The sequence below is a fragment of the Oncorhynchus keta genome, chromosome 27 (genome assembly GCF_023373465.1).
Source record: "Oncorhynchus keta strain PuntledgeMale-10-30-2019 chromosome 27, Oket_V2, whole genome shotgun sequence".
NCBI classification, from domain to species: Eukaryota; Metazoa; Chordata; class Actinopteri; order Salmoniformes; family Salmonidae; genus Oncorhynchus; species Oncorhynchus keta.
The window spans coordinates 5,840,059-5,901,006 of record NC_068447.1 but is presented as its reverse complement, the minus strand read 5'-3'; the positions used below and the strand labels follow the sequence as shown (position 1 = coordinate 5,901,006).

Sequence of the window (60,948 nt, the reverse complement as noted above, 5' to 3'; positions counted from 1 at the left end):
AAGCGTCAGCTAAATGGCATATATTATTATTATTATTATATATTATATTGCAGGCAATCTCAATGCTGTGCGTTACAGGGAAGACATCCTCCTCCCTCATGTGGTACCCTTCCTGCAGGCTCATCCTGACATGACCCTCCAGCATGACAATGCCACCAGCCATACTGCTCATTCTGTGTGTGATTTCCTGCTAGACAGGAATGTCAGTGTTCTGCCATGGCCAGCGAAGAGCCCGGATCTCAATCCCATTGAGCACGTCTGGGACCTGTTGGATCGGAGGGTGAGGGCTAGGGCCATTCCCCCCAGAAATGTCCGGGAACATGCAGGTGCCTTGGTGGAAGAGTGGGGTAACATCTCACAGCAAGAACTGGCAAATCTGGTACAGTCCATGAGGAGAAGATGCACTGCAGTACTTAATGCAGCTGGTGGCCACACCAGATACTGACTGTTACTTTTTATTTTGACCCCCCCTCTTTGTTCAGGACACATTATTCCATTTCTGTTAGTCACATGTTGGAACTTGTTCAGTTTATGTCTCAGTTGTTGAATCTTGTTATGTTCATACAAATATTTACACATGTTAAGTTTACTGAGAAAAAAAAAAAAACGCAGTTGACAGTGAGAGGACGTCTCTTTTTCGTTGTTGTTGAGTTTACAATACAGAATGCGTAGACGTAATTTACTTTCTAAAAAAAAAAAAAAAAAAGGAGCCACAAATGAGACTTGTTTCAGCATCAGAAACATTTATTTTACAACAAACAGCAGATAAATGACACCCCCGTCTTCTCTTTCAGACAGTAGATGACCATACATCCTATCTTCTATTCACTTCCACTGTATTTACAGGAGAACTCAACCATTCATTCAAATGACCACACACCTAGTTTACATACCATTTAAGCTATATATATATGTATATATATATATATATATATATATATATATATATATATATATATATATATATATATATATATATATATTCATTTATTTAAAAAAAAGATACAAAATAAAACAATGCTTCATTATTATTCTTACCACTATATATTTGCACCAACATTTCTTGTTGTTGTTGTTGTTGTTGTTGTTTTAAACAGTTTAACACAATGTTGTTTCTTTAGCAAACTTTCTCTCCGACAAGTTGCATGTATTTCAACACCTCAAAAGTGAAAGAAACCACAGCAAGGATTTGTTTGGTAACAGAAATGTAATTTTCATTTGTCAATGTCTTCATGTTAACAGATATTCTGATAATAGAATCAAATCAAATCAAAATGAGTAAGTAGTGGGGCAGGCCAATTAACTACAACCAATTAAAAATGAGTAAGTAGTGGGGCAGGCCAATTAACTACAACCAATTAAAAATGAGTAAGTAGTGGGGCAGGCCAATTAACTACAACCAATTAAAAATGAGTAAGTAGTGGGGCAGGCCAATTAACTACAACCAATTAAAAATGAGTAAGTAGTGGGGCAGGCCAATTAACTACAACCAATTAAAAAATGTTGACTTGATAATTGAACCTTCTAAAGAAAGAAAAGAAAAGGAATATAAAGGAAGATGCTCTCGGACGGATTTTTACTCTTTCTTACACATGGAGCTCAACAAATTGGAGGCTGGTCCCAGACCTGTTTGTGCTCTTGCCAACCCCATTAAATGTCCTTTTCAAGCCGAGTGCCAATGAGTGACAAGGAGTTGGTATGATAGCACAAACGGACTGGCACTCAGGTTAGGACAAAATGACAAGTGGATAAAAATTTTGGATTGACATTGAAAAGTCTTGAGTATAACACAGCCTGCTAACATGAGGTAAAACAAAATCTAACACCAATATATATAACATCTAAAAACACAAATGAGATTCATCAACGCATTACATCACACATGCTGCTCAAAGATGATTGGCTAGCGAGTCGGCGTGACTACTGAGGGTGTTGGAACACCTAGAACCTGATGATGCAGCTGCTGCTTCATTGTAGTAAACTGGTCTTTTAGGATGAATCCCAAATGGCACCCTATTCCCTATACAGTGCACTACTTTAGACCAGGACCCTATAGAACCCTATTCCCTATATAGTGCACTACTTTAGACCAGGACCCTATAGAACCCTATTCCCTATCTAGTGCACTACTTTAGACCAGGTCCCATGAGTAGGGCTCTGGTTAAAAAACGTGTTTTTTAAAGTGTGCCCTACATAGGGAGATACAGCCATACTCTCATATTCAGTCGGACTAAATACAGAGATATAGCCAACAGGCATAACCACCACTTTGGATATATAGAATGTTATTCTCTATTTTGACGACATAAATAAGAAACAAAACAATCTATTGTAGAGAGAAAAAAAAAAGAGAAAAGAAATCTACATTTTTTTTTTCTTCAAAACTCAAATATACACAACTTAATAAAATCTAAACCAATACGGTTCACATTACTTCCTCAAAGACAAATCTAAAACCACGGTAACAGTCCAGCTAGGTCTAATCAGTGTCAAAACCCTGCTATACCATATCCACGGTAACAGTCTAGCTAGGTCTAATCAGTGTCAAAACCCTGCTATACCATATCCACGGTAACAGTCCAGCTAGGTCTAATCAGTGTCAAAACGCTGCTATACCGTATCCACGGTAACAGTCCAGCTAGGTCTAATCAGTGTCAAAACCCTGCTATACCATATCCACGGTAACAGTCCAGCTAGGTCTAGGTGTAATCAGTGTCAGAACCCTGCTATACCGTATCCACGGTAACAGTCCAGCTAGGTCTAGGTGTAATCAGTGTCAGAACCCTGCTATACCATATCCACGGTAACAGTCCAGCTAGGTCTAGGTGTAATCAGTGTCAAAACCCTGCTATACCATATCCACGGTAACAGTCCAGCTAGGTCTAGGTGTAATCAGTGTCAGAACCCTGCTATACCGTATCCACGGTAACAGTCTAGCTAGGTCTAGGTGTAATCAGTGTCAGAACCCTGCTATACCGTATCCACGGTAACAGTCTAGCTAGGTCTAGGTGTAATCAGTGTCAGAACCCTGCTATACCGTATCCACGGTAACAGTCTGGGTAGGTCTAGGTGTAATCAGAGTTTACCCTTCATTAAAACACACACATTTTTCATAGTGTGGTCTCCTGCTCCCTTTCTATCTAGTCACATGCTTCTCATATTTCACTAGTCTTATGGAAACTACGAACAAAAATCCTAGAAAAAACGCAACAAAGAAAACCACGAATCTGTAAGCAGCGCAAGTGTTTAGTCCATAAGCAGAATACCATGTGCCTTTTATCAGTACATGGTTAGGGAGGCAAATGGTTCACACGGTCTACAGTACACAACGATAAACTAATCAACGTTCTTTTGAAGCGTTTGTGTGTGTGTTTTTTTCCCGTATAAGATAACCTGTAAGACATGGCAGCTGTGGACCTACGAAACCGTGGCCAAGTCGCAACACGGATATCTTGTCGCTGCCCGAGGACCGTGTCGAAACACCTACAGCGGTCAACTCATGGTCCAAACTGAATGGTAGAACATGGCTCAGAACTCAGGAAGAATATCAGGCCCACCACTTCTCTTAAAATGTTAAAGTGAAGTTGGATCGAGCCACTGATGGGTGGACAGGTCACCCAGTGTTAACGAAATACGATGGTTAGTTATGGTCTCTACACAGTCTAAACTCGTACAATATATACTTAACAAAAAAATATTTAAAAAAAAAGGCAACATGTAAAATGTTGGTCCCATGTTTCATGAGCTGAAATAGAAGATTCCAGACATTTTCCATGCGCAAAAAAGAAAAAGAAAAAAAAAAGGTTATTTCTCTCAAATTTTGTTCACAAATGTGTTTACATCCCTGTTAGTGAGCATTTCTCCTTTGCCAAGATAATCCATCCACCTGACAGGTGTGGCATATCAAGAAGCTGATTAAATAGCATGATCATTACACAGGTGCACCTTGTGCTGGGGTACAATACAAATCCACTCTAAAACGTGCAGACCCCATGTATGGTGTCGTGTGGGCGAGTGGTTTGCTGATGTCAACGTTGTGAACAGAGTGCCCCATGGTGGCGGTGGGGTTATGGTATGGGGCAGGTATAAGTTTACGGACAACGAACACAATTGCATTTTATCGATGCCAATTTGAATGTAGAGAAATACTGTGACAAGCTCCTGAGGTGTCTGTGACCAACAGATGCATATCTGTATTCCCAGTCATGTGAAATCAATAGATTAGGGCCTAATGAATTTATTTCAATTCACTGATTTCCTCATATGAACTGTTATTCAGAAAAATCATGTTGCATTTATATTTTTGTTCAGTGTACACACACACACACACACACACACACACACACACACACACACACACACACACACACACACACACACACACACACACACACACACACACACACACACACACACGTGGAAGCCGACGTCATGTCCATTAAATGCATGTCCAGGTCGCCCTCCACTCCTCTTCCCCACCTCACCGAGAATGACCCAGTTAAAGTCCGAGCTCAGGAAATACTATCAGAGCATGGTGGCATAAGACTCCCCCTCTCTGGTGGATAGAGAGGAGACGGAGAGGCCGGGGAGGAGACGGAGAGGCTGGGGAGGAGACGGAGAGGTCGGGGAGGAGACGGAGAGGTCGGGGAGGAGACGGAGAGGTCGGGGAGGAGACGGAGAGGTCGGGGAGGAGACGGAGAGGTCGGGGAGGAGACGGAGAGGCTGGGGAGGAGACGGAGAGGCCGGGGAGGAGACTGAGAGGCCAGGGAGGGGACTGAGAGGCTGGGGAGGAGACTGAGAGGCTGGGGAGGAGACTGAGAGGCTGGGGAGGAGACTGAGAGGCTGGGGAGGAGACGGAGAGGTCGGGGAGGAGACGGAGAGGCTGGGGAGGAGACGGAGAGGTCGGGGAGGAGACGGAGAGGTCGGGGAGGAGACGGAGAGGCTGGGGAGGAGACAGAGAGGTCGGGGAGGAGACGGAGAGGCTGGGGAGGAGACGGAGAGGTCGGGGAGGAGACGGAGAGGCCGGTGGCTGGGGAGGAGACGGAGAGGCTGGGGAGGAGACGGAGAGGCTGGGGAGGAGACGGAGAGGCTGGGGAGGAGACGGAGAGGCCGTTGGCTGGGGAGGAGACGGTGGCTGGGGAGGAGACGGTGGCTGGGGAGGAGACGGTGGCTGGGGAGGAGACGGAGAGGTCGGGGAGGAGACGGAGAGGCCGGTGGCTGGGGAGGAGACGGAGAGGTCGGGGAGGAGACGGAGAGGCTGGGGAGGAGACGGAGAGGTCGGGGAGGAGACGGAGAGGCCGGGAGGAGACGGAGAGGCTGGGGAGGAGACTGAGAGGCCGGGGAGGAGACGGAGAGGTCGGGGAGGAGACGGAGAGGCCGGTGGCTGGGGAGGAGACGGTGGCTCGGGAGGAGACGGTGGCTGGGGAGGAGAAGGAGAGGCTGGGGAGGAGACGGAGAGGCTGGGGAGGAGACGGAGAGGCTGGGGAGGAGACGGAGAGGCTGGGGAGGAGACGGAGAGGCTGGGGAGGAGACGGAGAGGTCGGGGAGGAGACGGAGAGGCTGGGGAGGAGACGGAGAGGTCGGGGAGGAGACGGAGAGGCTGGGGAGGAGACGGAGAGGTCGGGGAGGAGACGGAGAGGCTGGGGAGGAGACGGAGAGGTCGGGGAGGAGACGGAGAGGCCGGTGGCTGGGGAGGAGACTGAGAGGCTGGGGAGGAGACTGAGAGGCTGGGGAGGAGACTGAGAGGCTGGGGAGGAGACGGAGAGGTCGGGGAGGAGACGGAGAGGCTGGGGAGGAGACGGAGAGGTCGGGGAGGAGACGGAGAGGCTGGGGAGGAGACGGAGAGGTCGGGGAGGAGACGGAGAGGCTGGGGAGGAGACGGAGAGGTCGGGGAGGAGACGGAGAGGCCGGTGGCTGGGGAGGAGACGGAGAGGCTGGGGAGGAGACGGAGAGGCCGGTGGCTGGGGAGGAGACGGAGAGGCTGGGGAGGAGACGGAGAGGCCGTTGGCTGGGGAGGAGACGGTGGCTGGGGAGGAGACGGTGGCTGGGGAGGAGACGGTGGCTGGGGAGGAGACGGTGGCTGGGGAGGAGACGGTGGCTGGGGAGGAGAAGGAGGAGCCGGTGGATATAGGTGATGGTGGGAATTATGCTTGTGTTTGTCAGAGTGAAATGGGGTTTTGATGATAATATCAGGCTAATATTTCAAGTGGCAGCCAAAGAAGAAACCTTCTCTCGGGCAGGACCGAGTCTTGAAGGGCGTAGGGTTTAGGGGGGTGTTTAGTTGTATCCGGTGTCGGTCCGGTAGCTGGAGTGGCTGTCTGACGTCAGCCTGGTGGACTCTGTTCCGGACGGCTGCACCATGATGGGATCACCACCAACGTCTGGGGGAACAACACACACGTTACAAATCTAAATAAACTGTACGTGTGACAGGCAGGCAGCGGTAACTGAATGTCCCCCCAGGTTGTAGGGGATGGAGCTGAGTTAATCTGTTCTTAAGTACAGCGCCTTGCCTGCCTGGGATCGACTGCCCTCTGTCACACTTCCCTTCGTTCAACCAAGTGAAAATCCACTCCACTTAAAGGCCTAGTGCAGTCAAAAATGTGATTTTCCTGTGTGTTTTATATATATATACACACATTTCCACATTGAGGTTGGAATAATACTGCGAAAATGATAATGCCCTTTTAGTGTAAGTGCTGTTTGAAAAGATGGCCTGAAATTTCAGCCTGTTTTCGGTGGGATGGAGATTTGGCCTGGCTGGTGACATCATCAGGCGATAAATTAGATAGATAGATCGATAGATCGATCAATCAAAAAAAGAGAGTGCCAACAACTCTTCCTCACTCAGACAACTCCCAGACAGTCCTAGCACAATTCTTGCTTGAGAAATTGCTCGAGGCTAAGAAGCTATTTCTAGTTATTTTTGATCACAGCAGGGTACTTAATTGGTACCCAGGAAGGATTTGATTTAAACAACGGCCTCAGTAAGTCTCTCCATCTCTAGTTCTATTGGTTGATGAAGCTCTCACCTCTAGTTCTATTGGTTGATGAAGCTCTCACCTCTAGTTCTATTAGTTGATTGAGTACACTCCTCACCTCTCACCTCTATTTCTATTGGTTGATGAAGCTCTCTCACCTCTAGTTCTATTGGTTGATGAAGCTCTCACCTCTAGTTCTATTAGTTGATTGAGTACACTCCTCACCTCTCACCTCTAGTTCTATTGGTTGATGAAGCTCTCACCTCTAGTTCTATTGGTTGATGAAGCTCTCACCTCTAGTTCTATTGGTTGATGAAGCTCTCACCTCTAGTTCTATTAGTTGATTGAGTACACTCCTCACCCCTCACCTCTATTTCTATTGGTTGATGAAGCTCTGTCACCTCTCACCTCTAGTTCTATTGGTTGATTGAGTACACTCCTCACCTCTCACCTCTATTTCTATTGGTTGATGAAGCTCTCTCACCTCTCACCTCTAGTTCTATTGGTTGATTGATTAAACTCCTCACCTCTCTCGTCAGGCTGCATCTGTGCCTCCAGGTCTTCAGGGGAGACGTAGAACTCTGGTTCCTGGTCCATGGGAGGCCGCGGTTTACACTTCCCACAGCAGCAGTTACAGCAGCAGCACAGACAGCAGCAGAAGTAGCAGCCAGTCGCCAAGCCACAGAAGATGAACAGGCCCTGCAGAGAAAGGAGACCGTCAGGGAGAGGGAAGGAGGTGAGACACACAAACTAATGACCATTTTATTGATCTTGAGGGGTGACATTTACTTGGGACTCCATCATAACTCAATATGTCTATAACTACATTTACTGGGGACTCCATAACGACACATCTATCGCTAAACTTTAGGTGTTGACATTCTCCTCTCCAAACACGAGATGTTGTCTTACCTTAGCCCACCAGGAGGAGAGGACAAAGTAGGTGTTGACGTTCTCCTCTCCAAACTGCTCGGCCACGTAGAGTCCCAGGGATCCGTACTTGTCATAGATGTTCCTCTTGGTACAGTCGTTCAGGATGGCGTGGGCGTTATTGATTTCCTTAAACTTATCAGCAGCCTCAGGGTTGTCTGGATTCTTGTCTGGGTGGAACTTCAGAGCCAGTTTCCTGATTGGACAGAGAACAGGAAGAGGTTTATGACTGGTGTCTGCGTCAAACATTCCATTCCATAGTTCTAGAACCCTCATGTAACGACATCACTTCAGCCCTATCACATACACTAAGTGTACAAAACATTAGGAACACATTCCTAATATAGAGTTGCCTTCAGAGCAGCTTAAATTCGTTGGGGGCATAGACTCTACAAAGTGTTGAAAGCATTCCACAGGGATGCTGGCCCATGTTGACTCCAATGCTTCCCACAGTTGTGTCAAGTTGGCTGGATGTCTTTTGGGTGGTGGACCATTCTCCATATACACGGGAAACTGAGCGTGAAAAACCTCAGCAGAGTTGCAGTTCTTTCCACAAACCGGCACCTACTACCATACCTCGTTCAAAAGGCACTTCAATCTTTTGTCTTGCCCATTTACTAGAGGTGGAAAAAGTACCCAATTGTCATACTTGAGTAAAAGTAAAGATACCTTAATAGAAAATTACTCAAGTAAAAGCGAAAGTCACCCAGTAAAATACTACTTGAGTAAAAGTCACCCAGTAAAATACTACTTGAGTAAAAGTCACCCAGTAAAATACTACTTGAGTAAAAGTCACCCAGTAAAATACTACTTGAGTAAAAGTCACCCAGTAAAATACTACTTGAGTAAAAGTCACTTGAGTAAAAGTCACCCAGTAAAATACTACTTGAGTAAAAGTCACCCAGTAAAATACTACTTGAGTAAAAGTCACCCAGTAAAATACTACTTGAGTAAAAGTCACCCAGTAAAATACTACTTGAGTAAAAGTCTAAAAGTATTTGGTAAAAAAATATACTTAAGTAACAAAAGTAAAAGTATAAATTGTTTCAAATTCCTTAAATTAACGCAAACCACAAATTCAAAATGTAATGTGTACTTTTGGGTGTCAGGTAAAATGTATGGACTAAAAAGTACATTATTGTCTTTAGGAATGTAGTGAAGTCAAAGTAGTCAAATATAAATAGTAAAGTATAGATACCCCCCCCCCCAAAAAAAACAACTTAAGTATTTTTAATTAAGTATTTTTACACCACAGCCATTTACCCTGAATGGCACACATACACAATCATTGTCTCAATTGTCTCGAGGCTTACAAATCCTTCTTTAACCCGTCTCCTTCCCTTCATCTCTACACTGATTGAAGTGGATTTAACAAGTGACATCGATAAGAGATCATAGCTTTTCATCTGGATTCACCTGGTCAGTCTATGTCATGGAAAGACCAGGTGTTCCTAATGTTTAGTACACTCAGTGTCGTTCAGCAACAGCAGCACACCAGCTCTCTGTTGACCTCTAGTGGATCTTGTCTCACAGTGGACTGTGTTTAACATTTTTAAAGTCTCTTGGTTGTGTCCTGTGGCGCTGTGTAGCGTGCCTATAGGACTTCCTGTTGTCCTCTGGTGTGGCTAGCGGCGCTGTGTCGTAACACGGTGACCTGTAATATGTGGTGTAGCGTGCCTATAGCGTTACCTGTAGGACTTCCTGTTGTCCTGGTATAGTGTTACCTGTAGGACTTCCTGTTGTCCTGGTATAGCGTTACCTTTAGGACTTCCTGTTGTCCTGGTATAGTGTTACCTGTAGGACTTCTTGATGTCCTGGTATAGTGTTACCTGTAGGACTTCTTGATGTCCTGGTATAGCGTTACCTGTTGGACTTCCTGTTGTCCTGGTATAGTGTTACCTGTAGGACTTCCTGTTGTCCTGGTATAGCGTTACCTGTAGGACTTCTTGATGTCCTGGTATAGTGTTACCTGTAGGACTTCATGTTGTCCTGGTATAGCGTTACCTGTAGGACTTCCTGTTGTCCTGGTATAGCGTTACCTGTAGGACTTCTTGATGTCCTGGTATAGTGTTACCTGTAGGACTTCATGTTGTCCTGGTATAGCGTTACCTGTAGGACTTCCTGTTGTCCTGGTATAGCGTTACCTGTAGGACTTCTTGATGTCCTGGTATAGTGTTACCTGTAGGACTTCATGTTGTCCTGGTATAGCGTTACCTGTAGGACTTCCTGTTGTCCTGGTATAGCGTTACCTGTAGGACTTCCTGTTGTCCTGGTATAGTGTTACCTGTAGGACTTCCTGTTGTCCTGGTATAGTGTTACCTGTAGGACTTCCTGTTGTCCTGGTATAGTGTTACCTGTAGGACTTCCTGTTGTCCTGGTATAGTGTTACCTGTAGGACTTCCTGTTGTCCTGGTATAGTGTTACCTGTAGGACTTCCTGTTGTCCTGGTATAGTGTTACCTGTAGGACTTCCTGTTGTCCTGGTATAGTGTTACCTGTAGGACTTCTTGATGTCCTGGTATAGTGTTACCTGTAGGACTTCTTGATGTCCTCTGGTGTGGCGTTCTTGTTGATCCCCAGGACCAGGTAGAGCGAGTCTCCTGACGTAGACAGAGAACGCTGTCTTTGCGCTTCAGCTGCCATGACGACCACTCCTTCTCGCTCTCTCCTTCTGTCTCTCACACTCACTCACTCCTCACCAGTCTGAGAGAGGGGGAGGGGGGGGGGGGGAAACTCAGTGACGGTGAGATTCTAGAAATATCTATGATCAAATAAAACATGACTCTACACTAGCAGACAGACAGACGACACTAGCAGACAGACAGACGACACTAGCAGACAGACAGAAAGACTACACTAGCAGACAGACAGAAAGGCTACACTAGCAGACAGACAGAAAGGCTACACTAGCAGACAGACAGAAAGACTACACTAGCAGACAGACAGACGGCCAGACCACACTAGCAGACAGACAACTGGCCCGACGACACTAGCAGACAGACAGACGACACTAGCAGACAGACAGACGACACTAGCAGACAGACAGACGACACTAGCAGACAGACAGACGACACTAGCAGGCAGACAGACAGACGACACTAGCAGACAGACGACACTAGCAGACAGACAGACGGCCTACCTGGTTAAATAAATAAATAGCCCAGGGTTCCTAAACCTTTTCTTGACAAGGGACCCCCCCACCCAGGTATACTGGCGACCCAGGGACCACATAACAAGTCCTAGCCTTTCTTCTTCATGTCTTGTCTTAATCAGATAAATGACAATGGCGAGGAGAAGTAAATCAACATTTCAAAATGTATAGATTTGGTAAATAGTTTATTATTTTGACGTCCCCGTAGTTTTGCGAGCCACCCCCCTTTTTTGGACCCGTGAAGACCTCTAGATCCAACGAGTATCATTTGTTTTTGGACCCGTGAAGACCTCTAGATCCAACGAGTATCATCTGTTTTTGGACCCGTGAAGACCTCTAGATCCAACGAGTATCATTTGTTTTTGGACCCGTGAAGACCTCTAGATCCAACGAGTATCATTTGTTTTTGGACCCGTGAAGACCTCTAGATCCAACGAGTATCATTTGTTTTTGGACCCGTGAAGACCTCTAGATCCAACGAGTATCATTTGTTTTTGGACCCGTGAAGACCTCTAGATCCAACGAGTATCATTTGTTTTTGGACCCGTGAAGACCTCGAGTATCAGACCCGTGAAGACCTCTAGATCCAACGAGTATCATTTGTTTTTGGACCCGTGAAGACCTCTAGATCCAACGAGTATCATTTGTTTTTGGACCCGTGAAGACCTCTAGATCCAACGAGTATCATTTGTTTTTGGACCCGTGAAGACATTTGTTTTTCTAGATCCAACGAGTATCATTTGTTTTTGGACCCGTGAAGACCTCTAGATCCAACAGTATCATTTGTTTTTGGACCCGTGAAGACCTCTAGATCCAACGAGTATCATTTGTTTTTGGACCCGTGAAGACCTCATTTGTTTTTAGATCCAACTAGATCCAAGTATCATTTGTTTTTGGACCCGTGAAGACCTCTAGATAGTATCCAGATCATTGTTTTTGGACCCGTGAAGACCTCTAGATCCAACGAGTATCATTTGTTTTTGGACCCGTGAAGACCTCTAGATCCAACGAGTATCATTTGTTTTTGGACCCGTGAAGACCTCTAGATCCAACGAGTATCATTTGTTTTTGGACCCGTGAAGACCTCTAGATCCAACGAGTATCATTTGTTTTTGGACCCGTGAAGACCTCTAGATCCAACGAGTATCATTTGTTTTTGGACCCGTGAAGACCTCTAGATCCAACGAGTATCATTTGTTTTTGGACCCGTGAAGACCTCTAGATCCAACGAGTATCATTTGCTCAATATTAGGAAGTTGAGAAAGTCGACATCACTGCTCGTGATTTTTCACAAAAACATTAAAATAAAACTTCTTTTTTTTTTTTTAGGTCTTGGACAGTCATTTTGAAAAGTACTTCCTCTCATGGTTAACTACCAGGAAGTTTGAAATGACAGGCTGAGTGGGCGGGGAAGCTTATATTCATGAGCTCGCCTTGACTGACAGCTCTTTGTGATGGAAACATTATTGAACATATATTTTTATTCGGTACATGAAAACTGAAGAGAAAAAGTACCATTGTTTGCACTACGTCATTACTGATTTATATCATCAACAAGTCAGTGTGGTTGAAACACCTCCGCCGGGAAATAAACAGATTTTTTAAATATTCGCATGAAAGTCTGGTCGCCAATTGGATGGAAACTTAGTTAATGAGATCACTTTACAAAATAGAAATATCTACACATTTCGCATGTCTCTTGTGATAGGGTTATCAGCGGCACTGATAAATGTGTTGAGTTTGGAATGACCCTCCCCCTTTTTGTTCCATGCTGCCTGCCTGAAGACCTCGCTAGCCAATCACTAGCTACCAACCAGACACATGAAGACCTAGCTAGCCAATCACTCGCTAACACCAGACACAGATGAAGACCTAGCTAGCCAGTCACTAGCTACCAACCAGACACAGATGAAGACCTAGCTAGCCAGTCACTAGCTACTAACCAGACAGATGAAGACCTAGCTAGCCAGTCACTAGCTACCAACCAGACAGATGAAGACCTAGCTAGCCAATCACTAGCTACCAACCAGACAGATGAAGACCTAGCTCGCCAGTCACTAGCTACCAACCAGACAGATGAAGAACTAGCTAGCCAGTCACTAGCTAACACCAGACACATGAAGAACTAGCTAGCCAGTCACTAGCTACCAACCAGACAGATGAAGACCTAGCTAGCCAATCACTAGCTACCAACCAGACAGATGAAGACCTAGCTAGCCAGTCACTAGCTACCAACCAGACAGATGAAGACCTAGCTAGCCAGTCACAAGCAAACACCAAACAGATGAAGACCTAGCTAGCCAGTCACTAGCTACCAACCATACACATGAAGACCTAGCTAGCCAGTCACTAGCTACCAACCAGACACATGAAGACCTAGCTAGCCAGTCACTCGCTAAAACCAGACACAGATGAAGACCTAGCTAACCTGTAACTAGCTAAAACCAGACACAGATGAAGACCTAGCTAGCCAGTCACTAGCTACCAACCAGACAGATGAAGACCTAGCTAGCCAGTCACTAGCTACCAACCAGACAGATGAAGACCTAGCTAGCCAGTCACTAACTACCAACCAGACAGATGAAGACCTAGCTAACCTGTAACTAGCTAAAACCAGACACAGATGAAGACCAGTCACTAGCTACCAACCAGCCAGTGAAGACCTAGCTACAGTCACTAGCTACCAACCAGACAGATGAAGACCTAGCTAGCCAGTCACTAGCTACCAACCAGACAGAAGAAGACCAGTCAGCTAACACCAGACCAGATCACTAAGCTACTAAAACCAGACAGATGAAGACCTAGCTAGCCAGTCACTAACTACCAACCAGACAGATGAAGACCTAGCTAACCTGTAACTAGCTAAAACCAGACACAGATGAAGACCTAGCTAGCCAGTCACTAGCTACCAACCAGACAGATGAAGACCTAGCTAGCCAGTCACTAGCTACCAACCAGACAGATGAAGACCTAGCTAGCCAGTCACTAGCTACCAACCAGACAGAGGAAGACCTAGCTAGCCAGTCACTAGCTACCAACCAGACACATGAAGACCTAGCTAGCCAGTCACTCGCTAACACCAGACACAGATGAAGACCTAGCTAACCTGTAACTAGCTAAAACCAGACACAGATGAAGACCTAGCTAGCCAGTCACTAGCTACCAACCAGACAGATGAAGACCTAGCTAGCCAGTCACTAGCTACCAACCAGACAGATGAAGACCTAGCTAGCCAGTCACTAGCTACCAACCAGACAGATGAAGACCTAGCTAGCCAGTCACTAGCTACCAACCAGACAGATGAAGACCTAGCTAGCCAGTCACTAGCTACCAACCAGACAGATGAAGACCTAGCTAGCCAGTCACTAGCTACCAACCAGACAGATGAAGACCTAGCTAGCCAATCACTAGCTACCAACCAGACACAGATGAAAGGGGAACATAAGTATCTTTGCCATAAATTAATAGGGTCAACTTTTAATCATATTAGCTGACACCCTACAGTCAAATATTGGCACCAGTAGAGTAGCTATCTAGCTATATAAACCACGGCCCTCTGCAAACATGCCTTCTCCCGATGTTGACTACAAGACGGTACTTATTTAAATTAGGCAAGAGAAGGTTCCTATTGGTGTATTAAAATGAGAGTTAGGGTGATGTCACTTTGTCCCTTTAATAATGAATCCAGGTGTTTTAACATGAAGGGAACCCGTAGCAAGAGTCCTTTTTCCATCATACTTTGATCTTGTTTCCTTCAAATATCCTCGAATTTCATGGAAAAACCTGCCCGCATCTCAGACAAAATAGTCACACGGATTACACACTTAATGCACCATGACAACCTCATAGCATTTGGCCTACATAACATATCCTTGTGAGAGAGAAATATGCGTGTCGGTCTCTGTGATGGGAGCAAGGCTGCATTCCAGAGGGGTGTGCTTCCTTGCCAAAAGGAGGGGATGACAGTCTTCCTACTAACGAATTGACACTCTTCGACCACATCAGTTTCTGGGTCACGGAGGAGAGGACTGATTTTTTTGCCCCCTTATGAGAAAACCCCAGGCAAACCCTGGCTAGCTGCTGGTAGAAATCACACTTCATCCGTGGCACGGCGCCAGCCGGCTCACCCCTCACAGCCAACGAGGGCCAGCCGGATCACCCCTCACAGCCACCGAGGGCCAGCCGGCTCACTACGAGCCATGGTGTGTGTGTGTGTGTGTGTGTGTGTGTGTGTGTGTGTGTGTGTGTGTGTGTGTGTGTGTGTGTGTGTGTCACGCCGTGGGGCTCGGAGAGACAGACTATTCTCCTCTTCACCGACTGATTGGCACACACAGAAAGAGGCCAACCCCTGGTTCATTGGTTAATTTAGGAACCTGGGAACTCATTCAGGCCAACTAATCTAATCTAACATTACTATGCGTTACTGACTGACTGGTTCTACACACTACCATGATTCCCTTCTCTGGCCTGGAAGGCCTCCCACTGATCTACCTGTTCTCCTAGAGAAGGCCTGTACGCTTGTTGTTTGACAGTATAATCTGATGGGTCACAGGACTGGTTCAGCTCATGAAAGCCATGCAGCCTATTAGCCAACAGACAAAGGAGTTGACCTTTCCTCACACTTTTAAAAAAAAAAACTTTTTTTTTTATAGCAAGTCCAAACTCCATGACCCTCTCCCTCTGGGTATTTTTTTTTAGGCTATTCATGGCCTCGGTCTCACTTTGCCTGCCTGTTCTGACAGGGCTTGTGCACTAAAATAACCCCGACAGGCAGGCAGGAAGAACAGGCTCACCACCAAGTAGCAGGAGGACAGCCCGCTGGTTCAGGATAATCTGATCATTTCCTGAGAGCCCTGTTGGGATTAACCAGGGGTGGAGAGCCCTAGACACTGACTGATCTGAGATCATTATTTTATATGCCTCCATAGTGGTTAGGGTTTAGGCTATGGGTAACCTAAACTGGTCCTAGATCAGTAACTAAAGGCTAGTGTGTGTGGGGGGGGCATAGCGCTTAAGGGGGAGGGGTTTAAGTGTGGCACGTCACCTCAGGTGATATCTGGGCAGAAAGCCGCTTCCTTAATTACACCATTGCCTCTTATTGATGTGTCAATGTGAATTAACCTACTACCCCCCCTCCCTCCCCCATGTACAGAAACATACCATGTGTAGCTAGTCATAGCAGCTACCAATGGGGGGGTTGACAATTCTGCCTGGTTAGCGGCTATTCAAGTTAGACTGTTTTCAAGCGATGCCATGTTCAGAATAAAGGGAGGTGATATATACATCAGGTGTTGAGGACAAAAAAAAAAAAAAAAAAATATGAGACCGTGAGGGATAGAAGTAGAGTCGCCGTGGTTACAGAATCCTGTTGCCACAGCTGCCATTAGGAGTCTGTGTGTGTGTGTGTGTGTGTGTAGGGGCCTGTTCACTAAAACCCTTACCAGATGGTCGACACCCCGCCACGTCGCCATAACAACCCTCACTAGGCCTAAACACACTGATACACACTCCAATACACTGACCGACCAAGCGGAGGCTCCGCTGCCTAGATGGAGCCACTAAAGCCATGCCATTAAACCAGGCATCCTGTTAACCAGCGGCGTCTGTTTCTATGTTTTACAGCTTTCAGACAGTTAGTATGTGTTAGTGTTAGCTATGTATGCATGGGCGGGTCAGTACGCGTTGGTGGTTAGCTGTGTGTTAGCTGTGTGTTAGTGTTAGCTATGTATGCATGGGCGGGTCAGTACGCGTTGGTGGTTAGCTGTGTGTTAGCTGTGTGTTAGTGTTAGCTATGTATGCATGGGCGGGTCAGTACGCGTTGGTGGTTAGCTGTGTGTTAGTATTAGCTATGGGCAGGTCAGTACGCGTTGGTGGTTAGCTGTGTGTTAGTATTAGCTATGGGCAGGTCAGTACGCGTTGGTGGTTAGCTGTGTGTTAGTATTAGCTATGGGCAGGTCAGTACGCGTTGGTGGTTAGCTGTGTGTTAGTATTAGCTATGTATGCATGGGCGGGTCAGTACGCGTTGGTGGTTAGCTGTGTATTAGCTATGGGCAGGTCAGTACGCGTTGGTGGTTAGCTGTGTGTTAGTATTAGCTATGGGCAGGTCAGTAGACATTGGTGGTTAGCTGTGTATTAGCTATGGGCGGGTCAGTACGCGTTGGTGGTTAGCTGTGTGTTAGTATTAGCTATGGGCAGGTCAGTACACGTTGGTGGTTAGCTGTGTGTTAGTATTAGCTATGGGCAGGTCAGTACACGTTGGTGGTTAGCTGTGTGTTAGTATTAGCTATGGGCGGGTCAGTACACGTTGGTGGTTAGCTGTGTGTTAGTATTAGCTATGGGCAGGTCAGTACACGTTGGTGGTTAGCTGTGTGTTAGTATTAGCTATGGGCAGGTCAGTACACGTTGGTGGTTAGCTGTGTGTTAGTATTAGCTATGGGCGGGTCAGTACGCGTTGGTGGTTAGCTGTGTGTTAGCTATGGGCAGGTCAGTACGCGTTGGTGGTTAGCTGTGTGTTAGCTATGGGCAGGTCAGTACGCGTTGGTGGTTAGCTGTGTGTTAGTATTAGCTATGGGCAGGTCAGTACACGTTGGTGGTTAGCTGTGTGTTAGTATTAGCTATGTATGCATGGGCGGGTCAGTACGCGTTGGTGGTTAGCTGTGTGTTAGCTATGGGCAGGTCAGTAGACGTTGGTGGTTAGCTGTGTGTTAGTGTTAGCTATGTATGCATGGGCGGGTCAGTACGCGTTGGTGGTTAGCTGTGTGTTAGCTGTGTGTTAGTATTAGCTATGGGTAGGTCAGTAGACGTTGGTGGTTAGCTGTGTGTTAGTATTAGCTATGGGCAGGTCAGTACGCGTTGGTGGTTAGCTGTGTGTTAGTATTAGCTATGGGCAGGTCAGTAGACGTTGGTGGTTAGCTGTGTGTTAGCTGTGTGTTAGTATTAGCTATGGGCAGGTCAGTACACGTTGGTGGTTAGCTGTGTGTGTATATGGCAGGCTTAGGGAAGTATGTGTTGATTGTTAGGGCTGGGATAATACCAGTATCTCAAATATTGCAAATCTTTCCATGGCAGAAAAAAACCTGTCCTTTAAAAACCTTCTGTATGTAACCTGGAAAAGAAATACATGTGACTCTGGACGACATCATAATGTCATAATGTCTGGATGACATCATAATGTCTGGATGACATCATAATGTCTGGATGACATCATAATGATGTTTGTTTCCAACACCAGGGATGTTTTCCTAAATAAGTTAGATCTGCTGTGTGTTTTGTTTCCTTGCCACGACACTAAAGAGCATGGCGATGCTGCTCGGATCCCGCTCCAGTGACCGTGTCTGATATAGACAGGTCCTTGTACATGGACGGCTAAGTGTGTTTGGGGCAGGTCAGTGTGTTCTCGGACTGTCGTCCTGCGTTACGATCACAGGCTCAACCCTTCGCTCCACCTCCAGGTTCTTCGTCTTCTACTAACACAGAACAGGGAGATTTTCAGAACTAACCGTGTCAGTCAAACAGGGGAGGCCACGTCCTCCTAAAACATGATGACAGCAGATCAGTTTGCCCTGGCTCCTTTGTTACACACTCTCCGTACACTAAGCACGGGTATACAACGCACTCTGTACTCACCGTTGCGTACTAACCTCCAGAAGGCGAGGTCAGTGCACGTGCATCAAAGCTGGGATCGAGAGACTGAAAAACAGCTTCTATCTCAAGGCCATCAGACTGTTAAATAGCTTCTATCTCAAGGCCATCAGACTGTTAAACAGCTTCTATCTCAAGGCCATCAGACTGTTAAACAGCTTCTATCTCAAGGCCATCAGACTGTTAAATAGCTTCTATCTCAAGGCCATCAGACTGTTAAATAGCTTCTATCTCAAGGCCATCAGACTGTTAAACAGCTTCTATCTCAAGGCCATCAGACTGTTAAATAGCCATCCCTAGCCGGCAACAACCCGGTTACTCAACCCTGCACCTTAAGAGGCTGCTGCCCTATATACATAGACCTGGAATCACTGGCGACTTCAATGTTTACATACTGCTTTACTCATCTCACATGTATATACTGTATTCTATTCTACTGTATTTTAGTCAATGCCACTCTGACATTGCTCATCCCAATACTTATATATTTCTTAATTCCATTATTTTAGTTTTGTGTGTATTGTGGTGAATTGTTAGATATTACTGCACTGTTGGAGCCAGGAACACCAGCATTTAGTTAGATATTACTGCACTGTTGGAGCTAGGAACATTTAGTTAGATACTACTGCACTGTTGGAGCTAGGAACACAAGCATTTAGTTAGATATTACTGCACTGTTGGAGCTAGGAACATTTAGTTAGATACTACTGCACTGTTGGAGCTAGGAACACCAGCATTTAGTTAGATATTACTGCACTGTTGGAGCCAGGAACAGCAGCATTTAGTTAGATATTACTGCACTGTTGGAGCTAGGAACACCAGCATTTAGTTAGATATTACTGCACTGTTGGAGCCAGGAACAGCAGCATTTAGTTAGATATTACTGCACTGTTGGAGCCAGGAACACAAGCATTTAGTTAGATACTACTGCACTGTTGGAGCCAGGAACACAAGCATTTAGTTAGATAATACTGTACTGTTGGAGCCAGGAACACAAGCATTTAGTTAGATACTACTGTACTGTTGGAGCCAGGAACACAAGCATTTTGTTAGATACTACTGTACTGTTGGAGCTAGGAACACAAGCATTTAGTTAGATATTACTGTACTGTTGGAGCCAGGAACACAAGCATTTAGTTAGATAATACTGTACTGTTGGAGCCAGGAACACAAGCATTTAGTTAGATACTACTGTACTGTTGGAGCCAGGAACACAAGCATTTAGTTAGATACTACTGTACTGTTGCAGCGTAAGCATTTCACTACACCCGCAATAACAATCTGCCAAAAGGTGTGTATGTGACCAATACATTTGATTAGATTTTTAGCACGTGTCATTTAGTTAAAAGGATTATACCAGGTCCACAACACAGTAGCGGCTCCTGACTGGATGAGTACGCGGGGCCGAGTGTTCCACATTTAACAGACATGCATTGCATTGCATTTTCCAGCCTGATTTCCAATTTGATTATCTCCGAGTAGAACAGGAACAGAATTATAGGCAGACTATCACATCAGACCTCTAGCCTACCGTAGACCATACGGCCCCCCATCCGCGTCACAAATTCAGAACCGCAACATAATAAACTATCATCTGCACACTTCCTGTTTTATCAAAAAGGAGGCATCTTTACACTTCCTGTTTTATCAAAAAGGAGACATCTTTACACTGCCTGTTTTATCAAAAGGAGACATATTTGGCCTCCCGGGTGGCGCAGTGGTCTAGGGCACTGCATCGCGGCGCTAGCTGTGCCACCAGAGACTCTGGGTTCATGCTCAGGCTCTGTCGCAGCAGGCCGCGACCGGGAGGTCCGTGGGGTGACGCACAATTGGCCTAGCGTCGTCTGGGTTAGGGAGGGTTTTGGCCGGTAGGGATGTCCTTGTCTCATCGCGCACCAGCGACTCCTGTGGCGTGCCGGGTGCAGTGCACGCTAACCAAGGTTGCCAGGTGGACAGTGTTTCCTCCGACACATTGGTGCGGCTGGCTTCCGGGTTGGATGCGCACTGTGTTAAGAAGCAGTGCGGCTTGGTTGGGTTGTGTTTCGGGCGACGCATGGCTTTCGACCTTAGTCTCTCCCGAGCCCGTACGGGAGTTGTAGCGATGAGACAAGATAGTAACTACTAACAATTGGATACCACGAAATTGGGGAGAAAAGGGGGTAGATATTTTTTATTTTATTTTTTACACTGATCATTGGGAATCAGATCAGAATGAGGCTTGATCCATAAATCAAGCCCCATAAATTAAATAGGATAGCCTAGCTTACAAAACTAAAAACAGTTTTAGTCTCAACTGTGGGAGTCTCCAGTTCACACCCTCAAAAATCTAGTCATATTTTATCTGATGGATATTCAGACGTCTACAGGAAGGAATAAAACAAATATTTGAAGGTTTTGTCGATCCCCGTAGGGTCAGAAATCAAGCTATGAGAGGAATCTTTAAATTTGGGGAAATCAGACGGGCAGTTAGCGCTGCGTTTTAATAGGTGTGCAAGCAGCCCTGTCGCCATTGTTCATAGTAGGTACCGATAGAAACCGTTCTGCATCTCTGCTCGCCGGGGAAGGGGCCAATGCGGTGGGCTCTGTCCAGCTTCATGGACAGAACGATGGCCAGACCCCAGCAACTGCGTAAACGGGATTCCAAGGTCATCGGTCTTGTCAATCAGCTTTTGGTTTTTAAAAGCGCAGACAGGCGACCGTTTTCTCAACGGCTACTATACTGTCAATGTAGTAGTCACACAGGTCATGTTCAAAGCCGTCAATTGCAGCGGCTCGGACACCATCCAGAGCGACGTCGATGGCAGTTTGGAGCCGAGTGTAGCAGCTGTAAGGTTCTGAAGATCTGTGTGACCATATGGGACTAACGGTTAGACTGGAGTCGGCGCTGTTACCATTCACGTTTGCCATCGCGGATCGAAACGTTAGTTACTGGTCTTCTGCTCCTCAGCTCGTGTGACATTTGAATCAAAAAGATAACTTAGGAACTCATCAATCAAATTTAAGAAAACGGGAACGGAGAGGAGAATGAAAAAAAAAACAAGGAAATCAAGTTAGCAGTTGGCAGCTGTACAGATACCGAAGTCAAAGCCCTTTGGATGAGCTAACACTACAGTATATGATGTCCAGTCTCCTTATTCGAGAAATTATTGATTAAAAAAAAAAAATGTAAAAAAATAAAGTAAAATAAATTCATACATTGTACCCCCCTGGCCTGAGGATGGAAGTTCAACATGTCGCTAGATTAATGTTAACTAGCTGGCCCTGCGCATTGTTGCCCCGTGAAAGGAAGTTAGGCTAGCGAGTAAGTAATTTAGCCAGGTAGCCTAGGACAGCAACAAAAAAAAAGAAGTGTGTACTGTATGACCATTGTTTTTGGTATCTTTTGAGATGTCACTGTATTAAACGAAGGATTAGATGATATGACACTGGAATAGTGGAGGCAGTAGTCCGAACACGTCATAAACATTAACATGCTGTAGGTCATGTAACGGGTCTGTTACATACAATAATGCTTTGCGGACTTCACAGGACAGAGGTTGCGCTACGGTTTTGTGATCAAAAAAAAAAAAAAGGTGTGGTTGAATTGATTCTGCCACTGTGTCTTCTTATTGTCTCGGCCTCTAGGCCTGTGTATCACGGTGTCGAGGCATATGAACTAACAGGTTACAGAGTAAACAATGAAATTACCACAGCACATAGGTTGTACTATGGCTTTTATTGGGGGGGGTAGATAATGTGACAGGCTTACGTTTTTTCAAGTCATGTTAAAAATTAAAAAAAACTGAGCGGTTGATCTAGGCTTGCATCTTGACTCAGAAAAGGGATCTTGACTCAGAAAAGGTTGGTGACCACTGTTCTGGAGTTTTACCTGTTAACACTATCAACATTTCCCTTTACTGTGGCAATTGTGATCTAATAAACGCAATATTAGCCACTTTCAATGCAACATAACGAACAACGCAAGAGATTTTGTCGTAGGCAGGACTCATCGGAGTGGGATTCTGCTGTGCATGACTCCGCCCATACTAGTCTACACAGACCAATGCGGCATAACCAAATCAGAGCTGCAGTAGGCCTATATGCAAATACCATTGCCATATATAGACCTGTGACATTTACTTTGAACTGGACTGTGTTTACAGCATGAGCGGTCGTAAGTAGATGCTCTTGTTTTGAATCACAGCAAGAGCTGCATGTAGCCACGTGTGCATATTTTGTTTATATCCGTTGCAAGTTAGTGAGTTATTAGCCCAGTTAATGAGTTATTAGCCCAGTTAGTGAGTTATTAGCCCAGTTATAGATCATTTGTAGTCAGCAATAGGGGAGTGATCATTTCTTACAAGAGTACAAAACATTTCTAGACACCTTTGAAAAGCAAGTTAGTTCAAATATATATATTTTTTGTCTTAAAGGGGCAGAGATGTATTTTGAGAAAGGCTTAGGAAGAGGCTAGCATAATAGGTAGGAAGAGGCTAGCATAATAGGTAGGAAGAGGCTAGCATAATAGGTAGGAAGAGGCTAGCATAATAGGTAGGAAGAGGCTAGCATAATAGGTAGGAAGAGGCTAGCATAATAGGTAGGAAGAGGCTAGCATAATAGGTAGGAAGAGGCTAGCATAATAGGTAGGAAGAGGCTAGCATAATAGGTAGGAAGAGGCTAGCATAATAGGTAGGAAGAGGCTAGCATAATAGGTAGGAAGAGGCTAGCATAATAGGTAGGAAGAGGCTAGCATAATAGGTAGGAAGAGGCTAGCATAATAGGTAGGAAGAGGCTAGCATAATAGGTAGGAAGAGGCTAGCATAATAGGTAGGAAGAGGCTAGCATAATAGGTAGGAAGAGGCTAGCATAATTTGTCAGATTCTTTGTAATAATGTTACAGGAATAATAATGCCTTTTATTTTGTAAAGAGGTTTCTTGTATCAAATCACAGGAAAGGCAGCATTTCCAGTCTAGCATAATAGGTAGGAAGGACAAGTGGATTAAGGCTAGCATAATAGGTCAAGCCCTAGCATGTTTTTCCCCCAGCTAGAGTCTCATAGGAATAGTAGGTAGGGTTCTAGCATTGAACACCAGGAATTGGCTAGCATAATAGCTAGGTAGGCTAGCATAATGGTAGAACAGCTAATTAATGTTAAAATAGCATAATGGGAGCATTTAGGCTAGCATAATGTTTTTGAATGGTAGGCCATCTGGTAGGCCTAGCATTAGGATCAAAGGCTAGCATAGTAGCCTACTGCCAATGTTAGCATAAAAGTGGGTACAGCCTCTAGTGTTCACAGTAAAACTAGCATAAAGCGGGAACAGCCTCAGTGTTAACAGTAAAACTGTAATTAAAGCGGCTACAGCCTCAGTGTTCACAGTAAAACTGTAACTTAAAGAGGCTACAGCCTCAGTGTTCACAGTAAAACTGTAATAGGTAAAGCGGCTACAGCCTCAGTGTTCACAGAAAACATAATAGGTAAACTGTAGCATAATAGGTAGGTACAGCCTCAGTAGGAACAGTAAAACTGTAACTTAAAGCAGGTACAGCCTCAGTGTTAACAGTAAAACTAACATAAAGCAGGAACAGCCTCAGTGTTCACAGTAAAACTAACTTAAAGCAGGTACAGCCTCAGTGTTCACAGTAGGAAAACTAACTAAAAGCAGGTACAGCCTCAGTGTTCACAGTAAAACTGTAATTAGCAGAGGTACAGCCTCAGTGTTCACAGTAAAACTGTAACATAATAAAGCAGGTACAGCCTGAGTGTTCACAGTAAAACTAACATAAAAGCAGGTACAGCCTCATAATAAGTAAAACTAACATAATAAAGCAGGTACAGCCTCAGTGTTCAGCCTCAGTAAAACTGTAACCTAAAGCAGGTACAGCCTCAGTGTTCACAGTAAAACTAACTTAAAGCAGGTACAGCCTCAGTGTTCACAGTAAAACTGTAACTTAAAGCAGGTACAGCCTCAGTGTTCACAGTAAAACTGTAACTTAAAGCAGGTACAGCCTCAGTGTTCACAGTAAAACTGTAACTTAAAGCAGGTACAGCCTCAGTGTTCACAGTAAAACTGTAACTTAAAGCAGCTACAGCCTCAGTGTTCACAGTAAAACTGTAACTTAAAGCAGATACAGCCTCAGTGTTCACAGTAAAACTGTAACTTAAAGCAGGTACAGCCTCAGTGTTCACAGTAAAACTGTAACTTAAAGCAGGTACAGCCTCAGTGTTCACAGTAAAACTAACTTAAAGCAGGTACAGCCTCAGTGTTCACAGTAAAACTAACTTAAAGCAGGTACAGCCTCAGTGTTCACAGTAAAACTGTAACTTAAAGCAGGTACAGCCTCAGTGTTCACAGTAAAACTAACTTAAAGCAGGTACAGCCTCAGTGTTCACAGTAAAACTGTAACTTAAAGCAGGTACAGCCTCAGTGTTCACAGTAAAACTGTAACTTAAAGCAGGTACAGCCTCAGTGTTCACAGTAAAACTGTAACTTAAAGCAGGTACAGCCTCAGTGTTCACTGTAAACCTGTAACTTAAAGCAGCTACAGCCTCAGTGTTCACAGTAAAACTGTAACTTAAAGCAGATACAGCCTCAGTGTTCACAGTAAAACTGTAACTTAAAGCAGGTACAGCCTCAGTGTTCACAGTAAAACTAACTTAAAGCAGGTACAGCCTCAGTGTTCACAGTAAAACTGTAACTTAAAGCAGGTACAGCCTCAGTGTTCACAGTAAAACTAACTTAAAGCAGGTACAGCCTCAGTGTTCACAGTAAATGGGAGCTGGAAATTGAACAGGATTTTTCACAACGTTCAAGTTGGTGCACAGCAGACCTGAAATTTTATCAATGTTTAAAAAAACAAAAAACATTGAGGGAACATTGGCTCCAAATATGAAAATGTATTGAAAAACTGTGCCACTACTAAATAAATACAGGGGAAACCTTGCCTTTACGTGTTCAAGAGTCGCAATATAACATGTCTGGTCACCTTGATCAACCAATCTATATTATCTCACATTATAATTTAATTTAAAAAAATGGAAGATGCAGCTGTGATTCACCCACCACAGATCAATGATCATCATCTTAGCTCCATCCACCACCCCAGGGGCAATCTTAGCTCCATCCACCACCCCAGGGGCCATCTTAGCTCCATCCACCACCCCAGGGGCCATCAAAAACTCCATCCACCACCCCAGGGGCCAGCCTCAGTGTTCATCCACCACCCCTGGGCCATCTTAAAGCTCCATCCACACCCCAGGGGCCATAAATCTTAGCTCCATCCACCACCCCATGGGCCAGCAGCTCCATCCACCACCCCATGGGCCATCTTAGCTCCATCCACCAAGGGGCCATATCTTAGCTCCATCCACCAGCCCCAGGGGTATCTTAGCTCCATCCACCACCCCATGGGCCAGCTTAGCTCCATCCACCACCCCAGGGGCCATATCTTAGCTCCATCCACCACCCCAGGGGCCAGCTTAGCTCCATCCACCACCCCAGGGGCCATCTTAGCTCCATCCACCACCCCATGGACCAGCTTAGCTCCATCCACCACCCCAGGGGCCATATCTTAGCTCCATCCACCACCACAGGGGCCATATCTTAGCTCCATCCACCACCCCAGGGGTCATATCTTAGCTCCATCCACCACCACAGGGGCCATATCTTAGCTCCATCCACCACCCCAGGGGCCATATCTTAGCTCCATCCACCACCCCAGGGGCCATATCTTAGCTCCATCCACCACCCCAGGGGCCAGCTTAGCTCCATCCACCACCACAGGGGATTTCTTAGCTCCATCCACCACCCCAGGGGCCATTTTAGCTCCATCCACCAAAACATTGGGGAATCTTAGCTCCATCCACCACCCCATGTATTGAAAATCTGTAGCTCCATCCACCACCCCAGGGGTCATATCTTAGCTCCATCCACCACCCCAGGGGCCATATCTTAGCTCCATACACCACCACAGGGCCATATAGCTCCATCCACCACCCCAGGGGCCACCTTAGCTCCATCCACCACCCCAGGGGCCATCTTAGCTCCATCCACCACCCCATGGGCCAGCTTATCTCCATGAACCAAAAAATGGAAGATGCAGCTGTGATGCTCCATCCACCACCCCAGGGGCCATCTTAGCTCCATCCACCACCCCAGGGGCCATCTTAGCTCCATCCACCACCCCAGGGGCCAGCTTAGCTCCATCCACCACCCCAGGGGCCAGGCTCCATCCACCACCCCAGGGGCATATCTTAGCTCCATCCACCACCCCAGGGGCCATATCTTAGCTCCATCCACCACCCCAGGGGCCATCTTAGCTCCATCCACCACCCCAGGGGCCATCTTAGCTCCATCCACCACCCCAGGGGTCATCTTAGCTCCATCCACCACCCCAGGGGCCATCTTAGCTCCATCCACCACCCCAGGGGCCATATCTTAGCTCCATCCACCACCCCAGGGGTCATATCTTAGCTCCATCCACCACCCCAGGGGCCATATCTTAGCTCCATCCACCACCACAGGGGTCATCTTAGCTCCATCCACCACCCCACAGGGGCCATATCTTAGCTCCATCCACCACCCCAGGGGCCATCTTAGCTCCATCCACCACCCCAGGGGCCATATCTTAGCTCCATCCACCACCCCAGGGGCCATCTTAGCTCCATCCACCACCCCAGGGGCCATCTTAGCTCCATCCACCACCCCAGGGGCCATCTTAGCTCCATCCACCACCCCAGGGGCCATATCTTAGCTCCATCCACCACCCCAGGGGCCATCTTAGCTCCATCCACCACCCCAGGGGCCATCTTAGCTCCATCCACTACCCCAGGGGCCATATCTTAGCTCCATCCACCACCCCATGGGCCATCTTAGCTCCATCCACCACCCCAGGGGTCATCTTAGCTCCATCCACCACCACAGGGGCCATATCTTAGCTCCATCCACCACCCCAGGGGCCATCTTAGCTCCATCCACCACCCCAGGGGCCATATCTTAGCTCCATCCACCACCCCAGGGGCCATATCTTAGCTCCATCCACCACCCCAGGGGCCATATCTTAGCTCCATCCACCACCCCAGGGGCCATTTTAGCTCCATCCACCACCCCAGGGGCCACAATAGCCCAGAAACCGTAATGTAATCCCAGCTAGACAAAGGAGGCCCCCGAGGTCATTCCGGATCATTCTGCCTAATGAGACGTAAAACAGAACAATAGACAGAGCTCTGAGTGCCCCGGTTTATAGAAACGAACGATATGGATTTTTTTTTAGGGTCGATGACCAAGCCGATTTTTTTGGGGTCCAGGAGGCAGATGGCCGAAATTTTAGGCCGATATTCAGCATCATAAAATTTGTAAAAAAATGTTGATGACAAATTTAGAATAGACAGCCATCTATGCATGAATGTGTACATTTTAAAATCAAAAAAATAATTTGCTTTGAAATGGCAAAACGGCATAAGGGCTACTCACAGTAAAGGGGAATGCATATTCAATAGGAATGTGTTCATGCACGGCATTATTGAGCTTGTTTTGGCTGATCAGTGGAGTCTATGGTGCTACAGATGACAATCACTTTTCCTTCCTTTTGAGACTTATATTAGCCTTGTGATTAACAACATTTGCATAGAGTTTGGAGTTTGCAAAAAGGCACCTGAAGGACTGATTCTCTGGTCTGATGAAACCAAGATTGAAATCTTTGGTCTGAATGCCAAGCGTCACATCTGGAGAAAACCTGGCACCATGAACGGAGCAAAGTACAGAGAGATCCTTGATGAAAACCTGCCCCAGAGTGCCCAGAACCTCAGACTGGTGCGAAGGTTCACCTTCCAACAGGACAACAACCCTAAGCCCACAGCCAAGACAATGCAGGCGTGGCTTCGGGACAAGTCTCTGAATATCCTTGAGTTGCCCAGCCAGAGTCTGGACCTGAAACTGATCGAACATCTCTGGAGAGACCTGAAAATAGCTGTGCAGCGATGCTCCCCATCCAACCTGACAGAGCTTGAGAGGATCTGCTGAGAAGAAAATGGGAGAAACTCTCCAAATACAGGTGTGCCAAGCTTGTAGTGTCATATCCAAGAAGACTCAAGGCTCTAATCACTGCCAAAGTTCTTTAAACAAAGTAACGAGTAATGCGTCCGAATGGGTATGTAAAATTTGATATTTACATGTTTTGTTTAAAAAATAAATAAAAAATTCCCCAAAACTTTTTGCTTTGTCATTAACGTTAGCGAACAAGCTAACTAGCGAACAAGCTAACAGGGTAGAAATGAACCAAAACATTGTTTTTGAAAGTTGCTTTTAGTTGACTGGTTTGCTCGATTGACATAAACTAAATTCATTTTTAAACAGATGGGTTTATTGGTGTTAAAATACACCAGTTATGCTATTTTGGATGTCTGCTGATGTCAAGCACCAGGCCAGGACCAAATCATCCATCGTCAGCATATTAATACCTCTGTGTTGTGAGGTGTGAAGAGGGAGGAAAAACAACAGCAGCAGGGCCAGGCTGACCAGGGGGGAGGAGGGAACACCATGTCAGTTATCAGACCGGGGGAGGGAACACCATGTCAGTTATCAGACCGGGGGAGGAGGGAACACCATGTCAGTATTATCTGACAGGGGGAGGAGGAACACCATGTCAGTTATCAGACCGGGGGGTACACACACCATGTCAGTATTATCTGACAGGGGGGAGGGGAACACCATGTCAGTATTATCTGACAGGGGGGAACACCATGTCAGTTATCAGACCGGGGGGGAACACCATGTCAGTTATCAGACCGGGGGGGACACCATGTCAGTATTATCTGACAGGGGGGGAGGAGGGAACACCATGTCAGTATTATCTGACAGGGGGGGAGGAGGGAACACCATGTCAGTTATCAGACCGGGGGGGGAGGAGGGAACACCATGTCAGTTATCAGACCGGGGGGAGGAGGGAACACCATGTCAGTATTATCTGACAGGGGGAGGAGGGAACACCATGTCAGTTATCAGACCGGGGGGGGACACCATGTCAGTTATCAGACTGGGGGGTCACCATGTCAGTATTATCAGACGGGGGGGGGACACCATGTCAGTATTATCTGACAGGGGGAGGAGGGAACACCATGTCAGTTATCAGACCGGGGGACACCATGTCAGTATTATCTGACAGGGGGAGGGAACACCATGTCAGTATTATCTGACAGGGGGGGGAACACCATGTCAGTTATCAGACCGGGGGGGGTAACACCATGTCAGTATTATCTGACATGGGGGAGGGAACACCATGTCAGTTATCAGGGGGGGGGGACACCATGTCAGTATTATCTGACAGGGGGAGGAGGGAACACCATGTCAGTTATCTGACAGGGGGAGGAGGGAACACCATGTCAGTTATCAGACCGGGGGGGGAGGAGGGAACACCATGTCAGTTATCAGACCGGGGGGGGGAGGAGGGAACACCATGTCAGTATTATCTGACAGGGGGGGAGGAGGGAACACCATGTCAGTTATCAGACCGGGGGGACACCATGTCAGTTATCAGACTGGGGGGACACCATGTCAGTATTATCAGACCGGGGGGGACACCATGTCAGTATTATCTGACAGGGGGAGGAGGGAACACCATGTCAGTTATCAGACCGGGGGGGGGACACCATGTCAGTATTATCTGACAGGGGGGAGGAGGGAACACCATGTCAGTTATCAGACCGGGGGACACCATGTCAGTTATCAGACTGGGGGGGACACCATGTCAGTATTATCAGACCGGGGGACACCATGTCAGTATTATCTGACAGGGGGAGGAGGGAACACCATGTCAGTATTATCTGACAGGGGGAGGAGGGGAACACCATGTCAGTATTATCTGACAGGGGGAGGAGGGAACACCATGTCAGTATTATCTGACAGGGGGAGGAGGGAACACCATGTCAGTATTATCTGACAGGGGGAGGAGGGAACACCATGTCAGTATTATCTGACAGGGGGGGGAACACCATGTCAGTATTATCTGACAGGGGGAGGGAGGGGAACACCATGTCAGTATTATCTGACAGGGGGAGGAGGGAACACCATGTCAGTATTATCTGACAGGGGGAGGAGGGAACACCATGTCAGTACTATCTGACAGGGGGAGGAGGGAACACCATGTCAGTATTATCTGACAGGGGGGGAACACCATGTCAGTATTATCTGACAGGGGGAGGAGGGAACACCATGTCAGTATTATCTGACAGGGGGGAGGGAACACCATGTCAGTATTATCTGACAGGGGGAGGAGGGAACACCATGTCAGTATTATCTGACAGGGGGAGGAGGGAACACCATGTCAGTACTATCTGACAGGGGGGACACCATGTCAGTATTATCTGACAGGGGGGGAGGAGGGAACACCATGTCAGTTATCCGACCGGGGGGGGGACACCATGTCAGTATTATCTGACAGGGGGGGAGGGAACACCATGTCAGTATTATCTGACAGGGGGAGGAGGGAACACCATGTCAGTATTATCTGACAGGGGGAGGAGGGAACACCATGTCAGTATTATCTGACAGGGGGGAAACACCATGTCAGTTATCAGACCGGGGAGGAGGGAACACCATGTCAGTATTATCTGACAGGGGGAGGAGGGAACACCATGTCAGTATTATCTGACAGGGGGAGGAGGAACACCATGTCAGTATTATCTGACAGGGGGAGGAGGGAACACCATGTCAGTATTATCTGACAGGGGGGGGAGGAGGGAACACCATGTCAGTATTATCTGACAGGGGGAGGAGGGAACACCATGTCAGTATTATCTGACAGGGGGAGGAGGGGAACACCATGTCAGTATTATCTGACAGGGGAGGAGGGAACACCATGTCAGTATTATCTGACAGGGGGGAGGAGGGAACACCATGTCAGTATCATCTGACAGGGGGAGGAGGGAACACCATGTCAGTATTATCTGACAGGGGGGAGGGAACACCATGTCAGTATTATCTGACAGGGGGGGGAGGAGGGAACACCATGTCAGTACTATCTGACAGGGGGGGAGGAGGGAACACCATGTCAGTTATCAGACAGGGGGAGGAGGGAACACCATGTCAGTTATCGGGGGGTGAGGAGGGAACACCATGTCAGGACCGGGGGGGGGGACACCATGTCAGTATTATCTGACAGGGGGAGGAGGGAACACCATGTCAGTTATCAGACCGGGGGGACACACACCATGTCAGTATTATCTGACAGGGGGGGGGGAACACCATGTCAGTTATCAGACCGGGGAGACACCATGTCAGTTATCAGACCGGGGGGACACACCATGTCAGTATTATCAGACCGGGGGGGGGACACCATGTCAGTATTATCTGACAGGGGGAGGAGGGAACACCATGTCAGTTATCAGACCGGGGACACACACACCATGTCAGTATTATCTGACAGGGGGGGAACACCATGTCAGTTATCAGACCGGGGGGGAACACCATGTCAGGGGGGGGAGGGAACACCATGTCAGTATTATCTGACAGGGGGGGAGGAGGGAACACCATGTCAGTTATCAGACCGGGGGGGGGACACCATGTCAGTATTATCTGACAGGGGGGGAGGAGGGAACACCATGTCAGTTATCTGACAGGGGGAGGAGGGAACACCATGTCAGTTATCAGACCGGGGGGGGGGGGACACCATGTCAGTATTATCTGACAGGGGGGGAGGGAACACCATGTCAGTTATCAGACCGGGGGAACACCATGTCAGTATTATCTGACAGGGGGGGAGGAGGGAACACCATGTCAGTTATCAGACCGGGGGGACACCATGTCAGTTATCAGACTGGGGGGACACCATGTCAGTATTATCTGACAGGGGGAGGAGGAACACCATGTCAGTTATCAGACCGGGGGGACACCATGTCAGTATTATCTGACAGGGGGGAGGAGGGAACACCATGTCAGTTATCTGACAGGGGGGAGGAGGGAACACCATGTCAGTTATCAGACCGGGGGGGGGGGACACCATGTCAGTATTATCTGACAGGGGGAGGAGGGAACACCATGTCAGTTATCAGACCGGGGGGACACCATGTCAGTTATCAGACTGGGGGGACACCATGTCAGTATTATCAGACCGGGGGGACACCATGTCAGTATTATCTGACAGGGGGAGGAGGGAACACCATGTCAGTTATCAGACCGGGGGGACACACACCATGTCAGTATTATCTGACAGGGGAACACCATGTCAGTTATCAGACCGGGGGGGGAACACCATGTCAGTATTATCTGACATGGGGGGGAACACCATGTCAGTATTATCTGACAGGGGGAGGAGGGAACACCATGTCAGTTATCAGAGGGGGGGGACACCATGTCAGTATTATCTGACAGGGGGAGGAGGGAACACCATGTCAGTTATCTGACAGGGGGAGGAGGGACCACCATGTCAGTTATCAGACAGGGGGGGGGACACCATGTCAGTATTATCTGACAGGGGGGGAGGAGGGAACACCATGTCAGTTATCAGACCGGGGGGGAACACCATGTCAGTATTATCTGACAGGGGGAGGAGGGAACACCATGTCAGTTATCAGACCGGGGGGGGGGACACCATGTCAGTTATCAGAGGGGGGACACCATGTCAGTATTATCAGACCAGGGGGGAGGGGGGGACACCATGTCAGTATTATCTGACAGGGGGGGAGGAGGGAACACCATGTCAGTTATCAGACCGGGGGGGGAGGAGGGAACACCATGTCAGTATTATCTGACAGGGGGGGGAGGAGGGAACACCATGTCAGTTATCAGACCGGGGGGGACACCATGTCAGTTATCAGACTGGGGGGACACCATGTCAGTATTATCAGACCGGGGGGGGACACCATGTCAGTATTATCTGACAGGGGGAGGAGGGAACACCATGTCAGTATTATCTGACAGGGGGGGGAGGAGGGAACACCATGTCAGTATTATCTGACAGGGGGGGGAGGAGGGAACACCATGTCAGTATTATCTGACAGGGGGGGAGGAGGGAACACCATGTCAGTATTATCTGACAGGGGGGAGGAGGGAACACCATGTCAGTATTATCTGACAGGGGGGGGAGGGAACACCATGTCAGTACTATCTGACAGGGGGGAGGAGGAACACCATGTCAGTTATCAGACCGGGGGAGGAGGGAACACCATGTCAGTATTATCTGACAGGGGAGGAGGGAACACCATGTCAGTTATCAGACCGGGGGGGAGGAGGGAACACCATGTCAGTATTATCTGACAGGGGGGGAGGAGGGAACACCATGTCAGTATTATCTGACAGGGGGAGGAGGGAACACCATGTCAGTATTATCTGACAGGGGGAGGAGGGAACACCATGTCAGTATTATCTGACAGGGGGAGGAGGGAACACCATGTCAGTATTATCTGACAGGGGGAGGAGGGAACACCATGTCAGTATTATCTGACAGGGGGGGAGGAGGGAACACCATGTCAGTTATCAGACCGGGGGGACACCATGTCAGTATTATCTGACAGGGGGAGGAGGAACACCATGTCAGTTATCCGACCGGGGGGGACACCATGTCAGTATTATCTGACAGGGGGAGGAGGGAACACCATGTCAGTATTATCTGACAGGGGGAGGAGGGAACACCATGTCAGTATTATCTGACAGGGGGAGGAGGGAACACCATGTCAGTATTATCTGACAGGGGAGGAGGGAACACCATGTCAGTATTATCTGACAGGGGGAGGGAGGAACACCATGTCAGTTATCAGACCGGGGGGACACACCATGTCAGTATTATCTGACAGGGGGGAGGAGGAACACCATGTCAGTTATCAGACCGGGGGGGGCACACACCATGTCAGTATTATCTGACAGGGGGAGGAGGGAACACCATGTCAGTAATATCTGACAGGGGGGAACACCATGTCAGTTATCTGACGGGGGAACACCATGTCAGGACCGGGGGGGGACACACCATGTCAGTATTATCTGACAGGGGGAGGAGGGAACACCATGTCAGTAATATCTGACAGGGGGGGGGAACACCATGTCAGTAATATCTGACAGGGGGGAGGGAACACCATGTCAGTAATATCTGACAGGGGGGAGGGGGAACACCATGTCAGTATTATCTGACAGGGGGAGGAGGGAACACCATGTCAGTATTATCTGACAGGGGGGAGGAGGGAACACCATGTCAGTATTATCTGACAGGGGGAGGAGGGAACACCATGTCAGTATTATCTGACAGGGGGAGGAGGGAACACCATGTCAGTATTATCTGACAGGGGGAGGAGGGAACACCATGTCAGTATTATCTGACAGGGGGAGGAGGAACACCATGTCAGTATTATCTGACAGGGGGAGGAGGGAACACCATGTCAGTATTATCTGACAGGGGGAGGAGGGAACACCATGTCAGTATTATCTGACAGGGGAGGAGGGAACACCATGTCAGTATTATCTGACAGGGGGAGGAGGGAACACCATGTCAGTATTATCTGACAGGGGGAGGAGGGAACACCATGTCAGTACTATCTGACCGGAGGGGGAGGAGGGAACACCATGTCAGTTATCAGACCGGGGGGGGAGGAGGGAACACCATGTCAGTATTATCTGACAGGGGGAGGAGGGAACACCATGTCAGTATTATCTGACATGGGGGAAGGGAACACCATGTCAGTATTATCTGACATGGGGGGGGGGAACACCATGTCAGTATTATCTGACATGGGGGAGGGAACACCATGTCAGTATTATCTGACAGGGGGGAGGAGGAACACCATGTCAGTATTATCTGACATGGGGGAGGAGGAACACCATGTCAGTATTATCTGACAGGGGGGAGGAGGGAACACCATGTCAGTATTATCTGACAGGGGGAGGAGGGAACACCATGTCAGTATTATCTGACAGGGGGGAGGAGGGAACACCATGTCAGTATTATCTGACAGGGGGAGGAGGGAACACCATGTCAGTATTACCTGACAGGGGGAGGAGGGAACACCATGTCAGTATTATCTGACAGGGGAGGAGGGAACACCATGTCAGTATTATCTGACAGGGGGGGAGGGGAACACCATGTCAGTATTATCTGACAGGGGGAGGGGGGAACACCGTGTCAGTATTATCTGACAGGGGGAGGAGGGAACACCATGTCAGTATTATCTGACAGGGGGAGGAGGGAACACCATGTCAGTATTATCTGACAGGGGGAGGAGGGAACACCGTGTCAGTATTATCTGACAGGGGGGAGGAGGGAACACCATGTCAGTATTATCTGACAGGGGGAGGAGGGAACACCATGTCAGTATTATCTGACAGGGGGAGGAGGGAACACCATGTCAGTATTATCTGACAGGGGGAGGAGGGAACACCATGTCAGTTATCTGACAGGGGGAGGAGGGAACACCATGTCAGTATTATCTGACAGGGGGAGGAGGGAACACCATGTCAGTATTATCTGACAGGGGGAAACACCATGTCAGTATTATCTGACAGGGGGGGGAGGAGGGAACACCATGTCAGTATTATCTGACAGGGGGGGGAGGAGGGAACACCGTGTCAGTATTATCTGACAGGGGGAGGAGGGAACACCTTGTCAGTATTATCTGACAGGGGGAGGAGGGAACACCATGTCAGTACTATCTGACAGGGGGAGGAGGGAACACCGTGTCAGTATTATCTGACAGGGGGAGGAGGAACACCATGTCAGTATTATCTGACAGGGGGGAGGAGGGGAACACCATGTCAGTACTATCTGACAGGGGGAGGAGGGAACACCATGTCAGTATTATCTGACAGGGGGGGGAGGAGGGAACACCATGTCTGGTGGTCCCTTTGGTAGCGGAACACTGGCCCCTTTAGTAATGGAACACGGGTCCCTTTAGTAATGGAACACGGGTCCCTTTGGTAGCGGAACACGGGTCCCTTTGGTAGCGGAACACTGGCCCCTTTAGTAATGGAACACGGGTCCCTTTAGTAATGGAACACGGGTCCCTTTAGTAATGGAACACGGGTCCCTTTAGTAATGGAACACGGGTCCCTTTAGTAATGGAACACGGGTCCCTTTAGTAATGGAACACGGGTCCCTTTAGTAATGGAACACTGGTCCCTTTAGTAATGGAACACGGGTCCCTTTAGTAATGGAACACTGGTCCCTTTAGTAATGGAACACTGGTCCCTTTAGTAATGGAACACGGGTCCCTTTAGTAATGGAACACGGGTCCCTTTAGTAATGGAACACTGGTCCCTTTAGTAATGGAACACTGGTCCCTTTAGTAATGGAACACGGGTCCCTTTAGTAATGGAACACTGGTCCCTTTAGTAATGGAACACTGGTCCCTTTAGTAATGGAACACTGGTCCCTTTAGTAATGGAACACTGGTCCCTTTAGTAATGGAACACTGGTCCCTTTAGTAATGGAACACTGGTCCCTTTAGTAATGGAACACGGGTCCCTTTAGTAATGGAACACTGGTCCCTTTAGTAATGGAACACTGGTCCCTTTAGTAATGGAACACGGGTCCCTTTAGTAATGGAACACGGGTCCCTTTAGTAATGGAACGCTGGTCCCTTTTGTAAATGTTTACATACGGTTCTACTCATTTCATATGTATATAATATATTCTAGTCAAGTCCATCCTATTCAACTATTGTTGTACACCTATTCTATCCATGTATTCTACAGATGGATATTCTATCCATATATTCCCTTTATTCTATCCATGTATTCTACAGATATACTACATATTCTATCCATATATTCTACATATATACTACATATTCTACACATACTACATATTCTATCCATATATTCTACACATATACTACATAATCTATCCATGTATTCTACACATATACTATCCATGTATTCTACACATATACTACATAATCTATCCATGTATTCTACACATATACTATCCATATTCTACACATATACTATCCATGTATTCTACACATATACTATCCATGTATTCTACACATATACTATCCATGTATTCTACACATATACTATCCATGTATTCTACACATATACTACATAATCTATCCATGTATTCTACACATATACTATCCATGTATTCTACACATATACTACATATACTATCCATGTATTCTACACATATACTACATAATCTATCCATGTATTCTACACATATACTATCCATGTATTCTACACATATACTATATTCATATACTATATTCATATACTATATTCATAATATCCATGTATTCTACACATATATACATAATCTATCCATGTATTCTATATACTACATAATCTATCCATGTATTCTACATATTCTATCCATGTATTCTACACATATACTACATAATCTATCCATGTATTCTACACATATACTACATATACTATCCATGTATTCTACACATATACTACATATACTATCCATGTATTCTACACATATACTACATATTCTATCCATGTATTCTACACATATACTATATTCATATACCATGTATTCTACACATATACTACATTCTATCCATGTATTCTACACATATACTATATACTATATTCATATACTACATTCTATCCATGTATTCTACACATATACTATATTCATATACTATATATTCTATCCATATACTACATTCTATCCATGTATTCTACACATATACTATATTCATATACTATATATTCTATCCATATACTACATTCTATCCATGTATTCTACACATATACTATATATTCTATCCATATACTACATTCTATCCATGTATTCTACACATATACTATATTCATATACTATATATTCTATCCATATACTATATATTCTATCCATGTATTCTACACATATACTATATTCATATACTATATATTCTATCCATATATATTCTATCCATACTACAGATATACTACTATCTATTCATATACTACATATTCTATCCATATATTCTACACATATACTATATTTACTATATATTCTATCCATATATATTCTATCCTATTCTCCATATACTACATTCTATCCATGTATTCTACACATATACTATATTCATATACTATATATTCTATCCATATACTATATATTCTATCCATGTATTCTACACATATACTATATTCATATACTATATATTCTATCCATATACTATATATTCTATCCATATACTATATATTCTATCCATATACTACATTCTATCCATGTATTCTACACATATACTATATTCATATACTATATATTCTATCCATATACTACATATTCTATCCATGTATTCTACACATATACTATATTCATATACTATATATTCTATCCATATACTACATTCTATCCATGTATTCTACACATATACTATATTCATATACTATATATTCTATCCATATACTACATATTCTATCCATGTATTCTACACATATACTACATATTCTATCCATGTATTCTACACATATACTACATATTCTATCCATATACTACATACTATCCATGTATTCTACACATATACTATATATTCTATCCATATACTACATACTATCCATGTATTCTACACATATACTATATTCATATACTATATATTCTATCCATATACTACATTCTATCCATGTATTCTACACATATACTATATTCATATACTATATATTCTATCCATATACTACATATTCTATCCATGTATTCTACACATATACTATATTCATATACTATATATTCTATCCATATACTACATTCTATCCATGTATTCTACACATATACTATATTCATATACTATATATTCTATCCATATACTACATATTCTATCCATGTATTCTACACATATACATTGTATCCACATACTGTTCATAATGTCTATCCATCCATCACACATATATACTGTACATACACATATATACTGTACATACACATATATACTGTACATACACATATAGGGGGGGAAAAATACTATTTGTTGACTTATTAAGAGTACAGTAATATTTCTGTCATTTTCATAAAGCTCCAATTCTCCCCCTTCTCTAGGAAACCACTGTTATTCACCCCCATTGACCGTTATGACGGAGAGAAAAATCAGAGCTTTCTATTGGTCCCCCTCTTACCAAGGCTTTATAATTATATGGTTAATTATGGCTGGCACTGGTTACCATCTGCCACAATATCACGTTGCCAACTAAGGTATATTAGGGGATAGTAGGCCGAGTTGGACAAGGATATCTGAACGACCACAATGGCAGTAGCCTAAATATTCATTGTTTTATAGAAGATTTTTTTTTGTTTTTTTGACAGTGACTAAAAATGTCAGTGATAAACTAAACAAAACTTGTCCAATTTTAGTCAACTGATAACTAAAAACAGGATGAAATGACTAAAATATGACTAAAGACTAAAAAGGTATATTAAAGACAAATAATTAAAATAGCTGCCAAAATTATCACTACTCAGGATAACAAAGAGTGGGCTATATGAACTACGATCCCTGGACCTAAAGAGACAGTTCTGCTATTATTAAATATTAATTTTAATTAAAATTAAATGTCTCAGACAGTTATACAGAGATCAGTTGATTCACTTTCAATGTCCTCTCAGTTCCATAATGGATGTAGATAAACACACAAGACAGCGTAACCCAAACAAAAATACACTGAACAAAAATACACTGAACAAACATATACAAACACTACATGGTCCCATGTTTCATGAGCTGAAATAATAAAACTTTATTTTTAAAGAAAATGAAGAAATGTTCCATACGCACAAAAAAAAGCGTATTTCAGTCAAATTTTGTGACCAAATTTGTTTACATCCCTGTTAGTGAGTATTTCTCCTTTTGCCAAGATAATCCATCCACCTGACAGGTGTGGCATATCAAGAAGCTGATTAACCACCGTGATCATTAAACAGGTTCACTTTGTACTGGGGACAATAAAAGGCCACTCTAAAATGTGCAGTTGTGTCACACAACACAAAGCCACAGATGTCTCAAGTTGAGGGAGCGTGCAATTGGCATGCTGACTGTAGCTTTATCCACCAGAGCTGTTGCCAGATAATTTTGTATTCATTTCTCTACATTAAGCGGCATCAAACGTTGTTTTCAGAGAATTTGGCAGTACATCTAACCGGCCTCACAACCGCAGACCACGTTTAACCACACCAGCCCAGGACATCTACATCTGGCTTCGTCACATGCGGGATCGTCTGAGACCAGCCACCCGGACAACTGATGAAATAATTTATACACAAAGTATCAGAAACTGTCTCAGGGAATCTCGTCTGCTTGCTCGTCGTTCTCACCGGGGTCTTGACGGGACTGCAGTTTGGCGTCGTAAATTAACTTCAAAATGCTTCGACTACTACTGGCACGCAGGAGAAGTGAGCTTTTCACAGATGAATCCCGCTTTCAACTGTACCGGGCAGATCACAGGCGTTGTGTGGGCAAGTGTTTTGCTGATCAAATCTAATTTTATTTGTCACATACACATGGTTAGCAGACGTTAATGCTGAGTGTATAGCGAAATGCTTGTGCTTCTAGTTCCGACCATGCAGTAATAACTATCTAACAAGTAATCTAACCTAACAATTTCACAACAGCTTCACAACAACTACCTTATACACACACAAGTGTAAAGGGATAAATGTCAACGTTGTGAACAGTGTGCTCGTGGTGGGGGTGGGGTTATGGTACAGGCAGCATAAGCTACGGACAACAAAACACAACTGCATTTAATCGATGGCAATTTAAAATGCACAGAGATACCGTGACGAGATCCTGAGGCCCATTGTCGTGTCATTCATCCACCGCCATCACATCCTGTTTCAGCAAGATAATGCACGGCCCCATGTCGCAAGGATCTGAACACAATTCCTGGAAGCTGAAAATGTCCCAGTTCTTCCATGGCCTGCATCCTCACCAGACACGTCACCCATTGAGCATGTTTGGGATGCTCTGGATCAAAGTGTACCGACAGCGTGTTCCATTTCCCGCCAATATCCAGCAACTTCGTACAGCCATTGACGAGTATTAGGACAACATTCCACAGGCCACCAATCAACAGCCTGATCAACTCTATGCAAAGGAGATGTGTCGTGCTGCATGAGACAAATGGTCACACCAGATACTGACTGGTTTTCTGATCCACCCCCCCCTATCATTTTAAAGGTATCTGTGACCAACAGATGCATATCTGTATTCCCAGTTATATAAAATCCATAAATTAGGGCCTAATAAATATTTAAATTGACTGATTTCCTTATAAAACTGTAACTCAGTCAAATCTTGGAAAATTGTATGTTGCATTTATATACAGAGCAGCTGCAGAGGCTATACGCATGAAATCAAATGACTCAACCTATTCCCCCTGAGGGTTCAGGTCAAAACTAATGCAGTATCTAGGGAATAGTATGAACAAGACTGCCAGGCAGCTAGCGTGCCCTACTGTGCTCCAGCCTAAATGGTGAGGAGATGGGTTTCCCTTTCAGTCCTATCAGCTGTCCCACAACCAAGGCCTTCCGCCTTGTGTACAATCAATGTTAGCAAAGTAACATGACACAGGAGGTACAAGCTCCGAGGTAAACACAGCTGCTGAAACCTCTGCGCACACACACACACACACACACACACACACACACACACACACACACACACACACACACACACACACACACACACACACAGCTCAGCTCTCTAATTTAACATTTTGGAATAGACCTCTGAAGCAAAAGCATCCAATTAATTAACTAAATGGGCAGCGGCCAACGGAATTGCATCCTTTTCCCTAGATTGTGCACTACCCATAGGGCCCTGGTCAAAAGTAGTGCACTACCTAGGGCCCTGGTCTAAAGTAGTGCACTACCTATAGGGCCCTGGTCAAAAGTAGTGCACTACCCATAGGGCCCTGGTCAAAAGTAGTGCACTACCCATAGGGCCCTGGTCAAAAGTAGTGCACTACCCATAGGGCCCTGGTCAAAAGTAGTGCACTACCCATAGGGCCCTGGTCAAAAGTAGTGCACTACCCATAGGGCCCTGGTCAAAAGTAGTGCACTACCCATAGGGCCCTGGTCAAAAGTAGTGCACTACCCATAGGGCCCTGGTCTAAAGGGCCCTACCCTTTGGGCCCTGGTCTAAAGTAGTGCACTACCCATGGGATGCCCTGGCAATTGTAGTGCACTACCCAGTAGGGCCCTGGTCAAAAAGTGCACTACCTTGTGGCCCTGGTCCAAATGTGCACTAACCATAGGGCCCTGGTCAAAAGTAGTGCACTACCCATAGGGCCCTGGTCTAAAGTAGAGAACCCTTAGGGCCCTGGTCTAAAGTAGTGCAGGGACCAATGGGCCCTGGTCAAAAGTAACACTACCCTTAGGGCCCTGGTCTAAAGACACAAAGGCCCTGGTTAAACTGCACTACCCTTAGGGCCCTGGTCAAAAGTAGTGCACTACCCATAGGGCCCTGGTCAAAAGTAGTGCACTACCCATAGGGCCCTGGTACCATTTGAGACAGAAACACAGTATTTTCCTCAATGGGATGCTTACTGTGCATTGTGTTGACAGTGTACAGTGCTGATTTACAAACCCTATTGTGGCCCCCTTTCCACATGTGGAAGCAGCAGCTTAGCGAAGAATGTCATTCGGCGAGAGAAGAGTGAGTGTGCGAGAGCAGGGACAATGGAAGTGAAAGTTGAACAATGTATTGGGACAGAGATTACAAGACACAAAGATCAACGAGTTAAACTGCTCTCGACATGCCTGAAAGGAGAAGTAGGCCCATCCTCTCTGGTACCATGGATAGAAACTAGCCAGTAATGGAGGGTAAACACAGTTTATCCACCTTTTCCTCTCCCTCCCTCTGGGACAGTTTACCCCCCTGGGACAGTTCTGGGACAGTTTACCCCCTGGGACAGTGTGCCCCCCCCAGTTTACCCCCTGGGACAGTTTTTTGGGACAGTGTGCCCCCCCCTGGGACAGCCCCCTGTGTGTCCCCCCCCTCTGGGACAGTTTACCCCCTGGGACAGTGTGTCCCCCCTCTGGGACAGTTTACCCCCTGGGACAGTGTGTCCCCCTCTGGGACAGTTTACCCCCTGGGACAGTGTGCCCCCCCCCTCTGGGACAGTTTACCCCCTGGGACAGTGTGCCCCCCCTCTGGGACAGTTTACCCCCTGGGACAGTGTGCCCCCCTCTGGGACAGTTTACCCCCTGTGTGCCCCCCTCTGGACAGTGTACCCCCTGGGACAGTGTGCCCCCCCCCCTCTGGGACAGTTTACCCCCTGGGACAGTGTGCCCCCCCTGGGACAGTTTACCCCCTGGGACAGTTTGCCCCCCCCCTGGGACAGTTTACCCCCTGGGACAGTGTGCCCCCCCCCCCTCTGGGACAGTTTACCCCCTGGGACAGTGTGCCCACCCACCCATAGAAAGCGTTACTTTTTTCCACCACGACCGGCAATCAGACTTTACCCACCAATTTTATTACCACTACATCACCGGTAACCACCACCTCAAACATATGTTGGGTCAACAACATTCAAACAAATACTGTAAGTTAATGGTCAGCTCCACCCACAGCTTGCCTGAAGCAGTAAGACTGTCAATAGCACAAGTTTTAGGCCTATACACACACACAATGAAGTTGTTGACACTAGCTAGGTCGCTAGTTATGCCGCTAATCCACACCCTCAAATGAGCTCAAATGAAGGTTGGCCATATTTTTTTATTTAACTAGGCAAGTCATTTGAGAACAAATTCTTATTTACAATGACAGCCTATGCCAGCCAAACACAAACCAGGACGACGCTGGGCCAATTGTGCGCCGCCCTATGGGACTCCCGATCACGGCCGGTTGTAATACAGCCTGGAATCGAACCAGGGTCTGTAGGGACACTGAGATTCGGTGCCTCGGATGCAGGATTGGATGTGTGACATAATAATAATAATGAACCACCCGTTTGATTTATGATATCCTCTATAGTAATAATATAATAATAACATAATAATATTTGCTATTTAGCAGACGCTTTTATCCAAAGCGACTTACAGTCATGTGTGCATACATTCTACGTATGGGTGGTCCCGGGAATCGAACCCACTACCCTGGCGTTACAAGCGCCATGCTCTACCAACTGAGCTACAGAAGGACCTATAGTCACTCAGTCAGCCATTGTCAGAGTCAGTGATGCCTATATTTTTGATGACAACATAATGAAACAACTCCCTTCAGAAAATGTGCACACGATGCTAAATGCGTGTTGGTTTTTGGAGGAAATTGCAGGCATATGCATGCTATGTGGTGTTGCTGTCTACATCACTAAATCATGCATCCAGTCTGTATGAGAAGTGGCTTATTTCCATTATAGTGACCAGAATCCTACCGTAACTCGTGTTGTGGAATAAAGGGCTTGTTTTGGCCCACAGACTTACTGTATGTGTGGGTTGGCCTCACTGGACTCAATATACAATACGTTTGAGCTGTTCTTCTTAAAATGGCAAAGGCATGACATGGCTAGTACTGGCATCAGCTGATCAGTTAAATAGCTAACAGGAACTAGATTCATGTAAAAGTGTCCAAGCAAGGCAAAATAAATCCGATTTTGTTTAACTAGCTGGCTAAAGAACATAACGAATCTTTGATCAGGGGGACCTTAACATGACTTAGTGTTATATATATATATATATATATAAAGTAGATAAAACATTTGTTATGACAAACATCGACAACAACTGACGTTAACTAGCTAGGTAGTTAGATATAAAATCACCGGTCCCATTTACAGCAAATCCAGAATTACTCACCGGGGTCCATGTTAGCTGGATATTAAATTTGAGATGTTTATCTAGTTAAATAGTTAACTAAAAATATAGGTAAATTTACTAGCCAGCTAACGTTAACCGGGCCATGATGAATTGGCTTTAAAAAAATAAAAATAATAATAATTAAACGTTATAAAACCAACCTATAAGCAATCTCCCACTAGCTGTCTATAAAATATAAAATAAAGATCGGAAGACAAAACGGTAACGCAGATAATCTCTTGCTACCGTATCAAAAAGGGAAACACATCATCTATGTTGGGTTAGTGGTTACTAGATTAGCTGACACCATCCACCCATTCACTAACATTAGCTCTCTAATCCAAGGCCGGGTGGAGAAGCATACTACCATGATGCCACACCGGGGGGGAGATAGGAAATATACTATCCAAATGCACTTCTTACCGTTTTAGCTACTTTGGGCACAGTTGATCTTTCGATTTTGAAAAAAAGTATCTATGTTTGTTCGCATACCAACAACAACAACAAAACAGCAACAGTACACAACGCAAGCTTCCTTTGGTTGAGCACTCAATAAATAAAATCAAATTAAATAAAGAGCACGTAGTAAACTAGCTGAACGAGAAGCGGTCCTGGTTGGCTGTCAATCCCTCCCACATCCGGGGGCTGCGTTCATCACGAAAACATATAACGGAAACAGTGTTGTACTGAACGACCATTATGTAAATAAAATTAAAACATTTTTTTTTTTAAACTACGGAGGGGTTTGCTTCGTTCGGTTTGTTTCCGTTTAAGATATATTTTGCAACAAAATTGGCATAATGAATTACACCCTTTGTTCAAGTACATAGAATAACTTTTTGGAGAAATCGTTCCCGCAATGTAGCACAGGTTCAATTGAAATGTAGGCACCCCAGGTGTTTGGAAAAGTGGGAGGTATGAGGGAATTCGCACAGAAGTCATATTAATAAAATCAAAATATTCCCTCGTTTTGTCGATCACAAAATAATTGTATTGTATTCACGATATAACAAAAGTTGTTCGCACAATTATTTTCTGATCTCGACCAAAACGGGGGATTTTGTTTTTCACGTCCTTTTTCTGTTCTTCCGCAAATCCGTCCTGAGTGATGTAATCGAGAAAAATTGAGTAGCGTTTCCCCCTTTTCCCAAAGTCCACTTTACAATATCTTTCTATAACATGTCTGATCTATCCTTCAACGTCTCTAAAAGCTAGTCTTTGATGAAGAAATACATGAACCCGTTCCTGCATCAGATTTTGGAACTGTATTGATAGGTCTAACCTGGCATTGATTTGTAACAAGTCTTGCTTAGGTAGGCTTGTTACTAGTTTACCTAACAATGATTTATATATATACACTAGATGTGACTAATAGGAGGCGCTGTTTTGAAGCCTTCATCTTGTTACTCCTCCACCGTTGTAAAAATGTATTTTGATGTTATTATTTATTAATGTCGACATTTTTTTTGACATGTTTATTCTATTCCAGACACCATCATGCTTACTTTTAAAACAAGTACAATGTTATTGGTCACATACACATATATAGCAGATGTTATTGCAGGTGTAGCAAAATGCTTGTGTAAGAAATATTATGTGAGCTAAACATACACATATATACAACCTTTTCCTTAAAGTATAATTTCTGGAATGTTCTACTGTTACTGTCCCCATGACAACAATATTTAAATACATGTAATTTTATCCTTGAAAAAATGTAATTGAAATACTGTAGAATTCCATTCATTCCTATGGAGGACTACTTCCCAGTTGCCGTGCATATGAGACACTGGTGTCAGAAGTGGGATGGCGCCTGTGAGGTCATCAGAGAGGCATGCATTGCACATGTAGAATTAAATAGAACTATGACCATCCTAGAGTTCTATTGTCTTTGGTAGCCTCGAGACCCACATTTGACACTAGTGTAGCAAACGAGGACAATGCCTATCTAAGCAAGGGGCATTCGTTGTAATACACTTTATTTGTAATGATAAAGTCATATTTGACTTTCCATGATACACTTTTTTTTTGTTATACACTATTGGGAGCCTTTAATCTCTGTTTACAAAGTCTCACAGGACAACACATTTTTTACATGTTTTAATTGAGCAGTATATCCTTGGATTTAAGATCCAGGAAAATAAAAACCACACAGGAAATCCAATGTGCTTGCCATTTCTATTTGAGTGGCGATGGTCACGTTTTCTACTGGTAGAATTGCGAAAGAGTCACCATAGAAGAAGCGAACAGTTCACGCAAACCCACGAAGAAGAGCAACGAGGAAGTCTGATACATAACTTTTGTTGCCAGCTAAACTTCAGGTAATTCAATTTAAAAAAAATTGTATACGGTATGTGAAATGTAAAAAGATGAATTATTCAGTTAAATTTGTGAGAACATCGATATGTGTTTTTCTTCAGAATGACGGTTTTGAAAAACTAGTCCCGTCCTCAGCTTAGAGTTTTTAGCCTTGTCATGAGCTAACGTTAGCTAGCTACTTAGCTTATGCTAACTAGCTAGCAGGTATCATGACACAGCCAGACACAAGCGAAATGTTGTTTTAGATTATACGTATCCATCCTATCAATTTCTTATTGATAGTTAGCCAAACAACATTTTGGTTGATTTGTCTCGTCTTGAAACTGCAGTTTTAATTGTCCAATGAAATATTTTTCTAGCTCGTTACACAGAACAAAAATTAAATAAACGCAACATGTAAAGTGTTTTTCATGAGTTGAAATAAAATATACCTGAAATGTTCCATACGCACGGAGTTTCTCCTCTGAGATTCAGCACACAAAGTTGTTTACATCCCTGTTAGTGAACATTTCTCCGTTGCCAAGATTATCCATCAACCTGACAGTTTAGAGTTTTTTTTTTTTAATTGAATATTTTATTTAACTAGACAAGTCAGTAAAGAACAAATTCTAATTTTACAATGACTTCCTTCCCTGGCCAAATCTCCCCCGTAATCGAACCTGGGTCTGTAGTGATGCCTCTAGCACTGTGATGCATTGCCTTAGACCGCTGCGCCACTTCAGATCCCACCACATGTGTGGCATATCAAGAAGCTGATTAAACAGCATGATCATTACACAGGTGCACCTTGTGCTGGGGACAGTAAAAGGCCACTCTAAAATTTGGAGTTTTGTGTCACCACTCAATGCCACAGATGTCTCAAGATTTGAGGGTGGGTGTAATCAGCATGCTGACTACAGGAATATCCACCAGAGCTGCTGACAGAGAATGTAATGTTCAATTCTCTGCTATAACCAGCCTCCAAACGTCGTTTTAGAGAATTTGGTAGGTACGTCCAATCGGCCTCACAACTACAGACCACGTGTAACCACGCCAGCCCAGGACCTCCACATCCGGCTTCTTCACCTGCGGGATCATCTGAGACCAGCCATCCGTCAGCTGATGAAACTGAGGAGTTTATTATGTCTGTAATAAATCCCCTTTGTGGGGGGGGGGGGGAACTCATTCTGAATGGCTGGGGGCTTAGCTCTCAAGCCTATGCCCACTCATGACTGTGTCCCTGCCCAGTCATGTGAAATCCATAGATTTAGGGCCTAATTCATTCATTTCAATTGAGATTTCTTCCTTTTTATATAAACTCAGTAAAACCTTTTGAAATTGTTGTGTTTTTAATGTATTTTTGTTCAGTATATAATGTCCCAAGTAATTACAAAGCGCATTTTCAATAGTAGTTCAAAATTACGTGTCACTGCACTAGTCATTTTTAAGCATGCTCGTGCTACTGTCTGCTAGGTCAGGAAAACATTATTTTATTTTTTTATTGTCTCCTCCCACTTTAGAATTAAACCAACAAGCCTACGTGTCTGTCAACAACCCGAGGATCATCATGTCTTCAGGTGCCCTATTCCCCAGCCTGGTATCAGGCTCCCGGGGCTCGTCCAGTAAATATCTGGTGGAGTTTCGTGCCGGTAAGATGACCATGAAGGGTAGCACAGTGACACCGGACAAACGTAAGGGCAGTGTGTACGTCCAACAGACGGACGACTCCCTCATCCACTTCTGCTGGAAGGACCGGGGATCTGGAAATGTTGATGATGTGAGTGGATTGCTGGATTTAGATCATGTTGAATCAGATCATGTTGAATCAGATCAAGTTGAATCAGATCATGTTGAATCAGATCAAGTTGAATCAGATCATGTTGAATCAGATCAAGTTGAATCAGATCATGTTGAATCAGATGGCAGCAATGGAGTTGAATCAGACAGAATCTTGAATCAGATCATGTTGAATCAGATCAAGTTGAATCAGATCATGTTGAATCAGATCAAGTTGAATCAGATGGCGTAGTGTCTCTAGACTGGTCCCAATTTTGGTTTGCCCAAAGATGGCAGCAATGGAGATTGTAAAACTGCACAAACAGAATCTTGTACCAGGCTATGATGTCTCTGGTAGTGAAACAGTATATAAACTGAAGAATATCTAACGACTTTATACAATATTAACCCAGTAAAAAGAAAAGGTGACTGTTTCCGGTAAGATTTATAATATCCTTGCTTGTTTGTTTTTGATTCCAGGACCTGATCATCTTCCCTGATGACTGTGAGTTCAAGAAGGTGAGCCAGTGTACCACTGGGCGTGTGTTTGTGCTCAAGTTCAAGGCTGGATCCAAGAGGCTGTTCTTCTGGATGCAGGTGAGGGTTGAATTAACATTACACAAAACATTTAACATAATACCATTTCTTTTGACATGGAACTATAGCAGGCAAGGTGAGAATTAATTAGCCTGGTGGTCCCAGGTCTGTTGGTACTGTCTTGCCAAATGTGTGACAATGACCATAGGAGTTTGGCAAGACAGTATAAATGGGTCTGGGACCAGTCAAGGAAATTAAGGGATTTTATTAGACACTTAAAGGCCCAAAGCAGCTGTTTAAAAAAATATATATATTCAATGTTTTCTTGGGAACAATTCAGTATCTTACTGTAATAGATTAACATTAAAATGTGCAAAAAATATATAACAAATGAGCCAAATAACTATTTCTCAAGCTAGAACTGAATCCTAGCTGTTATTGGTTGAGAGATTTGGAACGCTATTTGTTATTGGTTGAGAGATTTGCAACCCTCTTTGTTATTGGTAGAGAGATTTGGAACGCTCTTTGTTATTGGTAGAGAGATTTGGAACGCTCTTTGTTATTGGTAGAGAGATTTGGAACCCTCTTTGTTATTGGTAGAGAGATTTGGAACCCTCTTTGTTATTGGTAGAGAGATTTGGAACGCTCTTTGTTATTGGTAGAGAGATTTGGAACGCTCTTTGTTATTGGTAGAGAGATTTGGAACGCTCTTTGTTATTGGTAGAGAGATTTGGAACGCTCTTTGTTATTGGTAGAGAGATTTGGAACGCTCTTTGTTATTGGTAGAGAGATTTGGAACGCTCTTTGTTATTGGTAGAGAGATTTGGAACGCTCTTTGTTATTGGTCTGTTAACCTATTATTATTTTGTTTACGTATGGTGAGGTCACCATGGAATACTGCATGGTCGGAACTAGAAGCATTTCGCTACACTCGTATTAACATCTGCTAACCATGTGTATGTGACAAATAAAATTTGATTTGATTTGGGGGGAATAAACTCCCACCCTATGCAAACCTGTTGATTTAGAAGGTCCAGTGTTGATTGTATTTTCAACTGTCAGAAAAGAACGGCGGTCATATGTTTTCACACTATTACAGTGTTAGTTTCATCAGCTGTTTTTAAAGTATGATATAGAACAACTTTTTTATTATTATTTTTTTTCACATTTTTTTACTTCACTTTTTTTTACTTCATTTTTTTACTTCATTTTTTTTACTTCACTTCACATGGTCTTTTTATACTTTATTCATTCTCTGATGTTATCCATTTCTCTTGTCACCAAGAGCCAATACTTTTGATACTGTTTGATACAATACTGTTAATGTTATTGATTCCTGTGATCACCAGGAGCCTAAATCGGACAAGGACGAGGAGTATTGCCGTAAGGTGAATGAGTACCTGAACAACCCTCCCATGCCTGGAACACTGGGCAGTGGAGGCAGTAGCAGCCACGAGCTGTCTGCTCTAGGAGGTAGGACACACACAGACCACTCAACATTTTTATAACAATTTATTTGAATTGTTTCGTCTCTTAAGGTCAGAATTATTTTTAAATTTTAGAATTATTATTTTTTTATTCCCCCAGGTGAGGGTGGCCTGCAAAGCCTCCTGGGTAACATGAGCCACACACAGCTGATGCAGCTGATTGGACCAACTGGTCTGGGAGGACTTGGTGGTCTAGGCGCCCTAGCAGGACCAGGTCTCGCCAGTCTGTTAGGCAGTGGAGGCCCTGCTACCAGCTCCTCATCCTCCAGGTAAGAGGCCCTAGCAGGGTGGTGGGGGGAGAGTGTGTGATACGACTTTTACAGCTGTGCTGCGGTCGAGGCGGAGCAGAGTACCCTAGATCAGCACAGCCGTGCTAAAGAAGCTGTTCCTTTGGCTCCCTAGCCAGCCAACTACACCGCTAAACCAATCACGTCAGACCGACGTTGGAGAGACGGAAACCCAGCTGCATTAAATTAAATTTCGACCAGTTCTGTTGACATGGTTTTTGTGTATATCCATAAACAGTTTGATGCATTCTTTCACCTGTCTCAGAACTGCTGTCTCGTCCTGACGCTTTCATTCTCTGTGGGCCGGTTGAGATCGCATTTCAAAATGGAAACAATGTTGCATTTCAAAATGGAAACAATGTTGCATTTCAAAATGGAAACAATGTTGCAAAGGTCAGAGTGCTAGATACAAGCTACACTACGACCACAGTACGCGTCATAACAAATCATTATAATTCCTCCCCTCTTCCCTCCCCACCACAGCTCCCGTAGTCAGTCTGCGGCCGTCACCCCCTCCTCCGGTTCCACCACCACCCGGATCAGTTCGACCGTGGCCCCCACCACTCCAGTTACCCCTGCTGCCACCTCCGCTGCCTCCCCCACTGTCACCCCCACCACTCCTGCTGGTACTGTTATTACCATGTCTTCTGTCTATAGTATTGCACCTTATTGGTTATTACCTTTTATACTTTTATATTTTATTGTCTCGTTTACACCCCATTGTATTCTGCCTGTCTGCAACAAAGCGAAGTGTAAACGGTGCAATGTCAAAGTGTGTGTGTATATATATATATCACACACACTATATCTACACTTATATATATATATCACACACTACATGACCCAAAGTATGTGGACACCTGCTCGTCCAACGTCTCATTCCAAAATCATGGGCATTAATATGGAGTTGGCTCTTTGCTGCTATAACAGCCTCCACTCTTCTGGGAAGGCTTTCCACTAGATGTAGGAACATTGCTGCTTTAACAGCCTCCACTCTTCTGGGAAGGCTTTCCACTAGATGTAGGAACATTGCTACTATAACAGCCTCCACTCTTCTGGGAAGGCTTTCCACTAGATGTTGGAACATTGCTGCTATAACAGCCTCCACTCTTCTGGGAAGGCTTTGCACTAGATGTTGGAACATTGCTGCAGGGACTTGCTTCCATTCAGCCACAAGAGCATTAGTGATGTTGGGTACTGATGTTGGGCGATTAGGCCTGGCTCATGGTCGGCGTTCCAATTCATCCCAATTCAGGTGTTCGATGGGGTTGAGGTCAGGGCTTTGTGCAGGCCAGTCAAGTTCTTCAACACCGATCTCGACAAACCAATTCTGTATGGACCTCTCTTTGTGCACGGGGCATTGTCATGCTGAAACAGGAGAGGGCCTTCCCCAAACTGTTGCCACAAAGTTGGAAGCACAGTATCGTCTAGAATGTCATTGTATACTGTAGTGTTAAGATTTCCCTTCACTGGAACTAAGGGGCCTGAACCATTATTTCTCATCCACCAAACTTTACAGTTGGCATTATGCATTTTGTCAGGTAGCGTTGTCCTAACATCTTCCAAGCGTATTTCATCACTCCAGAGAACATGTTTCCACTGCTCCAGAGTCCAATGGCTGAGAGCTTTACACCACTCCTGGCTTTGCAAAAGGTGATGTTAGGCTTGTGTGCAGCTGCTCGGCCATGGAAACCCATGGAAACCAATTTGATGAAGCTCCTGACAAAGTTATTGGGCTGACGTTGCTTCCAGAGGCAGTTTAGAACTCGGTAGCGAGTGTTGCATCTGAGGACAGACCATTTTAACGCGCTATGCGCTTCAGCACTCGTCAGTCTCGTTCTGTGAGCTTGTGTGGCCTACCACTTCGCGGCTGAGCCGTTGTTGCTCCTAGACGTTTCCACTTTACAAAAACAGAACTTAAAGTTGATAGGGGCAGCTCGAGCGGGGCATAAATTTGGAAAGTTGGCAAGTTGGCATCATATGACTGTGCCACGTTGAAATTCACTGAGCTCTTCAGGAAGGCCATTCTACTGCCAATGTTTGTCTATGGAGATTGCATGGCTGTGTGCTTGGTTTTATACACATCAAATGTATTTATATAGAAACCCAGCCTAAAACCCCAAACAGCAAGCAATTCAGCTGTAGAAGCACGGTGGCTAGGAAAAACTCCCTAGAAGGCCAAAACCTAGAGCGGAACCAGGCTATGAGGGGTGGCCAGTCCTCTTCTGGCTGTGCTAGGTGGAGATTATAACAGAACATGGCCAAGATGTTAAAATGTTCATAAATGACCAGCATGGTCCAATAATAATAATCACAGTAGTTGTCAAGGGTGCAGCAAGCCAGCACCTCAGGAGTAAATGTCAGTTGGCTTTTCATAGCCGATCATTAAGAGGATCTCTACCGCTCCTGCTGTCTCTAGAGAGTTGAAAACAGCAGGTCTGGGACAGGTAGCACGTCCGGTGAACAGGTCACGATTCCATAGCCGCAGGCAGAACAGTTGAAACTGGACCAGCAGCACAGCCAGGTGGACTGGGAACAGCAAGGAGTTATCATGCCAGGTAGTCCTGAGACATGGACCTAGGGCTCAGGTCCTCCGAGAGAGGAAAGAGAGAAGGAGATAATTAGAGAGCACACTTAAATTCACACAGGACACCGGATAAGACAGGAGAAGTACTCCAGATATAACAAACTGACCCTAGCCCCCGACACATAAACTACTGCAGCATAAATACTGGAGGCTGAGACAGGAGGGGTCAGGAGACACTGTGGCCCCATCTGATGATACCCCCAGGCAGGGCCAAACAGGAAGGATATAACCCCACCCACTTTGCCAAAGCACAGCCCCCACACCACTAGAGGGATATCTTCAACCACCAACTTACCATCCTGAGACAAGGCTGAGTATAGCCCACAAAGATCTCCGCCACGGCACAACCCGGGGGCGCCAACCCAGACAGGAAGATCACGTCAGTGACTCAACCCACTCAGGTGACGCACGTCTCCTAGGGACGGCATGAGAGAGCCCCAGTGACTCAGCCCCTGTAATAGGGTGAGGGGCAGAGAATCCCAGTGGAAAGAGGGGAACCGGCCAGGCAGAGAGGGCAAGTCGCGGTTCGTTGCTCCAGAGCCTTTCCGTTCACCTTCACACTCCTGGGCCAGACTACACTCAATCATATGACCCACTGAAGAGATGAGTCTTCAGTAAAGACTTAAAGGTTGAGACCGAGTCTGCGTCTCTCACATGGGTAGGCAGACCATTCCATAAAAATGGAGCTCTATAGGAGAAAGCCCTGCCTCCAGCTGTTTGCTTAGAAACTCTAGGGACAATTAGGAGGCCTGCGTCTTGTGACCGTAGCTTACGTGTAGGTATGTACGGCAGGACCAAATCAGAGCGATAGGTAGGAGAAAGCCCATGTATGCTTTGTAGGTTAGCAGTAAAACTTTGAAATCAGCCCTTGCCTCAACAGGAAGCCAGTGTAAGGAGGCTAGCACTGGAGTAATATGATCACATTTTTTTTGGTTCTAGTCAGGATTCTAGCAGCTGTATTTAGCACTAATTGAAGTTTATTTAGTGCTTTATCCGGGTAGCCGGAAAGTAGAGCATTGCGGTAGTCTAACCTAGAAGTAACAAAAGCATGGATTCATTTTTCTGCATAATTTTTGGACAGAAAGTTTCAGATTTTTGGAATGTTACGTAGATGGAAAAAAGCTGTCCTTGAAACAGTCTTGATATGTTCGTCAAAAGAGAGATCGGGGTCCAGAGTAACGCAGAGGTCCTTCACAGTTTTATTTGAGACGACTGTACAACCATCAATATTAATTGTCGGATTCAACAGAAGATCTTTGTTTCTTGGGACCTAGAACAAGCATCTCTGTTTTGTCCGAGTTTAAAAGTAGAAAGTTTGCAGCCATCCAATTCCTTATGTCTGAAACAAATGCTTCTAGCGAGGGCAATTTTGGGGCTTCACCATGTTTCATTGAAATGTACAGCTGTGTGTCATCCGCATAGCAGTGATAATTAACATTGTGTTTTCGGATAACATCCCCAAGAGGTAAAATGTATAGTGAAAACAATAGTGGTCCCAAAACAGAGCCTTGAGGAACACCGACATTTATAGTTGATTTGTCAGAGGACAAACCATTCAGAGACAAACTTATGTCTTTCTGACAGATAAGATCTAAACCAGGCCAGAACTTGTCTGTGTAGACCAATTTGGGTTTCCAATCTCTCCAAAAGAATGTGGTGATCGATGGTATCAAAAGCAGCACTAAGGTCTAGGAGCACGAGGACAGATGCAGAGCCTCGGTCTGATGCTATTTTTTAAAGGTAATTTACCACCTTCACAAGTGCAGTCTCAGTGCTATGATGGGGTCTAAAACCAGACTGAAGTGTTTCGTATACATTGTTTGTCTTCAGGAAGGCAGTGAGTTGCTGCGCAACAGCTTTTTCCGGAGACATGTTGGACAAAACCCACTGAGTTGATGATGGCTCTGAAAGCCTTTTGGAGTGGGTCTGTGGACTTTTCCATGAGAATATTATCTGCTATGACTACAAGGTCCGATAGGAATTCAGGGAACTCAGTGAGGAACGCTGTATATGGCCCAGGAGGCCTGTAAACAGTAGCTATAAAAAGTGATTGAGTAGGCTGCAGAGATTTCATGACTAGAAGCTCAAAAGAGGTCTTTTTTGTTTTGTTCTTGTAAATTGAAATTTGCAATCGTAAATGTTAACACCTCCGCCTTTGCGGGATGCACGGGGGATATGGTCACTAGTGTAACCAGGAAGTGAGGCCTCATTTAAGACAGGAAATTAATCAGGCTTAAGCCATGTTTCAGTCAGGCCAATCACATCAAGATGATGATCATTGACTACAACTGCCTTTGAAGTGAGGGATCTAACATGAAGTAAAACCCTATTTTGAGATGTGAGGTATCACGATCTCTTTCAATAATGGCAGGAATGGAGGAGGTCTTTATCCTAGTGAGATTGCTAAGGCGAACACCGCCATGTTTAGTTTTGTCCAACCTAGATGGAGGCACAGACACGGTCTCAATGGGCAACATGTAAACAAATCTGCAAGTTGTGAAATGGTGTGGCTGAAATAGCCGAATCCACTAATTTCAAGGGGTGTCCACATACTTTTGTGTATTTATTTATGTGTGCGCACACACACATTTTGTTAGTTTATTGAATATGTAGAAAGAGAGGGGGGAAGATGGAGAGCTTGTGTTAAAGGGCAGTGGTCACCGACACTGTAGACATTTGTGTTTTGAGGTTTCGGCTTTAGCACCCTAGGCCACGTCCCGTCTGTGGCGAATAAACGTTGATTCGATTTGTTGCTGCAGCCCAGACCCCCGTCGTGCCGGCAGCCGTCGGCTCCCCCACCCAGCCCATCCAGCTCAGCGACCTGCAGAGTATCCTGGCCACTATGAACGTACCGGCCATGTCGGCTGCCGTCGCCGTACAGGGAGGTGACGGTAAGTGGACGACAGAAATGGAAATTGACGGAGAGAAGTAGTATGTATACATTCTACAGATAATTAGTGGCTTTTGTTTTTCTCACTTTTCGTAACAATTAGCTTGTTTTTAGATGGCTAAATCTTTTTGTTTTGTTAGAAGAGTGTAGTTGAATAATAAATTGTAGGCAATACATGACTGCAGTTCACGTGGACATTTTTCTTTTTAGATTTTTATCTTTATGAATTAATAGTGTATATTTTCATCATTGTGTTGACCCTCTCCTCAGTGGACCTGGCCAGTGTGTGTACCCCAGAGATCATGGCTCCTATCCTGTCTAACTCTGAGGTACAGCAGAGGCTCCTACCCTACCTGCCCTCGGGAGAGTCTCTACCTCAGAGTGCAGAAGAGATCCAGAACACACTCACCTCGCCACAGTTCCAACAGGTTAAGGATTTTAAAAAATATTATTTTTTAAACGGACAGTCACGACAGGTCATCTCCTAGTTTTATAAAGAAACATTTGATTGGGTATGACTGCCAAAGGACCTCCTCAACATTCCCTTAAATGCTAAACTCCTCTCTCTCTCTGTGTGTGTGTGTCTCTTCCCAGGCGATGAGTATGTTCAGCAGTGCCTTGGCATCAGGACAGCTCGGACCTCTCATGAACCAGTTTGGTCTGCCCTCTGCGGCTGTTGATGCAGCAAACAAAGGAGGTGACCCCCCCCCCCCCCACACACACACACACACTCACACATCATAATTTACACATCCTCACACAAGCAGTAAGCTCATGTGGCAAACAGGGGGCAGCAGTTGCCTTGAAGTTAGAGACAGGCTCGTAACCAGAGGTTGGCATCAATATACCATCTGCTGCCCCCTTGAGCAAAGCACTGAAACCCCCATGTTTAAAAAACTAAAAACTAAAATGTAAATTCTATTTTAGATGTGGAAGCGTTTGCCAAAGCCATGGAAGGGACTGACAAGGATAAAGACAAGAAGGACGATGACGAGGACATGAGCCTGGATTAGAAGATCTGGACCTGGAGTCTCTTGACACACGTCCGTCCTTCTGTTACTTACCGATACGAATATTTAGCATTTCTCAGATGCATCTTTACAGAAAATGCATGTGCCAACGAATCAATAGTCTTTGAATAGCTTGTGTGTGTATTCGATGCCTTTCTCTGATTAAAAATAAATACAAAAGCAAACAATTGAGCACAAAAAAATACAAAAGTTGACCCATACACATTTTTGTATCAGGTAAGACTTTATTTAAATGTTTTTTATTTAGAATAGCTATTCTTCTGAGAGGGAATCGGCTTATGTTATCTGAGTGAGATATTTAACCAATAAGGCACCTCTGGTTTGTGGCATATGGCCAATATACCGCGGGTAAAGGGCTGTTCTTATACACGACGCAACGAGGAGTGCCTGGATACAGCTCTTAAGGCCGTGGTATATTGGTCGTATACCACAAACCCGAGGTACCTTATTGCTGTTTAAGTTGTACTATCAGCATTCAGGGCTCGAACCACCCAGTTTATAATAACATATAAACAGTAGTTAAAGTTTTAAACTCTTGTGATATAATCCATACACCCCCCCCCCCCATTATACCAACTATATAAAATGTGCATTTATTCTATAGAATACAGTACATGTGATGTGGATCAACAATTACACTGATTATAGTATTTAAAGCTCATTGTTTCATCCTTAATGGTGAAATTAACATGTTTGTTTTGGATATAACCGAAGTTCAAGTTACTGCCAACAATGACCCCCCCAATGCTTGATGGAACAGAAGAATATGTACTACTACGATTGATTTGTACCACACTGCTCGACGGCACCTCACCTGACCGTTTCATCCATAAAGCCAATAAAAGGTGCCGGGGGGGCGCTGTTTCGCCTAATGCATATTCCACGTTGAAGGGATGTACCACGGTATTACTGAGGGCCGGTTTCATAGACCTACATTAATATTCTCAACATGAAAGCATGTTTTTTTGTTGTTGAGCTATGGTCAAGCTAAATCGAGTCAATGTATGTAAAGCAGAATCACAATGATCACAACCACAATTTTCTACTAAAGGGATTCTTTATGTATATATATATTTTTTTTAAGCACTTTCCTGAATGAGTTAGACGAAGTGGATTCTATCCATGGCCAAACAACGACACGATTTTTCAGTGGTCTGTATAAAGTAAGTGCAGTTTGGTCCAGGTAAGTTTAGGGCTCGATTCAACCCGGATCACGGAAGTTATAGCGCGATTTGAAATTCAAGCGCTATTTCCGATTGAGCCGAAACAATGCAGCATTTACTGTGAACGCAGGAAGATTACCTTTAAATTGATATCACACTGGAGAGCGGATCTTCAGAGATACGGATTGAATCGAGCCGTTTAAATGTAGGTCTGTGAAAGCAGCCCAGAGAGACGTAGATTACTATTAAAGTTACAGTACTAACACACCAAAGACAACATACTGCGCTATCTTATTCTCTAGCCCAGGTACCAGTCTGTTTGTGCTGTCATTCCACTCCTTGTATGACACGAAGGACTGGACTTCAGACTTTACTCAAGCGCTAGCACTTAGTTAATTGCAAACCGGAAATCAAGACGTGGAAAAATAAATACATTTAAATTAACTAATGTACGTCACCCACCACCAGTGATTTGTATGGTAGACATCATGTACGTGTTTTATATGGTGACGAGTAGTAAAAGGGGCATCGGAGCAGGGCTGCGTTCAACAGGCTAACAAAGTGGTTGGAATGTTCAGATAGAAATACCATTTCTAGAACCGACATGCCTCTCTGATGTGTAGAATACAGTATCACGCCAGCTCTATTCATAACATTTCTGTCTGCAAAGCTCCACAACATTGTCCTACTGAACTTGCCCCCAGGGGTGATACTTCAGAGAGGTGAAACAATTAATAAAAAAAGAGAACTGGCCTATTACACATTCGAGACCAAAAATGTTGAGAATGACACAAACATTAATTTCCACAAAGTTTGCTGCTTCAGTGTCTTTAGATATTTTTGTCAGATGTTACTATGGAATACTGAAGTATAATTACAAGCATTTCATAAGTGTCAAAGGCTTTTATTGACACTTACATGAAGTTGATGCAAAGAGTCAATATTTGCAGTGTTGACCCTTCTTCAAGACCTCTGCAATCCGCCCTGGCATGCTGTCAATTAACTTCTGGGCCACATCCTGACTGATGGCAGCCCATTTTTGCATAATCAATGCTTGGAGTTTGTCAGAATTTGTGAGTTTTTGTTTGTCCACCTGCCTCTTGAGGATTGACCAGGAGTTCTCAATGGGATTAAGGTCTGGGGAGTTTCCTGTCCATGGACCCAAAATATTGATGTTTTGTTCCCCGAGCCACTTAGTTATCACTTTTGCCTTTTGGCAAGGTGCTCCATCATGCTGGAAAAGGCATTGTTCTTCACCAAACTGTTCCTGGATGGTTGGGAGAAGTTGCTCTCGGAGGATGGGTTGGTACCATTCTTTATTCATGGCTGTGTTCTTAGGCAAAATTGTGAGTGAGCCCACTCCCTTTGCTGAGAAGCAACCACACACATGAATGGTCTCAGGGTGCTTTACTGTTGGCATGACACAGGACTGATGATACCGCTCACCTTGTCTTCTCCGGACAATAATTTTTCCGGATGCCCCAAACAATCGGAAAAGGGATTCAATC

General features: G+C 45.1%; 2 protein-coding genes and 2 long non-coding RNA genes across 15 annotated transcripts; 3 read left to right on the top strand and 1 right to left on the bottom strand.

Moving 5' to 3' along the window:
* Positions 1-2,456: 2,456 nt before the first annotated feature.
* Positions 2,457-3,036, top strand: LOC127912378 (uncharacterized). 7 transcript variants are annotated; one of them, XR_008082143.1, is made up of 3 exons: positions 2,457-2,477; positions 2,704-2,819; positions 2,887-3,036. It is a non-coding gene; the product is annotated as an uncharacterized LOC127912378 (long non-coding RNA). The 7 variants fall into 7 exon arrangements; XR_008082141.1 differs by having other exon boundaries at positions 2,474-2,532; XR_008082137.1 differs by having other exon boundaries at positions 2,474-2,587; positions 2,698-2,819.
* A 2,488-nt stretch (positions 3,037-5,524) lies between these two features.
* On the bottom strand, positions 5,525-46,014 carry LOC118372000 (dnaJ homolog subfamily C member 5-like). 2 transcript variants are annotated; one of them, XM_052481317.1, is made up of 5 exons: positions 45,808-46,014; positions 10,440-10,612; positions 7,893-8,106; positions 7,508-7,679; positions 5,525-6,380 (listed from the first exon to the last, which is right to left on the bottom strand). In XM_052481317.1, exons 2-5 carry the CDS (start codon positions 10,550-10,552, stop codon positions 6,277-6,279), a joined length of 603 nt encoding a protein of 200 aa, XP_052337277.1. In that variant the 5' UTR covers positions 10,553-10,612; positions 45,808-46,014; the 3' UTR covers positions 5,525-6,276. The 2 variants fall into 2 exon arrangements, with proteins under 2 accessions (XP_052337277.1, XP_052337278.1); XM_052481318.1 differs by lacking the exon at positions 45,808-46,014 and adding an exon at positions 45,385-45,678.
* On the top strand, positions 24,268-25,697 carry LOC127912379 (uncharacterized). 5 transcript variants are annotated; one of them, XR_008082146.1, is made up of 4 exons: positions 24,268-24,304; positions 24,561-24,726; positions 24,935-25,182; positions 25,309-25,444. It is a non-coding gene; the product is annotated as an uncharacterized LOC127912379 (long non-coding RNA). The 5 variants fall into 5 exon arrangements; XR_008082144.1 differs by having other exon boundaries at positions 24,271-24,304; positions 24,561-24,642; positions 24,895-25,182; XR_008082147.1 differs by having other exon boundaries at positions 24,272-24,304; positions 24,561-24,600; positions 24,895-25,182.
* A 1,527-nt stretch (positions 46,015-47,541) lies between the features above and the next one.
* On the top strand, positions 47,542-58,658 carry adrm1 (ADRM1 26S proteasome ubiquitin receptor). The gene is made up of 10 exons (XM_035757699.2): positions 47,542-47,705; positions 49,203-49,459; positions 49,939-50,055; positions 51,345-51,468; positions 51,583-51,751; positions 52,253-52,395; positions 57,116-57,247; positions 57,517-57,674; positions 57,841-57,943; positions 58,174-58,658. The coding sequence occupies exons 2-10, from the start codon at positions 49,250-49,252 to the stop codon at positions 58,257-58,259; spliced, it is 1,242 nt and encodes a 413-aa protein (XP_035613592.1). The 5' UTR covers positions 47,542-47,705; positions 49,203-49,249; the 3' UTR covers positions 58,260-58,658.
* The last annotated feature ends 2,290 nt before the right edge of the window (positions 58,659-60,948 follow it).

Coding starts and splice junctions, on each gene's coding strand:
- LOC118372000 (XM_052481317.1), bottom strand. CDS start 10,552: ATGGCAGCTGAAGCGCAAAGACAGCGTTCTCTGTCTACGTCAGGAGAC. Junction 8,107..10,439: donor GACATCAAGAAGTCCTACAG/GTAACACTATAC, acceptor CTGTCCAATCAG/GAAACTGGCTCTGAAGTTCC. Junction 6,381..7,507: donor GATGCAGCCTGACGAGAGAG/GTGAGGAGTTTA, acceptor TTGTTCCCCCAG/ACGTTGGTGGTGATCCCATC.
- adrm1 (XM_035757699.2), top strand. CDS start 49,250: ATGTCTTCAGGTGCCCTATTCCCCAGCCTGGTATCAGGCTCCCGGGGC. Junction 57,248..57,516: donor CGCCGTACAGGGAGGTGACG/GTAAGTGGACGA, acceptor CCCTCTCCTCAG/TGGACCTGGCCAGTGTGTGT. Junction 57,944..58,173: donor TGATGCAGCAAACAAAGGAG/GTGACCCCCCCC, acceptor ATTCTATTTTAG/ATGTGGAAGCGTTTGCCAAA.